This window comes from Erigeron canadensis, chromosome 5 (genome assembly GCF_010389155.1).
Source record: "Erigeron canadensis isolate Cc75 chromosome 5, C_canadensis_v1, whole genome shotgun sequence".
In the NCBI taxonomy this organism is placed as follows: domain Eukaryota; kingdom Viridiplantae; phylum Streptophyta; class Magnoliopsida; order Asterales; family Asteraceae; genus Erigeron; species Erigeron canadensis.
Genome location: NC_057765.1, coordinates 29,415,286 through 29,487,374, shown reverse-complemented (window position 1 = coordinate 29,487,374; position 72,089 = coordinate 29,415,286). Strand labels below are relative to the sequence as shown.

At 32.3% G+C, this 72,089-nt stretch overlaps 5 protein-coding genes across 6 annotated transcripts; all 5 read left to right on the top strand.

Moving 5' to 3' along the window:
* The first annotated feature begins 26,890 nt into the window (after nt 1-26,890).
* On the top strand, nt 26,891-27,649 carry LOC122601526. The gene has a single exon (XM_043774279.1). It carries the CDS (start codon nt 26,891-26,893, stop codon nt 27,647-27,649), a length of 759 nt encoding a protein of 252 aa, XP_043630214.1.
* A 10,562-nt stretch (nt 27,650-38,211) lies between these two features.
* LOC122602060 lies at nt 38,212-43,159 on the top strand. The gene is made up of 4 exons (XM_043774792.1): nt 38,212-38,379; nt 38,481-38,563; nt 40,336-40,528; nt 42,667-43,159. The coding sequence occupies exons 2-4, from the start codon at nt 38,510-38,512 to the stop codon at nt 42,795-42,797; spliced, it is 378 nt and encodes a 125-aa protein (XP_043630727.1). The 5' UTR covers nt 38,212-38,379; nt 38,481-38,509; the 3' UTR covers nt 42,798-43,159.
* A 1,333-nt stretch (nt 43,160-44,492) lies between these two features.
* Nucleotides 44,493-53,236, top strand: LOC122599523 (phosphoinositide phosphatase SAC7-like). Its single transcript, XM_043772050.1, has 20 exons — nt 44,493-44,799; nt 44,907-44,993; nt 45,529-45,656; nt 45,743-45,834; nt 46,007-46,064; nt 46,235-46,291; nt 46,383-46,416; nt 46,852-46,932; nt 47,057-47,163; nt 47,410-47,496; nt 47,592-47,669; nt 47,745-47,815; nt 47,902-48,000; nt 48,946-49,045; nt 49,165-49,273; nt 49,375-49,447; nt 50,232-50,325; nt 51,853-51,945; nt 52,151-52,217; nt 52,841-53,236. The coding sequence occupies exons 1-20, from the start codon at nt 44,664-44,666 to the stop codon at nt 52,969-52,971; spliced, it is 1,782 nt and encodes a 593-aa protein (XP_043627985.1). The 5' UTR covers nt 44,493-44,663; the 3' UTR covers nt 52,972-53,236.
* Nucleotides 53,237-59,308: 6,072 nt separating this feature from the next.
* Nucleotides 59,309-62,605, top strand: LOC122599905 (probable serine/threonine-protein kinase WNK11). 2 transcript variants are annotated; one of them, XM_043772513.1, is made up of 3 exons: nt 59,309-59,378; nt 60,257-60,805; nt 61,847-62,605. In XM_043772513.1, the coding sequence occupies exons 2-3, from the start codon at nt 60,302-60,304 to the stop codon at nt 62,300-62,302; spliced, it is 960 nt and encodes a 319-aa protein (XP_043628448.1). In that variant the 5' UTR covers nt 59,309-59,378; nt 60,257-60,301; the 3' UTR covers nt 62,303-62,605. The 2 variants fall into 2 exon arrangements, with proteins under 2 accessions (XP_043628448.1, XP_043628449.1); XM_043772514.1 differs by lacking the exon at nt 59,309-59,378 and adding an exon at nt 59,490-59,569 and having other exon boundaries at nt 61,916-62,605.
* A 3,114-nt stretch (nt 62,606-65,719) lies between these two features.
* LOC122600403 (heterogeneous nuclear ribonucleoprotein 1-like) lies at nt 65,720-68,943 on the top strand. Its single transcript, XM_043773113.1, has 5 exons — nt 65,720-66,009; nt 66,131-66,234; nt 66,415-66,639; nt 66,747-67,944; nt 68,425-68,943. The coding sequence occupies exons 3-5, from the start codon at nt 66,418-66,420 to the stop codon at nt 68,436-68,438; spliced, it is 1,434 nt and encodes a 477-aa protein (XP_043629048.1). The 5' UTR covers nt 65,720-66,009; nt 66,131-66,234; nt 66,415-66,417; the 3' UTR covers nt 68,439-68,943.
* The last annotated feature ends 3,146 nt before the right edge of the window (nt 68,944-72,089 follow it).

The following is a 72,089-nucleotide window of genomic DNA, read 5'->3' as shown; positions in this document are numbered from 1 at the left end:
ATTATCAAATATGTATATGAATTCATGTTGGATTATATTCTCATATGATTTCATATACATATCTGATCCAAAGGATATACAACTAAAACCAACTACACATTATCATTTATTCTAAAATGTTTATAAACAAACAAATAAAAGGACTTTCTTAACGACGATACATAATTATCAAATCTTCTCCTATTGGGGTGGTGTGGGCGTTTAGTCTCCTTCGCCATCATATTGTGGAACCTCTGGTCAAGCAAGCATACTCAGTGAACGAGCAATCGCCGCTGCAGTTTTCTGAAAAGGTGGTCGGGTGACCCAATGTGCCTAGAAGATCTAGGCAAGGAATGTGAAGTGAGGGGGAGTGGAGTGTTGACAAGGAGGCAAGTGATGTTGCTGGTTTCCCCGTATAATCGAACCGCGTTCTACGGCACGGAGCCAGAATGGGTGGCAGGAGCCTTCTTTTGACCATTACCCGCAACCGCGACGGTCAAAATTACTGCAATCCTCATAGTCAGGTTCTATCAGCTCTGAAACATAGTCGTCATCATCATCCTCACACACTAGATCCTTTTTCTTGTACCTCTTCACACCCTCACTCGCATATGTTTTTATCTTCATAAACAATAGTGATCTACCCTTTGGGTTGGATATTTTTTTTTCTCATGCTCCAACTCAACCCACATCCTGCAACGCTGCTTCTTCAAGTACGGACATATTTTGGCAGCTCGGATCTCATCAGTTGGGGGTGTGTGGTGGTTGGTAGTAATGTGGAGCTCATTTTGGTGAGGTTTGTGAGTAGATTGTTAGGCAGGATCTAGATCTGAAAATCGATATAATTGAGGTCGAGGGATGATAGAAGTGTAGGAGGGTTTGGTGAGGGTAAAAAGGGATTTGGTTGACAATTTGATATACATATAGTTGAAAGAGGTTTGAGGCTTTGAGGTGGGGAGGATGACAAAAATTGGAGCCTTGAATAAAGAAATAGGATTTTAGAAAGGTAAGGATGGAATTGAAACATGGGAAGTGAAGTTTTGGAGGTGGCAAATGAAACCAGATCTGGTTTTTTTTAGTATCTCCCAATAATAATAAAACAACATCCTAAATTCAATTTTAAAAAATAATAACCCTTAGATGAGAAGCAAGTTTGAATTCTAACCCTTGGATTACTTTGCTTACATCATTTACTTTTTTTTTTAAATCTATTCCCTAAATTACTAAATATTAAATTGCTAAATGTTAAACACTTAAGTAATTCATGTTATACAAAAACACAGCTAATAAACTACTAGTATCAAATTAATATCTTCCAACAATTATGAATTAATATTGACATCAAAGTTTTACGTTTAGATATACTTTTAACATTATCATTATAAGTATTTTATATGTTATAAATTTAGGAATGTAGCTAAAGTTTTTGGTAGATATAGAATATAGTTACCAATTAACTTTTGTAATTAAATTAAACAATAAATTAAATTAATTAGATAACTCATTATTAAGTTTTGTTAACTGAAGATAAACATATTGACAAGAATAATTTTAAAATATAATAAAAATAATATATTAGTAATTTTTTGTTTTAAAAAAACTGCAATGTATTATCTTGTCGTTAATAATAATAATATTAATAATATGTAATCTAAAATTTATAGTTTGATATAAACTTTATAAAATTTAGAGTCATGTTAATTAACTTAATATAAATCAAAAAAAGACAAGTTTGATGCCAAATCTCATCCTAAAAGATATATAATCTTTTTTCAGTTTATTGATCGATAAATGTTTCAAAATTTTACTAAACATTTTAAATAACTTTTAATATTTATTTATAAATACTTTTAAGTTTGTTGATTTTTATATGATTTTAGATTATGCTTTTTTATTTATTTATCTAACCTTAAATGTTATAAATTATTTTATTAAAGATATTCTTGATAAAACTCTATGTATTATCGATCTATATATCTTTGATTTTCATAACACATGATATTTTTATAGTCTTTTCCCTCATAGTTATTATTGTTGGTTTTAACCATATATTATGTATTATTATATTCCATTAATATTACTATCCTATAATGATAATTTGCATAACTATATTTATAGTTATAAGAAAGTAACTTAGAACAGATTTGTAAATATCTTTTATAATTCTTATTCGAAATTTAAATTTAAAATTTATATTAGATATAAGAAATTAATAGAAAGAAAATGCCTCATATTAAACACCTGTCTATGCTAATTTCTCAAAATTAATAATAATTTTTTAAAAAATATTATAAATTAATGTGGCGGTTGTGCGGTAATAATGGCGGAGGTGGTAGTGATGGTGACGATGGTGGTGAAGACGAAAATGGGGGCGGTGGTGATGGTGAATGTAAATGTAATTGATGTTAGATGTGGTATTGTAATTATTTTAAGTGTTAGGGTATCTATATTGTAAATTATGTCATTAAGAATATTATAAATATATTAGATGAAGATGTTTAGCTATTTTTGATTTTTTTTTTAAGGTAGAAAGTTCAAGGAAAGGAATGGATGGTTTATTTTATTGGATAGTATAGATATTAAAATTCTTGCATATATTATTATTATTTTTTCGATGGTGTTTAATGAATTTATTTGTCATATATGCTTTTATTTCGCTTAGTTTATATATTTCTCTTTTTATTTCTTAATGTAATATACATTTAACCATTATAGTATCTTTTGTAAAGAGTTATTAATTCATAAATAGTTATATAAATACTTATATGTGGATTCCATTAAGTTTTTTCCTTAATTCAATTCTATCCTTTAATTTTCCAAATGTTATTATTCCATGGTTAGGTTGATATTTAGATTGATTTTTAGGTTGAATTATTATTATCATTATTTATGAAAAATGATAAATCAACTTAACTCATTAACCTAAAAATCAATCTAAAACATAAAAATTTTAACACGTGAATTTCACAAAGGGTATGCAAAAAAATGAAAATGAACTTTTTTTTTTTTTGGTAAAGAAAGGACATTGAAGACATGAAGATATAGAATTCTTAGGAAATACTTCATGTTTTGATCTTGATCCTATTCAGGAACAAATGAGTTTCATTCAAACAATTTCTCCGTGTTTACATATTGAAAAATAATATAACTTTATGCAAAAAAGACATGCATATGAAAGTCGCATGGTCTGCAAATTACCATTCAAAGATGAAAGAATCATCTCTTTTTCTATCCTTTTTGCATATGTGGTTTTTGAGAAATTTCTTTCAAATTATACTTCTCCATTTAATCACAAAAATATGTATATATATGAAGGCTACATACTCACATTCCACTCTTTGATTAAATTCCTACAACCTTATTTTTGGACTATTTTTTATTGTATCATTTTTGTTTTGATTTGTAAAATCCGAGAAAGAACTACTCATAGTGGTTGGGTTCATATCCAATTATAAATTTTATAGATGTGAGTTTTAATTAACTCAACTCAATGTTGTGTAGTTTTCAAAATGTCATCATCTTATTGTTGAGTTGATTTTAATTTTTTTAGGTTAATTTATCATTATCCTTTATTTATAGTTATGCATGTATAGTATTATAAAACATCAAAATGTCATTAGTAATATATGTTCACCCGCGTAGTATACGGGTTAATAATCTAATTATATAGAGTTAATTACAAATTTCATCCTTTTGGTTTCAATTGGAGGTTTTATCCTTATCTTTAATAAGTTACAATTTTGATCCATGGCTTTGGAGCCCTATCAAAATTTTTGGTCCAAGCCACTAACAGCCATTATATACATGGTCATGTGACTTGCACACTATAATAGACACTTTCCTTAAAAGGATCAAAAATGGTAACTACATCCAGTAATAGCATTATTGATAAGGAGATTGAAACTTATTAATTATTTGTTTTACTTATTAGCACATTGATAAAAAAGAAAATAAATAAATATTAATTATTTGTTTTACTTATCCGCACTGTTGATATTTCTACAGTCTTATGTCCTTATTGGTGTCAACTAATTATAGAATTGTTATTTTTACATAATCAATATCCTTATTGGTGTAAGGCCATCTCTAATGATAACATTAATATCGCCTAGCGTATTGGCCACGTTAGGAACATATCAACATGCTAAATCAACATTCGAACATATATTGTCTCCAAACCTACTGCAGGATGCTGAAACCCAATATGTCAATGCCAAATCATCATTTAAAGTCGAATTTAAATACAAATTATATTAGTTAAAAAATATTATACGAGTATAAACTTTATATTAAATATAAAAAGACTAATATCTATTCTTCGATAAAAAAAACATTAATATATATTAATTGGGTTCATCGTCGGATGAACTTCAGTGGTTCATGGTGGCAATGGATTGAACAAATGAAAACCCCGTCTTGTTTTACACTTCATTTATAATGAACGTCCAATACCTACGTACTTTTCGTTAATCACAACAAGGTCATCACAGCAAAACCGATAACTAAGTTGATAATTCAGACAAATCGGCGGCCTTTCCTTCTGATACAGTTTAACGCGACATCCATCCAATAAACGGAACCATATATAGGAGATGAAAAGGAAGATATTTTCTTAACCCACACGGAGGAAGGAATCAAAATTACAAAATCGCTCTTCTTCACCTCTCCACTTGAGGCAACCACAAATATTTGAGGTAAATACACAACCTCCTAAATTCACCTATTTATAAGAGAATTCCAACATGTATCGATCAGCTCCCGCGAGAGATCACCCCTGGCAGAAAAGTTTGCGCAGTTTTGTATTTTTATGGGACTTGAAATCTTCTGCAAGGAAGGAAATATGAAAAAAGTAAATACTAAACAGTAATTTGAATAGATATTAGACCAACCTCTACAGGAAATTAAATAGCTTGGCTTCTTTGGTTTACCGACATTAACTTCAATGTTACGATGTTTGGTGAAATAATCGAATACTGTAATGTTTATCGTCTGGTCATCATATATATACGACCATCGTCTTTTAATTTGTCACTCTCATAGAAAACCTTAAGAATATATAGTCAATGCAAATTAATGAATCTCACACAAGAAGTTTGCAGCAAGAAGTTGGATGTACATTTCACTTTTAAACGATAATGCAACATACTTACCGATTCTTACCAAAGTCTAAAATAATTTGCATTAATTGAATGGTAATAAATTGCATACTTAGGTAAAAGATGATATGTAGTATATGTTAGAATATGAGCACATAAACATACATAATCACGAGTAAGCGCAACGGAAAAAATCGAAACAAATATGCAATCAAATTAATTAACAAAGAATAAAATTGAGTTGTGTACCTTATGCAAAGCTCCAATAAAGATAATAATAATAAGATTATAATTAATGCTTAGAGTTTAAAGCAAAACCCCTCTACGATCGCACACTAGACACCCCGAATAATGTATGCTAGTACCCCGATCACTAACCGAACAACCCTTTGTTCAAACCCTTAACTTGAAGTCGAAATCCCCTTAAGGAAAAGAGATTTCGGCCACTTCATAGAAAAAGGGAGAAAAAGGAGAGAAAACTTATGTGAAAAAGTATGTGTAACAACAACCAAAACCTAGAATTAAGCCCTCTATTTATAGGGGATAATTAGGTTAAACAATCTTGGAAAACAAGTTAGAATCAAGGCTTACAAAGCCCTATTCCAACCGGCCCCCCTTTGATTTTTAGGGTCCAATTTCATTTTCCATTTTTCACATTTTTAATCCTCCTCTTTAATTGATTAAATACAATTAACCCTTTAATTATGCTTAATTAATCATTTCGTGATCAAACTAATTAATATATTACTTTAATATATCAATTAATATTATCGAGTTACCGTGTCATTTCGTGTGACCCCGTAGGCTTAAACTATTCCCGGACATTCGATTTATAATAAAATGATCACACTCCAACAGCTCCCACTTGAGCATGTTATTATAAAGGCAATAACATTGGTTGGCGTCTAGCAACACTCCAATGCTCCCGGAAATATTTAAGAATAGATTTTTAAATTACCAAGTTGAAATGATTTAGTCTTTAATATCCCTTTGTTCAGATACCCTTGTTAAATATGAATATGGATCAATGTCATTTCATAATTTAATGATTATGTTTCTCATTTCTACAATTAATTAAGATTATCAAATTAGTCAAGACAACTTCTTGAGTTCATTTGGGTGTGGCCACACAAATATCTTCAATTAATTAATGAGGGCGCCAAATGGCATCAGACTTCAGTTGCAAATTGAAAGAACAAATCCTGTATTGACTACAAGTGTCTGGCCACGTCGTTTCTCAACATTTCTGAAAATAGCTCTTTATTACTGCCTTGTTCAGGACAGATAGGAACTATATCAAGAAATGCAATCCACACATGCATAACTCACTTGTATCTCAAGTCAAAGGATAAATAAAGTAACCATTTCACGAATTTCATTTAATGACGCCGATCCATAAAATGATAATTCGTTCTGTGGGTAAGTCCAATATTCACCTTTTGAATATCATGTGAGTTTGGTACGATCCACCATCTTCAAAATATTCTCTTAAATATTTTCACCAATCTCTCACAATTGTCTTACTTTAATTATATTCCCATATAATTAATCGACAATAGACATTTAGAATATTCAATTAACATTCATGGATTTAAACATGCAAATATATGACACATTTAGAATATTCAACTAATATTCATGGATTTAAACATCCCTTAATTATATTTGCTAAGTTATAATCTGTATGAACTAGTTCGTAGTTGCAGATTTCCAGAAGGTTTTGGAGCTTCTAACACCTTTCGATCTTCATCCGCGGTCTAGATCTACTCTTTTATTTTACTTTCTTTTGGTAAACAATGTCTTTCATCTTTTTAGACTTTGTTATTCCTTTAATAATGTCAGGCTAGTGGGTTAAATACTTGTTTGGATCAATGTGATCATGTAGACGTTTAATGTTTTACTTTGTTTGTTAGAATCTGTTGAAGTGTGTTTTATTGTTTATCGTAGATCCATGTTTTACTAGTTCTTCGTATTATTATCGGTTCTATATCTGCATGTATTGATTTAATTCTGATGATCGGTCTATAATCATACACTAGGATTAATACATAAGGATGGAAAACACTAGTCGATCTTTAAATAGATGTAAAAGGTGATTCACTTGTAACCGAGGGATCAAAAACCATAGTAATTAGGATGAATAGAACATGAAGCTTATGAATGTCAGACGCGATCCTTTGACTTGGAAACGAGCATTGTGGTCACCGGAGATTATTATTTGGTCATGGCTTAAGAGCCGTGTAACTAAAAGATGAATTAGTAACACAAACTTTAGGTCATTAATGCTTAAACAATGAATCTAACGAGGATTTGTTTATGGGTTAGTGTGAGTCTAGCAACAGCACTAGTTATTAGGCAAAGTGAATCTAACAAAAATCTGAACCGTGATTAAGTTTCCAACACTCTAGCAAACGGGTAGAATAGTATTCGGTCGTACCATAAGATCGGAGATGCCAAAAAAGTATTTTAATTTAATTATTGTTATTAGGTTTTCCAATTATTTACGTTTTTTTCTTCCGAAACAACCTGTCGCGGTAACATCAGATATTTACTTTTCAACATTAGTTTATTAGGAAATCGTGACAACCCCCAACAATAATTAGACTTACTCATACTACTAGATTAGGTAAAGCAACGCGTTCCTGCGAACGACCCTGTTCTTATCACTAAACCATACTACATCTGATCGGGTCCCCTGTCTGTTAAGGTGTGTGTGTTTTTGAGATATTAACTTGTACAACAATTTATATATTTAAGCACTAAAACAAAAACCGGCCATCAATCTCCCATGTTGATTCCTTTGAATTTATTGTTTTACATCTTCCATAGCCACATAAAACCCTTCCAAAGCAATAATAAAGAGAAATAGGGCGAGTGGATCACCTTGACGCAATCCACAACTTGTGGAGATTTCCACGATCAGGCTACCATTAACAAGGACTGATGATCTAACGGCATTAAGACAAGCCGAAATCCATCCCACACTTTTTTCACAAAAACCCATGAATACGAGAACCGGATACAAATACTCCCAGCTTAAAGAATATTAAGACTTTGCAATGTCCACTTTAAAAAAAAATGGCTTTTCTATTTTTAGATTTGAAAAGTGATTAACTTAATCACTTCATTCTAGATCATAGGACCATCTAGAATCTCATGACTTTTACTAAAATCTGATTGTACCTGATCAACCAAGATATCAATCACCAAAGAAATACGTGAAGCCAAGATTTTAGCAATAATCTTGTAAATAACTCCGATGAGACTAATAGGGCGGAACTCACTAACAAAAAGGGGAGAGGTAACTTTTGGGATTACTATAATGAAGGAAGAATTGCATGCAATTGGAAACTTACCTTTTTCGAAGAATTTAGAGATAGCAGCAACAAAGTCAGCTTGGTGAGTAGGCCAAAATCTCTTTAAGAAGCTAAAAGTAAAACCATCCGGTCCTAGAGCTTTATCACTCCCACAATCCCATATGGCATCCTTTATTTCTCCACTTGAGAGATTACTTTCAAACATTTCCAACTGATCTTGGGTTAATGATGTGTCATAATATATACATATTTTTCACATAATTTTAGGTCGTTTAATGCTTAATCATAAGGAATTTGCATGTATTTTCAATGCTTTATGGTATGTATGAGTGGTTTCAGGTCCTTAGCATGTTGAACGGATGAAAACAACCAAAAAAGACTTTAGTAAGGATGATGTGAAGTTCGTGGATGAACCGGGTGAAAGATATATTGAAAAAAGGAGTTAAAATCATGAAATTGTAATGAAAAAAGCTTAATACCCGTTACAAAACTTAACTGTCGTTAGGGGTTGTCATTGTTGTGATTTTATTAACTATACAACTCTTTGTATCGAAAGCAACATGGTTGGATCAGTGGTAAACAACTTTGCCTCTGGAGACAGAGGTCATAGGTTCGATCCTCATCCAATGCAAAGGTTGGAGGGCCTTTTCTACCATTTAGGTAGAAATTGGAAGCAGCCTCTCTACTTAGGTAGAGGTAAGGTCTGCCTACATCTTAACCTCCCCCATACACTGTCGAGGTATTGGGGCTCAAAACCCGCAAAAGACGGTACTGAGCAGTTACTTACTTTACAACTCTTTGTATCGATTATGGATGTTCACAATTTGAAGGAACTTTCAAATTAGCTTATTTAAAACTTAGGGTTTAAAGTGTAAATAATTAAAATCCAATTTAATTAATCCTAGTCAAACTCAACTTCCCTTGAAAAGGGTTATTGAATTCGAAACCCTAATTATTAACAATAGTCAAATCCTAATTTGACTCAAAATCATTAAATTAAAAATCTTTTAATAAAACATGAACATTCTAATTAGTTACGATTAATTAATTAAGCAAATATAAAGTAAACTAGTTAATTTACTTATGCAATAATTAATTAATCTAACTAATTATATATGCGGAATAAGTTAATAAAACATTAACTAAGTAATTCCCTAAAACGATCTATCATGCATGTAATATCACCAACTAATAAATAAATAACGAAGGAAGACTAACCTCTTTGTAGAAGCCCGGAGACGAGAACTCCGCCACGTACTAGAGCTAAGTGTAGGAACTCCACTATAGACTCGTACACACGAACGGTTCTTCGGCACTTAGCTAAGTGCTAGCTGTAACTTCGACATTATAACGAAACACACCATAAAAATAACTAGTTAGCTTTAGTCGAAATCCCTAACCACTTTAATGAAGGAGTTTCGACCCAAGCTCTCAAAATAGAAGAGAATTGATTGAATAAAACCCTTAGGCAAGTCCTCTATTTATAAGGGAAAAACCCTTGAAAGGTTTCCTAGTTCTAATCGATGTGCGACAAAGGTTTTTCTTTCCTTTTCCCTTCGTACGTGACCGACCTTGGTCTCCTCCATGGGCCAATCCTGTTTGGCCCATGGTGCTTATGTGCCCGATCCGATTTCGACCCGGTTCGACACGAATTTCTTTTCCAAATCTATTTTTGGAAACTTTCTAAAAACTACTTTTAGAAACTTCTAGTTATTATCTTTTACAATGGATATTTGTTAGTAATATGAAGTTCAACTAAGTCCTCCCCATTCTTCACGTGCGACCCTAAAAACTCATAGATATGAAGTCGCATATATATATATATATATATACTAGATTATTGTCCCGCGTAATACGCGAGTAAGTATATTTTTATATGTATATATATCAAATATACAATTTTCTTAAATAATTATTAGCATATTTAAATGTTCAATTTTAATTTATTAACATTTGTTCTTTTGACTTTGACAATTTCACAAACACTTATTATGTTGTTCACTAAGTTTTATTGATTCAACAAATTATCAATGCCAAAAGTTATTTTTCATCAATGCCATCACAAATATATTGATGTCATTCGGATTTTCATGTCATATCATCAAAAATATCACACACAAAACATTCTTTAAGCCGGGTCAAAACATACAACCTTTTAAACCAAGTTGCGAGATTGCCACTATCAAACCAATGATCATTCCTAAATCTTGTCTTATTTTCATTCCAACAGTTCTTTAATAACATCTTAAGAGGAATATAGGATTAACAATAGAGTGTGGCTCAGATAATGAGGAACATATATTTGCCCAAATACTATTATCAGTTTTTTTACATGGGAACTTAGACTCAGAACAATGAATCACATTGATGATTTTAACTCTAATCGCATCCAGATTTTGAACCACATGTCATATCCATTTGAACATCGATGCTAAATTAAGAACAACCAGACTAAATTGAACTATATATTTTAGAATAAATTGCACAAATCATCCTTGTAGTTTGCACATTTTCATGGTTTTCATCCCTCTAAGTTTGTTTTAGTGAATTTCGTCCATATAGTAACCATTTTTTTAACCCTTTACATCCTTTTGAGGGATGAACAGCACAAAAAGTGTTCAAACTTCGTGCAAACTTTTATAGCACCTTACATCCCTCATAAGGATGTAAATTGCTAAATGTGTATACTTTAAAGATGAAAGTCACTAAAAAAAACTTAGAGGGTCGAAAACCACAAAAATGTGCAAACCACAAGGATGATTTGTACAATTAACTCCCTATATTTTACATGAAATATATCCTAAAATTTCAAATAATATATGACACTGTCATATGTGTTTTCTATAAAAATAACATTTTTACATGCTTTGTTTTTTTTATAAGTGTAATGCCTATTAGTAACAAAATTCTAAAAAAGGATAACATTGCGAATACTTTTAAAATCCAAGTAATAAATGAAATAAACAAATTATCAGCCCTTATTTGTACAAGATCAAATATCAAATAATTAGCTTTAAACCATAATAGTGTATTTATTTATTATCTATAAATTAACATGATTAATAATAAAATTCACAACAGGGTACAACTTACCCTCAAATACAGAAACAATGGTCTGAATTATTAAAATTTAAATACATTCAAAATTAAACCAAATACTTTAAATAATTAGAAAGTATAATAACACACGTTTAATGCGGGGGTCAATAATTTAAATTATTATCTAAATTCTTATATTTTAATGTATTACATCATCAATTTATTCCAAAGACTATATAAATTATATTTAAATTCATCCAAAATAGATAGATAAATATTGTATATACTCCAAGCTAAATTTGAATTCAAACTCAACAATCATCATTAAAAGCATTAAATCTTTTGTCCATTATATAATTTTTAACAAAACTAAATTATATCATAAGTTTTCTTTTAGGAACACATACGTTTTTGTTAAAAGGTTAAATGTCCGAGAATTAAATTTGTCATTGACCAAATATCTACCAATTTAAGGGACTATTTGGTAATAGGACTTTAGGAGCCTAGAAGAATCGAAGTCAATAGCTATTTAGTAATAATTAGTATAAAATCATTTTAAAATAATATGCATGTTTGGATTTTAATTTTTTTGACATTGTTTTTATGAACTTTAAATTAGTAGATGATTTGTATTAAGATTCAATTTAGTTTATGCATAAATATTATGAGGTTATAAAAATCAACAGTATAATGACTCAATTTGGATAATATATAAGTAAATGATTAAAAAACAAAATAATTCTAAAAAAATTATATACACTCATTGATTTTAATTCTTTATAACATATATTATTAAAAATTAATTTTTATTGGTAAATGTCTACAAATAAATATATTAGTTTAGACTCTAAACTTTAAAGTATCAGATACGAAGGTAAACATAGTTGCATTCTATAAAAAAAATAAATATACTTTAGTTATAAAATTAAAAATAAAAATAAAGTATTACATCAAAAAAAAAAAACTCTAATAATAGTTTTGCAAACAGAATAAAAGTTCATGGTTTAAAATGAAAAATTTGTAAAACATAATAGATAGATTCAAAATAAATAAATCATTTAGGAAAATCAACATAATATGAATATTGTAGATCCTAAATAAATACATAAAGAAATAAAATCCACATAGAAGAGATACCTTATAAATAAATTAAAATTATTAGGAAAACAAATGTATACTCGTAATACAAATATAGTAGATCCAAAATAAATAACAAATATAATCTACATTAATGAGATTGCTGTATTAGTTGAGGTGGCCGCCGAAATCGTTGCTTATCAATAAGAAAATAAAACTTTCTTTTCTTGCTTGTATTATTATTATTATTGTATTATTTTAAGTTAAATTAAAAGTATATATATAAGAAGGAAAGTGTAAAAGATGATTATTAAAATAAATAAAAAAGTCACGTATCAAAAATACTAATTCAATTTAAAATAAAAAATACCTTTATTTAGTTGTACATAGGGGGAATTTTTATCTAATTATATAAAGTATAAGTATTAATATCGTCATTTTAAAAAGTTGAAATAATTAAATTTGATCTAAGGGTTATTAATCAAAGTTGGAATTTATCCAAAGGTTCCTATTCGTTTAGGAATGAATTTAAGACCTTGTTATATATATATATATATTGGTAGATATATATATTGGAATATTCTCATAATTTCAACAGTCATGGCCGTGATCAAATAGCCACTGTAACGGCCGTTATAGGATGTGATATCGCCTATTTTATAGATATTTATTTTACGCGATATCGTTTCTTTTGTTTATTTTATGTTTGTACTATTGTCACTTTTATAGACTTTTATACTTATTATGTGATTTTATATAATTATAGGTCTACAAGATAAAAGTTAACGAAAATGTGTCGAATAAAAATTGTTCATGAAGAAAATGAAGATCGAAGCTAAAGCCTATAAAAATCTATTAATTAGACCATGAACTTGAAGAATGATAGTTCATCACTTTTTGATGAACTTGGCTGGACGGAAATACAATGTAGATCATCAAACTACAAATCATAGTCACATATGGATTATGGACTATTAATGATAATTGAAGATGTGGTCACGTGGGCTAATTGAAAAATAAAGAGTGTGTTAGTTGGTCTGGTCCATAAAGGAAAGCAAAAAGGCTGAAGCCCTTTTGTTCGTGTGAGTTGGCTAGAAGAGATACGTGAATATCAAGAAAAGAAACCGACAACACATCCATATATATATCATTGCAATAAATATTGAGGAGCTAAAATTTTTAGTGGGTTTTTTTTTACGTAAGTTTGGTTTTTGGGAGTTACGAATTAAGATTGAGGTGCTAGAGGTCGCTTGGTGTGGTGCGTACGTGAGGCAGAAAGTGGAGCCGCAAGGATTTTTGGTTTCGGAAGCAGCAGTCGCAAGCAATTTCTCGTTCGAACTTCTTTTACTTTCTTTATTTTACTTGTTAACTATATTATTGCAAGACTTTATTATCACACATTATTAATATGGATTCTTTTATATTATTGCAAGACTTTATTATCACACATTATTAATATGGATTCTTTTATATTGATAATTGTTAGTTTTATTAGTCTTGTCATGAGTAGTTAAATCTTCAATCATCTACTAAAATGAAGTGACGCAATTGAATGATGGTTAAACTATTTTTATAATTCGAGTTGATTTGATTTAACGTTGTGTTGTAATCTTAGCTTATTAATTATTTGTTATTTAACTATTAATTGCGGATAGTTTTTGCATGATCTTAGTAGTAACTAGGTTGTGTAAAAGTTATTTTGATTGCTTGGTTAGAAGCGATTGTTTCTATGACGGGTACGGTAGAAAGTAATTAATAGTTAATAAGAGTTAACGAGTTAATGGTTGGGTACAATCAATAGATACAATTGTTATCTAAATAACCAAAACAATTAGTTGACTAGGGAAGTTATGAAAGGCGTCTTGGGGTACGGTCTTAGTAATGGAACTAGTTAATTAAGGGAATTGAATAAAGTAACGAACTTGACGGGTACGGGGTGAGTCTTTGTTTAGTTCTCGGTTATTAATCAACATATTTGAATTGGTTCTTCAATTAAGTGCAACCTAAATTTATAGTGTCATGGATTCGAGGTAGATGACCTTTTAATTAAATTTGATTACAACAATCTTCTTTTCAATTGAATTCTTAGGAATTGCTAACTTTAATCTTTGCTAACTTTTTTTTCAAAATCCAATATGACGGGAGTCTTTAAAATCCAAAACTCTTTTTAAAGCTATATTAAACTCGTTTGCTCTTTATCAGTCCCTGTGTTCGAACCTGGACTTACCTTTAAACTATATTGCATACGAACGGGTCCACTGCCCGAGAGTGTGTAGTAGTCAGTTTTAGGGTATTTCTTGTTCATAAATTTAAGACTAGATTTCACACATCAGGATGTAATGGGTGTTAGTACCTACATGACTAATGTTGCAAGAAAAAAAGCTCATGGGCGTTAGAAATCTGACAAGTCGCGTAACGGTGTTGCATCTCACTAACGGTTGTTTGTTTCTGAATACCTATAAATAGTTCTTTTAATCTCTTTGGACGGGTATCTTGGCCTCTCCAACTGATTTTAGGGTTTTTCAAGGCACTTTTCACCAAATCAAACATCTTTGAAGGCCACGAATTGGATTGGAGTTTTATTTCACGATCGTTTATGATTTTTAGCATTCTACGGATTGAAATCTTTGATTGGTACAATATGATTTCTTTCCCTATTGATTGTGTGTTTTTACTTATCATGAGTAGCTAATTACTTTATCATCTACGAGATGAAATAAGACATTATGTGACGGTTGCACTATTTTATTATTTAAAAGTTGATTTAATTACTGTTCTGTCAATATCTTGATGAATTGATTCTTTACTAATTATTATTTTGATATTAGTGATATATATGTTCTTCGTTAGAGGTACTAGTTGAATATATATATATATGATTTCAAGTTTTTTTTATCTTTAATTGATTGTCGATAGTTCATGGTATGGCAGTAAATGTCATTTTAATAAAAGGAATCATTTTGTCAACGTGTTGATTAACGGTTGGTGGTACCACATTGTATTCACATAGATACAATTGTTAATTCGATAATTAAATAAACTACAATTGGTGCTACCGGCTTTTGCAAAGAACTGATTAATTAGGTGATTCAAATGATTTTATAACCATTGGTGGTACCACTTTATGTCTTTATTTGGTCACGATTATCATTGTCAACTGAACTGAATTTGAGCTTAATCATGTTGTAACACCCTGCTTTATAAAAATGTGGATTTCAAAAAAACTTTCAACTTTAAACATAACACTGTTTATAAAATGCGGAAGCGACTTTTAAAAGTCCCAATTGATTCCTAACGGAACCAATAAAACATAATTGTAAGTGCAACCTAGAAGGGGGTGAATAGGTTGTACCCGATTTTTAACTTGGTTTACAAAAATTTTTGTTTGACAATCAATCTTAACTTACTAGTTACAAAACTTGCATGATTTGAAGAACAAAGAACTTAACCCTTGTAGCTATAACAACCAATTGAATCCTTGTGAAGCAAATATGATAACAAGATAATGAACAATAATAAGAAGATAAGGGTAAGAAAGTATATCACCACATGAACACCACGATATATAGTGGTTGGGGTCGGATGTTAACTAATCCGCCTTAATCCACTCCTCGATACACAATTGAGATTTTGTAGCACTATCTTTCTCCAAAACCGGTGGAGAGTCCGCAATACAATCTTGACACTTCAAGATGAGCCAACAATTCCTAACCACTAGGAACTTAATAAGTTTTGACACTTCAAGACACACCAATGATTCCTAACCACTAGGAAATCTTCAATTCTTGACACTTCAAAAATTTGCCCAACTCTAACCACTAGAGTTTAATTTACACCCAAATAATCTTGATACTTCATGATATAAAGTTTCCTAACCACTAGGAAACACAAGCTCTTGACACTTCAAGAGAATACACAACAATCACACTCACTAGTGTAATTCAATACACAATTTGTAGGCTCTCAATTATTTCACTAAATAATCTCCTCACTACAAATTTGACACTCTTGCTAATAATCAATGATATAAGATTTGTATGATAAGAATATATGTTTCCAGGAGTTGTAGATGCAAGAGGTGAGGTCCAAATATGCCCAAGTCTTCAATTTATAGCTAAAACATGCTTTATGACCGTTTGACCCGGACGGCTCTTAACTGAGGCCGTCCTCCATAGTACAAGAGCCGTGATTCAAACAACAGCCGTGCACTTCCTGGAACTTCACAAAAAACCTTACATATCTCCAATGCATCCTCCACTGCAACAATAACTTTCCTATTGCAAGATTTACACAAAAGAGAATGGAAGAAAGAAGAGAAGATGCTTACCAAGTTAAGATGTTTGGGGAATGAGAAACTCACAAGATGAGCTATGGAAATGGGACATCCACCCACTAATTTTCAAATATATAACCAATATATCCAAATGTTGACCAAGTTTGACCATTCCATCTATCTTGACTTTTGTTGACCTTCAACACTTACAAATATTTTGGCCCTCCAAATTTTGGTGAAAAATCAAAGTGTTTCAATTTGAGTTTTAACAATTTCAAACATCTTAGAATGGTAATATATGACTTAGGAACAAGTTTCGGGTTAATAACATATGTAACGACTGCTCGGTAAATGTCATTGATTTGGGCAGAGGGAGCACGGCCTTTGTTTCAGCAAGAGCCGTGCTCAAGAGCCATGCTCTGAACAAGAGCCGTGCTCTATAATACTTAGACAAATTTTCGTCCCCAAATTTGACGAAAAATGAAAGTTGTTATTTTTGAGATATGTCAATTTCAAACATCTTAGAATATCAAAATAAGGTTATGGAACAAGTTTGGAGTCACGGAAATGTGTAACGAAGGCCCGGCAAAAACCGAGTATATGGACAGAGGTCGTACGGCCGTTACAGGGCACAGAGGCCGTCCCTAAGAGCCGTGCTGCCAAAGTGAGGTCGTGCTCCAGGTTTTGCGACGAAGTGCTACACAAAAATCAAACTATGTTTTCATCATTTTTGGTTCCGAATTAGCGTATGTATGCCCAAATCATTATTAATACCATCTTACACATTCTATAAATTGTTATGGCACACCACACATTGATCGACGCTATAGATAGTGCTACTTTGCGTCTTTATAAAACGTTTTTTAGAAGGATGTTGAAGCATGTATGAATATACGTATGATCAATTATATTTAACACTTACCTTCGTGTGGTATATTCTTAATCATCATCAAAACTAAGGAGTGCCTTATAAATGTTATAACTTTATTAAACCATGTATGCACCAACAATAATGAATGTCTTAAAAAAGTGTTACCAACCAGTATCATCACAATAATGTAAATGAAATCCACAATAAACCTCAATAAAGACAGTCAACGTAATAAAAGCCAAAAGGGCTAAATAAATAAGTCTACTTAAATAGTGCAACTATGGGTAACTAAAGCCAACGTCCAAAGCTCCAATAATAGCTACCCATCTCACAAGCAAGCTACCAGCCACTGATCAATGCTTAACCTAAGGGCACAACACATTTTCACAAAACAAGTGTCAGCTATTAAAGCTGAGTAAGATAACAGGTTAGTATAAATAAAAGGATTGTCAATTAAAACATTTTAATAAATCAACTCATGTATATATAAAGGCACAAATAACAAAACATAAACTGCACAATAAGGATTATCAAATCCTATAATGTGCCTAGCAATCCTCCATAGCCACCAATATCCACATAACTACATAAGCTGCATAAATCAACAAAAGATTATGCCATAATAAACTACATATAAAGGTTGTGTGAGGCGGCTAAATAGCCAAATACGGATCCCCACGCCCGACTTGATGGGTAGACCTTACGGTGGTCCATCTATGTCGTTACGGATAGGCATAACCAAATCCATGAGTATTGCGTTAACACCAGGTGGTCAACCACGACACCCGAAATACTCTAAACACCAGGTTGTATTCACAAGAGAACATGATCAGGGTCCCAAGTGACGCCATAGCACACTCCGCCTAAATAGACGTCATGTGGGTTAAGCTTAACTCTTACACCAATGCTCGAGACTTTCACCAAACGATATATTAAAATATATCACACCAATATCTACATAATATTTTAGGGCCCTTAAACGTGCACGTGACATGGCAACCTAAATCATGTCTAGTGTACTATGTGTACAAGTCCACCTAAATCGTTTATCACACAATCAACAAGCTACATATACCAACAATGCAACATTAAGCTATTTTCTACCCAAGCATGCTTTAACAACACCCAATAAACCTCCCACATATATCTCACACCCAACATATGTAACACCCCACTAAAGCGGAATATACGGGATGCACAGATAAGCACATTTGCACACAGTACAAGTTCCAACACATCCATTAACATTAACAAAGAACAGAAGTACAATAGTTATTACAAAACGTAAGATGCACTCAAAATAGTCGATGAATATAAGACAGAACAATTGTCTTTTTAGAACAGAACTTAAACTAAAGTAGCAAGAAAAGTCTTCACAGCTCCTGATCTTGTATGCTTGAACAATCGCCAAAAAGGATGAGCTTAGAAAGGAAGACTCCTATGCTAACAAGATCTACTTAGCCTAGCCTGAAAAGCATGTAAGTTCAAAATGTCAACTACAAAAGTAGTTGGTGAGATTCACATAATGTACGTTTAGTTTACATATACGTGTATATGTATAATAAGAACAAGATCATGAGTTTTGTACGTTGAACCAAAGTACTTCGTAATAATATGAACTACGTCAAGTTCTGCACGTTGAACAAGAACATATAATGAACTTTAGGTATAAGTTGTCACTGCTAAACCGATTGGCCAGAACTGAACTGTAATGTAATAATATGCTCATATAGCTCAAGTATGTCAAATAAGATCTATGTCAGAACAATGACAAGAACAAGAACAAGAACAAGAACAAGAACAAGTAATATGCATTCTCCAGAACTGCGGAGAATGAGGGTGGGCCTACCCTAAACAGCGTTGTCCTTAATATTACCTACGGTTCATTCCCTGAACTGTGGGATATGAATTGATAGCAGTGAACAAGAACTGAACAAGTACATGTACGAACTAGAACATAATAAAGATCAAGTACAGTAGTATAAATGTATTTAAGATCCTGCCCATTCAAGACTTAAATACTCTTCCAAATAGTTTAAGAATCATTTCATAAGTAGTTCAAGATCAAGCTCATAATATGGTTCGTAAAATAGTTCAAGAACATATGTACAAGTACGAAAATAGTTTTCATGCTTTTCAGTCCCTGATAAAGAACTTTGAACAAAATGTACGAAAGGGGGAATAAGTGAACTCACTGTGATCTGGTACAAGCACAGAGAACTAGCACAGAGAACTAGCACAGAGAACAAGTACAGAGATAGATAAGTTATATCTATCACAATCCAAGCACGTCTTGATGGATGCCTAAGTACATATCATTGATCATAAATAAGTACATATAATAGTTCATGTGATTAATTAATCACTGAAATGTCCTTGATGAACTGATGATTTGGTCCTTTGAAGATCTTTGAACGTTTTGACTCAAAAGAGTTTAATTGAACTTTAAGTACATGAACTGGACTCGAACTGAACGTCTTTGAACTCACACATAAGTACTTATCGTGTTAATGAGTTGCACATGTCTTTAATAGTGAACTTTAGCCTTAAGAACTCGATTTAGTTGTTCATAGAATTCGTACTTTGTACTTTGTACTTTGTACTCAATTAGGGTTTGTACTTTGAACTTTAGTCTTATGTGTACTCAATTAGGGTTTGTACTTTGTACGTTGTTTTAGATCGACTCATGAACTAGCTTGATGTTATTAAGTAGCCTTTAATGTGTTTAATCGAATGATAATGATGTTATGAACTGCTTTGATGATTAAGGATCAAGTGTGGTATGTTATAGAACAAGTACATGTTGTGTTATGAGTGCACAAAGTCGTCCTAGGGTTTCTAGCACAAGATCGTTCCTCTGGACCATTTCAGGATCGTCCTAGGGCTTTTATAGTTCAAGATCGTCCCACTGATGAAGTACAAGGTCGTCCTAGTTAACCCTAGTTCAAGATCGTTTCAGGTAAAATGCTAAGATCGTTTCACAAGTCTATATTCAAGATCGTCTTAGTGTCTTAGTTTAGTCAAGATCGTTTTAGGTGTACAATACTTCAAGATCATCCTAATGGACATGAACAAGATCGTCCCAATGATTTCAATGAACAAGAACAAGGCACATGATCGATTGATTGAACAATTGTTTAAGCTAAATCAATCCAAAGGATCAGTTACCCATTAAACGTACCAACAACACCACACAAGATCGAACGAGCAAGAACTAGGAACCAAATGAGCTGCCCAGGACGATCTTGGGACAAGATCGTCCCATTTCAAGACTGTCCTAGGTTCCCCACGAGCTGAACAAGAACAAAATTATAACATGAAGATCTAGATCGATTCCGGGACTTGCTAGAACATAGAACTAATACATATGTGCATAATAACATTAACCATTAACACTTTTAACGATTTCAAGACCATCTATAACATGAACAAGCCATGGAACATCAAGAACAAGTTTTCCTTTACTTTCAAAAATGGGTTTTGTAGATTAAAGCATGTTATGACCCAAATTTGTTCACATAAATGTTATTAAACACATTTAGACACAAACCCATTAATCATTAACACGATTTCATATCAAAATTGGACCAAATCATCAAGAACATGAACTTGAAAAAGTACACTTTTAATTTGATCAAAAACTCATATTTGTTGTTGTTACCTGAGATTTGATTCCGGAAATATGTTTTGACTATCACAAGGATGCTAAAAGTACAAATGATTTTGGTTTAACAATCCAAAATCAAAAGATGAATTTTGTGTGTAAAAATGTGGCTGCACTATGTGTTTCTAGAGTGAGAAAGAAGAAAGAAGAAGGAGATGAAATATGGTTGTTCCTCTCTCTAGGTTTCTCATCCTTTTCTTTATATACCTTTCCCATATTAAATGAACTCAATAAATGCAAGGACCATTTGCGAACATTTTGGTCTAGAACTTTTATGAACATGAACGTTTATGAACCGAACTTTAATATTTCATTGTACTTAGTCATGAACTCGTCATATAAATCAAGATTTAAGATCAAATTGACCTTCATATAAGCACATAATTTAGGTCTAAAGTACGTCAAGAACTTAGATAATTTGAACTATCTAGCCGTTCTAGTGGCGAAAGTACGTTTCAAAGAACTTATTAAGAACATTTCTAAAACGGTTGTTACATTCTCCCTCACTTGGAGGATTTCGTCCTCGAAATTAAGAGTCTTGCCGATCAAAAAGATGAGGGTACTTCTTCTTAGTGTTTTGCAGGGAGATGGGTGAAGGATGCACATTTTGACCGTTGCAAGGGGTAAAGTGAAACATATTCAAACGATCAAGTGACCGTTTTAGTGTTTTTCATATTTTTCGAAGTTAAGGGGTGCTTTTAGTATGAAAAAAAACAAACCTCCATTTATATATACATAGATACGGTTCATATACACATATAACTGAAACATATATAAACATACAATTAACCTAAAAAACATGGATCCTAGAATGAATAACACATACGCAAAGATGAAAAGTCGTGGACGGGCAATTCAAAGTGAAACCGGTCGAACACACCATCAACAACAACCCATTGGTCGTCAATCACAATCATCACGTCAACAACAACCCGGACGACCACACAATCAACAACAACCCATTGTTCGGCAACCAATATGAGTCGGTTAGCAATGATGACCAAATTTTACCGAATCTTAATGAAGACCCATCGCCTCCCATTGAAAACCGAGCAAGAAAAGGAAAAAAAATGGCGGTGAAACGTCGTCCAAGTCTAGTGTCAATGATATTGTTCAAGATTACACGGCGAAGAAAGCGCAATTGTTAGACGATAACTCAATGTTGCAACAGCAAGCATTTGAAAAATATCTTAAGGAAAAGGAGAAAATAGCCCAACTAATCGCAACGAAGCAAATGAATGAAGATTTCAAGTTTTTCAACAGATCGCACCATCGAGTCACGAACCCGGCAATGTTGGAATAGGTCCTCAAGCGAAAGCGTGATATTACCGCCAAGTATGGTTGGAATTGTGACTTTTAGAAGTATTATTGTATTTTAATATTTGTGTAACGAACTTTTTAATTAATATTAATATTAGTTTTTAATATAATTTGGTTAACTATATTCTTGAAGGGTTTATAATGCAAAATTATTAATGTTAAGGATAAATAATGAAAATTTTAAATAAAAGATTGAGAGTAATGGTTGCCATTAAAAAAGGTTATAAAAAAAAATTGGAAGGTTGAAATGAGGTGACGTAATTTAATTGGATAATTGAAGGGAGATGAGAGAGTAATGACTTCTTCCACCCTGAAGAGGAAGGATTGTTGGGCCTTTTGGACTGTTAAAATAAACAGTGCCTTTTTTAGAGCGTTAGTTTTCAAAAAAATTACTATTATTCTGTTGTCAGTATTCGTAGTTGGGGACTTATGTAAATAGGGATTAAGAAAATTGTTCTTCTAGGCTGAAAGCGATTTATTAAGGGTGGTGTTATTTGTACCCTAAAGTCAATTCATTTTTCAATTTAAATATAATTTCTGACAACTTTTACTTTGGCAGGTTATTGTCATGGCCTTTCAGCTTTTACTTTTTCAATTTTATTAAACATAAAATATTATATTATCTTTTTAATTTATTTTTTCTATATACTTGTTAAAAAAATATAATTACAATCTTGAAACAATAAAATACAGTTTGAGACTTGAAAGATGACTTCAAAATTTTTAACAACCTAGTTTTATACCAGTCCCTTTAGTCAAATTATACAATACAGTTAGTATTGAAAACATAATTTTGTTAAAAAGAGATTTAATTTAATTGAAATCTTGAAACAATACAATACAATTAGTAAAAGGAATTAAATACAAAGATTAACCAACAAATAAAATACACTATAAATAATGAATTACAACTATCATTTCTACAGAACAAATTAACAGTAATAACAATTCTGGCAAGCATAAATTTCCCGGCGAAATTTCGGCAAACGTACTTTTTCCGGCGAAAACGTAAAGAAACATAAATTTTCCGGCGAAAATTCCGGCATGCATCCATTCCCAGCGACATAAAACTTGATCCTTATATATATTTTATAAATACATATATTCATATATGTAATAAACTTACTAAAAATCGGTCGCCCCCTGTGACAACCTCCGCCCGCCCCCTGTGACCACCTCCAACTGCCACTTTCAATTCTGAAAAACCAGCGACCACCACCAACCACAACCACTTTCATTAACCACCACCGAGCACCGCCACTTTCATCAACCACCACCGAGCACCGCCACTTTCATCAACTACCACCAACCACTGCCTGTTTGAGATCTAAACCGCCGCCATCTTCAGCAACCACCACCAACCGCCGCCGCTTTCAGATCTAAACCACAGCCAAGACCAACCGCCACTTTACGAATCTAAAATTAATCATCACCTACCGCCGGATGGAGGATTAAAAAGAGGGGCGGCAGTGGTTAGAGAAGAGAGAGGGTGGCGGCCATTGAAAGAGAAATAGCATGATGTTTTTTGGGGGGGAGGGAGGAGAGAACACGTTCTGTTTTTTTGGGGGATGGAGGATTAAATAGTAGGATGCTTTTGGAAGAGAAAGAAGTTTATTAAAACTGATTTTCTTTGTTTTTTTTTTAAATCGTCAAACTCATTTTTTAGTAAACTGATTTTTATATGTCATTTTACTCTAAATATGGACATATTTTTTATACGTCATTTTTTACTCATTTTTTAGTAAACTGATTTTTATATGTCAAACTCATTTTTTAGCATCCATTTTTTACTCTAAATATGGACACATTTTTGATATGTCATTTTTGGAGTTTTTTTTTTAAGGGTTAAACTTTTATTAATTATTTTTAAGGGTTAAACTTTTTTTATAAAATTATACTATTGTTATAATTTTACAATAACTTATATTATATTGTTTTTTTTTCCAGATGTCTGATTCTACCGAATATGACTAGAGCAGTGAAGATGATTTTTTTATGAGAACACCCGAATTTGTCACTAATGAGGTATAACTTTTATAAAAAACTTTTATTGTTATTTTTATTATTTTATGTTTTAGTTTTGTTTGTAAATTTATTATTATTATATCCATTTAATATCATTATTTTCATATGTTTATATTGAATTTTTATTATTAAATGCATTTGTTACAATAATAACTGTTTTTAAGTTTATTATATTTTATTTAATATGTAATTTTTGTTATTTTTAAACTTCTCAAAATTTAAAAGTAACACGTATAACTCGTTTGTAGGTGTTCGGATCTCGTGAAGAATTAGTCGACTGGGTACAAAAGTTGGCATACTCAATTGGTGTTGTCATCGTAACAAAAAGGTCGAATCCAAGACCTTGTGGTTTCGTGTATAGGGTTGTACTCAAATGTCAACGTGGCGGCAAATATCAATATAAGGATTCAAGTAAAGATACTGGCACCAGGAAAACTAATTGTCCATTCGAATTAGAAGAAAGATATTCAGATGAATATGATTGTTGGATCTTAAGAATGATATGTGATGAACACAATCATCGACCTATATTGTTTATGGAGGGCCATCCAAATGCAAAGCGACTTTCCGCGGATGAATTTAATTATGTTGCAGATTTAACAAGGATGCATGTGCCACCACGTAATATTCTATCGCTACTTAAGAAGCGAAATTTAAGTAATGCGTCCACTCCCAGGACTATTTACAACGCACGCAATAAAATTCGCATGGTTGAGTATGGTGGAAAATCTCAAATGCAGGTTCTCATGTCCCTATTGCATTCTAACAATTATGTATACGAATTTACTACAACTGAGTCAAATGAGTTGGATAATTTATTTTTCGTTCATCCAACATCATTTGATATCTGGCGTGCATTTCCACATGTGTTGATTATCGATGCCACGTACAAAACGAACCCTTATAATATGTCTTTTGTTGAGATTGTTGGCATAACTTCAACCAGCAATACATTTTCAATAGCTTTTGCTTTTATCCATAGCGAAAAGACAGCTAACTATAAATGGGTCTTAGATTGTCTAAAGCTGACACTAGAATAGTGCATGCTCCCACAGGTTATAGTTACAGATAAGGAGATGGCACTAGTGAATGCATGCAATGAAGTTTTTCCCGATGCCGCTCAGTTACTTTGCAGGTACCAAATTATTTTCTTTACTTTTATTAGTTTTATTATTTTATTTTATTTTACTTACTAAAATAAAATTTAAATTTACTTTATAGGTGGCATATTGAGCAGAATATAATTGAAAGGTGTAGGCAATCTTTTAAGTCATTACATGATTGGGAAGAATTTTTTTCGTTATGGAAGCTACTAATAAAATCTACAACGTTGGAATCCTACACACACAATTATGACAAACTTGAGTCATTGTTGATCAACTATCCACGTATGTCTACACACACAAATTTACTTTGAATTTCAGGTGTTTTAAATTATATAAATAAAAGTTGGTTAAACAAATACAAGGAAATGTTTGTGTCTGTTTGGATTGATCAACATCTCAACTTTGGAAATAACACAACTAATAGGGTAGAGAGCCAACATGCAAAGCTAAAGATATATATGGACAAGAATGCAAAATGTAGTTTGGATAGACTTCTAGGTTGTATTGACGAAATTGTGAAGTTGCAACTAACATTAATCAAAGAAAGCTTGGAAAATAGTAGAGTCGTTCACATTCATAAGCATAATCTACGATGTTTCAAACTATTGCGTGGTTTTGTTTCAAATGAAGCTTTCAAAATAGTTCTTGAGGATCGTAAGCGATGGAAGGATCATAAGGGAGACTGTGGTTGTCGACTTCGCACTGCTTATGGGTTACCATGTGCGTGCGAACTTTCAATGCATATAAGTTCACGTAAGTACTCTCATTTACATGCAATTTATTGTTTTAAACTATTTATTACAAAATTTTAAATGAAGTAATACTTAATTATATATAAATATAGGTCAATATATTACTTTGGATTCGATTGACATTTTTTGGAGGAAGCTAGATCTTTCACCATCATCTACACAAAAAGACGATGTTAGCTATGATGATCAACTGCAACAAGCAGTCCAAAGTTGGGAAAAAAAGTTGGTTAAGAAAGTTGATGAATATTTTCAGTACAGATACAACTGACATTCGGGAACCTCGAGTTCAAAATAAAACTCGTGGACGACCAAAGAAATCGCAACAAAAAAAGCGTACCGAGTTTTGTTCAACGAGATTTAGTTGTTCAACCATGCCCGATTTTGTTAAGCCGATTAGGGAGCCTGCCAGACAAAGTACATTTGAATTTGACTTGAACAAGGAGCCAAATATAGATTTGAACGAGGTCCCATATGAGTTTCAGGGTCTACACATGTTGGACTTAAATAAAGCGTCACTGAAGTGTGGTTCAAATTTAATGGACGATATTCCACAAGTATTTCATCCATATATTACGAATATACAAAATGTTTTCGGTGATGGAAACTGTGGATATCGAGCATTAGCTGTTGGTCTTGGACTTAATGAAGACAATTTTTATGAGTACATTCGGCAACAAATGAGAGAAGAGTTGCAAAATCGATATGATTTATACTCGAGGATTTTCGTTATCGATATAAATTCAATGTATCAAGACCTGTGTTTCTTTGGTTCCCCTTGTCCACCGGAACATTGGATGAAAATGCCCGAGGCAGGTGTTTTAATTGCTAATAAGCTTGGTGTGATCGTCCATTCTTTAGACAAGAGAGGCAGTACGACGATTTTTCCGTTTTGGTGTGGTCCGGAAGATGTTCAACATCACAGAGCTCTTACAATTGCCCTTGTAAATGGAGAATCACATTTTGTCACGGTGGAGTTACAAGGCAAGTACCCAATGCCTGTTATCACGCCATATTGGATATTTCACCATGGCATGTGTGCAGCCGGATGGGAAATCATGTATAGGTCGCGTCTAGATCTATATATCAGTCTTTGTCGTCGTGAGAGTGGTGTTATTAATATATTTGATTAATTAAGTTAGTGTTTTTGTACTTTTATTATTTTATTACTAAAAATTTAAAATAAACATTTGCATTTTGTTAATTATTTTAGTGTTTGTACTTTTATCTTGTTATTATTAGAGATTAAAATAAACCTTACATTTTTATATTTTCATGTTATCATGTTGATACATAAATTATGGGGGAAAAAATGAAACATTAAAATATTAATTTTGGTTAAAGATAAATAAAAACATAATCATTACTTTAAAAAAAACATAATCATTACTTTTTATTATATCTAACTAAAAAATTAGTAAAAGTTAATAATTATTATGAAAAGTTAGTCAAAGGTTGAATTTTGGGTACAAATGGTTTTTTTTTATAGGTCTAATTATCAAGTCCCTTTATTAATGTGAGTTAGAATGAAGTTTGCATTGTTAAGAGCCGGCTAACCACCGAAAGTTGGTCAAACTTTTTTTTTTTTTTCAAAAGTAAGGATTATATTATTTATAACACTTTACTCTGTATATAGAATGATAATTAAATTTCTTAGTAATTTTAGTGAATAATTAAATTATTCAAGCAAAATGTTAAAGCACAAGTACAATGACAATGCAGACATATCCGGATGAATGAATAAAATCCAAAGAAACAAAAATCTTACTTAACGATACCTCTAATAGATAATGTATCCATTTTCAACTCTCTGGTCACTGTTAACTGGAATACAAACGATCACTAATGTAACTTTATGGTTTTAGTAATTTAATTCTTACCAGATTAAATATTTATCAACTTATAATGATATTATAAAAATTTAACATATCATTAATTATATATATTTCCCGCGTATTATGTACGTAATAATTTAGGTATTTGACCAAAACAAAGACTAATAATTGGAGTAGGCCCAAATCCACGCCTACGCTTGTACCAGTTTGAGACAAGGTGTACTAGTGCAGTGGTTGGGCGTGTTTTCCCAATAATAATAAAACAACTCCGTAAATTTATTTTTAAAAAAAACATATCCCTTAGATGAGAAGCAAAATAAAATTTTAACCCTTTAATTATCATTTACCATTTTTAAAATAAATCCTTAAATTACTAAATACTAAATTACTAAATAATAAACACTAATCTACATTCCATTTTCAGTGAGGTTTACATATTTATTTATTTATATATATATTTTTTTGTTTGGTTAATATGATTCTTCTAGCTATACTTAAAATAAAAATCAATAGCTTTTTTTTTTTTTAATCTAAATACAGATGCATAATTTTTATATCCATAAATATACCATACCTTATTTTTACACACGCATATATATATATATATGTATATCATAATGAAATGTTGTTAGGTTTCCGTTGTTACCAAAAGTTTGAGTTTGTAGAGTATGTTTCGAAATTTTACTAAGCCATTTGAATACCTTTATAGATTTTTTTATACTTTTAAGTTTATATGATTTCCTAATACGAGTATAACTTTAGCTTATGCCTTTTGATTTATTTTTCAATCATATAATTTTTGATATACATATAGAAGAACATCACACGGTGTTAGTGTAAGAACATATCAAATTCTTAATGTGTTCATAAATTATCATTAAATACGAGAATGGGTAGTATTTCTCATCTACCTTTTACGAAATGTTTTTCATTTACACAATTTTAGTATCTTATGTAACGAATTATTGATTCATAAGTAATCATATAAACACTTCATATGTGGATGCATTAAGTTTCTTTCTTAATCTTGTCCTTTAATTTTTTTCAAATGTCATCATTTTATAATTACGTTGATTTTAAACTGACTTTTATGTTGATTTATCATTATCGTTTATCAATGAAAAATGATAAATTAACCTAAATAGTTAACTTAAAAAACAATTTAAAATGTTAAAATTTTGGCATGTGAATTTCACTAAGAGTGTGTTTCTTAGTGGAAATGAACGCAAGAAAATGAAAATGAAATAATTTTCTTGTTTGGTAGAGAAAAGACGTTGAAGAAGCGGAGATATAGATTTCTTGGAAAATAGAATACTTCATTTTTTAATTTTCAAGTTTTCATCCTATTTAGGAAGAAATCATATTCATTCAAAAAATTTCTTCATGTTTACATATTGAAAAATAAAATGACTTTAAACAAATAAGGTATAAATATGTGATTTTTGCACATATTCATCAAAATCTAAAATTTATCATCTCATCTTCTACCTCTCTTTCACGTATGATTTTTGAGACATTTTTGTTTTTTCAAATGCTACTTCTTCATTTTGTTATAAAATGAGTATAATTATGAAGGTCACATGCTCACTACATTCCATTCTATAATTCCACTGTTAGAACCTTATTTTGAGATCATTTTTATTGTATTATTTTTGTTTTCATTTGCTAAAACTGAGCGACTCATGATGGCTGGGTTCATTTCTAATTATAAATCAAATAAATGTAGGTATAAATTAACTCAATCTTGTATGTTATGTACTCTTTAAAATGTCATCATCTTGATTTTTAATATTTTTTTAGGTTGATTTATCATTTTCTTTTATTTATAGTTATGCATCTATAGTATTGTAAAACATTAAAATGTCATTAGTTATATATGTTTATCCACGTATTACGCGAAATTATAATCTAGTATTTAATAAAGTTCAAAACAAATATTTTCACACGTATTTACATGTTTTTTAGATGTAGATAGCATATATCCCCATAATGTAACTATCCAGTAGTATCAGCGACGGAAGTTGATTATAATGATTATTGGTGGTAATGTCGGTGTTGAGTGATGTATGTTGATGAAAAAGTGATAGTGAAAATATTTTAAAAAATAAGAGCTAGAGTGTAAATTATTAAAATAAGGGTTTAAGGTGTAAATTAAAATATTAGAGACAAATTGAGTAATTTCTAATAACTATTTTAATAAGGGTGTTCAGTAAGGCAATTTCGTAATTTAGCACCAACTATTGTGTAACAATTTTCAAAATGAGATAATATTTATGAACGATTAGAGATAAACACATTTCAAATATCGCTATAAATATCTTTCATATTTAAATTATATATTGTAACCTAATTATTAAAGATATTTAGGTGAATGTGAATATATCATATGTCTAATGAATAGTTATTCATAGCAGCATTTGATTCTCATTATTTAACGATATGTCGGTATCTAAAAACGTAATTATAGTGCCTTGCCACTGAAATTAATATGTTTAAAATAGTTGTAATATTACTGTAAAATCTAAAGATGAATTTTATGTGATACAAAGTATATTACGTGATTCTCATATCGATATTTGTTGAAATATCAAATTAATTGCTCACTTAAAATGTTGTTTTGTAGGAAATGGACCTGAACTGTTGTTTAAAGAAAAGAGAGGGGCTGAAGCTGGACAAGTTGATCAAGAATACTAGGAGGTGCAAATTGAAAGAAAATAAAGATGAAGGACCAGAAGTGAAATATTTATATGGGTTGTTGTATAAATACCCCTTTAGGGCAATGTAGACAACACCTCTTTGAGCAGCCCCTTTTTTACCGTTGATGAAACCCTAAAACTATTTTCGATGTAATCGTTTATATTCTTTGTTTCTCTTTGTAATTAAACCCAGATTTAATCATATTCAGTTGATTCTCTACTTGTTGCGTTGAAGAGTGTCTATCTTATATATAAATCTATACTTTTCTTCATGGTATCAGAGCTTAGGCTCACATATATATATATATATATATTTCAATCGTTTATTGATTCAGCTTCTTCGTTTTATACAAATACATACATATGTCTATATATATTTTATATCGAAATCTTTTTTCATAAATATTTATCTCATACTATTTAAATCTTTCTCTTATCTGCTTGTGTTAGGTTTCAAATCTTTATAGATCTTGGATCTTGACACTTGTTGCAATCTTTTGTCAAAACAGATCTAATCTCTGTAGATTGGGGTTTGTTTGTTTGACATATCTCTCCTATCTTCCTTATCAATCCTTATTTGGGTTGGTACTTGGTATTATTGGAGTATATTGTTGCCTTGATTATGTCCCTTTTTTGGTTATTGGAATTACTGTTGGCGACCCCTCTGTAAGTCTTCTCTCCTACCCTTCTAGTAGCAAACCGTTTCTCACTTAGAGTGCTCTGAGTGGGAAAGGCTTGGCCTATCGGCTAGGATCTCTCTTATTTTGTGTGTTTCTTGCTATTCTATGATTTTTGTTATACAATGAGTGTTTATATCTATGGTGAGATTGTTATTAAATCTTCTCAAGTTGTGTTTAAATTTTATGTGAGTTTTAATTAATTTTTGATCTGTCTCTAACCTTTTTTGGTAGAAGAAAGGATTCTTGGACATACCTGTCAAGACACTTGAGTGTTCTTGAATCTGGCCTCTGTCCTTGCATCCTTTAGGTTTATTTTGTGTTCTTGAATATGCTTCTTTGTTCCTTCATTATTATCTACTTAAAATTGTGTTTTTTCTGCTGGTTTGTTATAATGGAAGATTATGTTGATGATAATCTTAGACTTATTGATAATGAGTTTGAAAATGGTGTCAATGTGCTTGGTACTCTTATTAGCAGTCTTGATTTTGGTGATCCTCTATATCTGCATGCTAGTGACACATCTGGTGTCCCTTTGATTAGTTTGAAATTAAAAGGCACTGAAAATTATAAAATATGGGCTTGTGCAATGCAACTTGCTTTGGAAACTAAAAAACAAACTTGGTTTTATTAATGGAAGTTGTGAAAAACCTGTTGATAATGAAGTTCTTGCTAAACAATGGGATAGGTGTAATTCTGTTGTTCTTTCATGGATTCTTGGTTCTATGTTTGATGATGTCTACTTGGGTCAAATCTTTTCTAAAGAGGCTTTTTTGGTTTGGGAAGAACTTAAAGAAACATATGATAAAGTTAATGGTTCTATAACTTATAATCTTCATCATAAAATCAACTCTCTTACTCAAAATGGCAGCACACTTGTTGATTATTAGGTTGAATGCTTTGTGGAGACAGTTTGATTCTTTGATTCAATTGCCTGTTTGTACCTGTAATGCTGCTAAAGCAATTCAGGAACATCATCAGTTAAATAAGCTTATGCAATTTCTAATGGGCTTGGATGAAATTTACTTGCCTATTAAAAGCAATAGTTTGACAAGAGATCCCCTTCCTAATGTCAAAACAGCTTTTGCAATTATTTCAAGGGAGGAATCTCATAGGTCCACAACTGTTGAGACTCATCCTAAACCAGAAAATTCTGCTTTTATTGCTAAATCTTTTGAAAATAAAAGAAGACCTTTTGATAACAGAAATTTTGACACTAGAAGGGGACCAAATCCTAACATGAAAAGCTCTAAGTGTCATAGAATTGGACATATTGTTGAGAAGTGTTATGAAGTTGTTGGTTATCCTCCTGGTTATGGCAGCTCTTTCAGACCCAATGGTGGATTTGCTAAAAGAAACTCTCTCTCCTTTTATGAAAAATGTTTCTAGTATGGTGAAATTGTAGAAGATGTCTATATGACACCTCCACCTGGCTATTTCTCTCATAATGATCCTAGGGTTTGCAAGCTTGTTAAATCTTTGTATGGTCTTAAGCAGGCTCCTAGAAAATGGTATGAAAAACTAACTTTTGCCCTTGTTGATTTTGGTTTTAGTCAAAGCAAAGGTGATTATTCTCTTTATATTAAGAATCAGAATGGTATTTTCTTTGCTCTTCTTGTTTATGTTGATGATATGGTGATAACTGGTAATTTTATTAATGAGATAAATAATTGCAAAGAATTGTTAAGGTCAAAGTTTTCTATCAAAGACCTTGGTAAGTTGAGGTATTTTTTAGGTATTGAAATCCATGATACTAGTAAAGGAGTTTGCATGACTCAAAGAAAATATTGTCTTGATATTATCACTGAATATGGCTTACTTGGCTGCAAGCCATCTCAAACACCAATTGACTCAAATTTGAATCCTAGCTGTATTGATCCTAATGACAGTGTCTTGGAAAACATTACTGAATACCAGAAATTAGTTGGTAAGCTAATATACTTAACCCTCGCCAGACCTGACATTGCTTTTGTTGTTCATGTGTTGAGTCAATTCATGCACAAACCATATTTATCTCATTTTAAGCTTGCATTAAGAGTTTTAAGGTACCTGAAAGGCTCTCCAAGTAAAGGTATACACATCAAAGGTAACTCTAATCTCTCTTTGACTGCTTATGTTGACTCTGATTGGAACAAGAAGGTGACTGCCAGGTAGAGTATCGCTGGATACACTCTATTCCTTGGTGGCTTACCTATCTCTTGGAAAAGTAAAAAACAGCCTACCATCTCTAGATCATCTGTAGAAGCAGAATTTAGAGCTCTGGCAGCTATCACTTGTGAGATTATCTGGGTACTAAAAATTCTAAATAAGTTTGGTATTAGACAAGAAGGAGTTATTCCTATCTTCTGTGATAGCAAAGCTGCTATCCAAATTAGTGCCAATCCTTTTTTCATGAATACCAAGCATTTTGAGATTGATTTGTATTTTGTGAGAGCAAAAATTGACTTGGGATGATAAAAACTGTAAAAATTGAATCTGAGAAAAATTTGGCAAATGTTTTCACTAAAGGCCTAACTTATGCTTTTCATGATAAACACATAAAGAGAATTGGTCTTACTGATCTCTTTCACAATTAATTTGTGGGAGGGTGTTGAAATATAAAATTAATTGCTCACTTAAAATGTTGTTTTGTAGGAAATGGACCTGAACTGTTGTTTAAAGAAAAGAGAGGGGCTGAAGCTGGACAAGTTGATCAAGAATGCTAGGAGGTGCAGATTGAAAGAAAATAAAGATGAAGGACCAGAATTGAAATATTTATATGGGCTGTTTTATAAATACCCCTTTAGGGCACTGTAGACAGCACCTCTTTGAGCAGCCCTTTTTTTACCGTTAATGAAACCCTAAAACTATTTTTGATGTAACCGTTTATGTTATTTGTTTCTCTTTGTAATTAAACCCAGATTTAATCATATTCGGTTGATTCTCTACTTGCTGCGTTGAAGAGTGTTTATCTTATATATAAATCTATACTTTTCTTTAATATTTATAAGTTTTCACCATAAAACTTAAATTTACAACTTTTTGGTTAACTAGCTATCACACTTATCATTAAACCAAAGTATATATTAGACCTTTAACCGAAAGAAATTTAACACGTACATGCAACTAAGTTAATTAACAATAGGGGGAAAAATGAATAACTTTTAAGGACTAGACCTTTTTCTAAACAATATGTTTAGGTGAAGAGTTTGGTCAATCATATGGTTGTATACAGTTAGGCAAAACTTGTTTCTCATTCTATTGTAATTAACTAGAATATAATATAATGTAATGTAATTTAGTGTACTCCATTATTTAGTAATTATTTGTTAAAAGATATTTCGTTCATTCATGAATGTAGGATAGTATATAAGCCATTGTCTATTGTCTATACGAAGATTATTGCAGTACCGTATTGACTTTAGACTTTAGAGTATATCTTTGGACAATGACGACCACTAAAATGAACTCTATGTTTTATAATTGTCGATACAAGTATACAACACCGCAGGGTTAACATATAATATAAAAGTTTGTTGGGTGGTTGTTGGTCAACAATATTAAGTTTCTGTCATATCAACGGCATGAATACTATCGCCTTAAAGCTAAACGGAGTGGGGCGTATCTCCACCTTTTTTCGTCCTTTTCTTGCCCTCCACACCACCCCTCTCGCCGTTTACGCCCCCAAACACCAACGGGCGGAATTTTTCTCTCGCCCTTCAATTTGCATCTTCCAAGAATTTGACAGTTGAGTTCGGCCATTTAGTTAAATTTTTTTTTTTTTTTACCTTTTAATTTTATTTTTACCATCTATATGTATATATATACACACACTACCTTTTTCAATTCATAATTGTTTCTTTCTTCTTATCTTTTCTTTACATTTTCTCTTTCTTAAGTTTAACAATGTTTTCTAATAATAACTTTAACCCTTTTAATAATAATAATAATCGTTTTATCCGTCCTAACAATCAAAATCAACAAGACGTCAACGATCCTAATATGCTACCAAACGCGTTGTTGTTCCAAATGATCCAACAAATGGGTGCTACGCCACACAAATGCCAGGTTTTACACCATATTATGTGCCACAACAAGATGGTTTATACGGTATTGGTGGGATTACGCCACCACAAAACACGCCGAGTTCATTTTTTGGTAACTTTATATATTGTATTTTACTTTTGTATAATATTATGTCTTTCTTTATTTTTTGGTAACTTTATATATTGTATTTTTTGTAACAATATAGTTTATACATATGTTTTTTTTATATAATATTATGTTTTTCTTTTTTTTTATATATATAATATTATGCCTTTCTTTTTTTATATATAGATTGACAACAAGTTGTCGACACTCCATCGCCAAGTCAATCATCGTCAAGACCACTATCACCAAGACCCGTTTCCCCCGATGTTGAAATTGTACAAGAAACTCAACCCGAAAACCAAGCTGGCGGTTCAAAGCCCAAGAAGCGTTCACACAAAAAGAAAGCCCCCGGCGAAGTAAGAATGAGAGCACCCTCTATTCCATGGAAAAAGGAGGAAGAAATGGCCTTATGCACGGCTTAGCTACAGTTATCTTGATGAACCCGATAGATCAATCATGGAGAAGGCAAAAGAAGAAGTTAGGAAGAAATATGGTGACCCGTAGTTTATTTGTGTGTTGGACTTGATTATGCTTAATTTGGTTTGTTTAAGTTGTTTAAGTATTGTTATAAATTACGTAATGGACTTTATTTATAAATTATGTGGGATGTAATATATATATATATATATATATATATATATATTTTAGTTTTGGAGTAAAAAAGGTAAAAAAAAAAAAGAAGTATAAAGTAAAAAAAAATAAATTGGTGGGAGAAACATGGATGCCACATATCGCTTGTCCCCCCACCCAAAATATGTCTCACTCTCCCTTTTTCCTAACAAAACTTTGTTGCTTACATGACGTCACATGGCGGATATTCCCCACCCAAAATATGTCTCACTCCTTTTAGCCTAATTCATTGATTATTGTTAAAACCAAATTTGAAATACGCGCGTGTACTACTTTGGTATATTTAAACCGAATTTATTAAGTTTATACAATCTTTTGAGATCACTACAACAAATATGTCATTTCCTCACACTTGTTTTTCTATATCTTTAAAAAATGTGAAAATTTTTATTAATTTAATCACATTTAAAAGTGTGTAGAAATAATTTACATTTTAAAGTGTGAAGAAATTAAATAAATCACAATATTTACACACTTATACATGTGGAAAAGAAAAGTTCACACTTTCAAGTGTGTAAAAACATATCAATTGTTCACACTTAAGAGTGTGAAAGTTAATTTGTAACACTTATTTGCTTCACACATGGAAGGTGTGAAGAAATCATGTGTTACAAATTGATTTTCACACTTTTATGTGTGAAAATATTTGACAATTGTTCACATTTTTAAGTGTTAACATTTTGTTTATACATTTATAAGTGTGAAAAAATTATAATTTTTGAAATTTATTCACACTTTTAAATGTAACTTTTTTCTACACATGTTTATGTCTGATTAAATTCATAAATTTTTTCACATCTTTTATAGCCAATTGTGAAAAAATAACTTTTTTTTTATAGTGATAGTCGTGAAAAAAACCCACAACAAATATTAAAAGTAATGTAAAACGTGTATATAAAATAAAATAAACGTATAAAATATTCATGCATTTCATTACACGTCTTATATATATATATATATTTAGATTTTATTTTTCTGGTTTGGTTGAAAGTTTTTATGGAAACAGTCTCTATAAATACAACTATTTTCATTTCATCCCTTCAATTCCATAGCTCACAAGTATTATTCCATTTTATATTAATTATTTATGTTTAATACTTAATTTTGTATGAGAGACAGTATTTTGTTTCAAATATAGATTTTTTGCGAAAGAAAAAAATGTAACTTTTTGGTTTTTGAAGCTCAAAACTTTCAAGTTCCACATTATGAAACCTCTTGTTGAAATATCCTAGCACGACATGCATACCTCCACAGTCCACATTATAAAACATCTTGTTGTTCTTTGCTTTTCAAATACATAGACATGTCACTCATAATATTCCTTTCAATGTTTCGCTTGTTTCTCGAGCCTCACATGTTTGTGTAACTCTACCGATATTGATCAGCGACTCATTTCTAAACCGTATATTTATCAATGCTGAACTACGAAAACCGTCATGCTTGCTCGAAGAATGTGATCAACCAATTTCCATCTTTGCACCTTCCACTATCGTTAAAAGCTGCTTGTAGATGACCTCCAACCATTTTATTAGAAACAAAAATCAAATCGTAATCTACGTTACTAAAGCTAAAATTGATCCAACATGCTTCATGCTTGTTACGAGTAGTTGTTATTAAGAGGGACACAAATGAAAAATGCTAAAAAGCAAAGTAGGAAGATGGGGTCCACATGTTAATATTGACAAGCAAAAGAGGCTTTGGGTGTCACACACATTTTACACAAACTTCATTACAAGCTTACAAACCAACCATCCTTTCAATCAAAACTTTGCCTTCTTCTTTCTCTTTCACACACACACACACACACAAAAAAAACACACTCAGAAAGAAGGCCCATTTCTACGCTCTCTATCGCTATCATATGAATTGAATCTAATTCCCTTTTGATTTCTTGGTAAATCTTTTTGATTCTTCTTCTTCCAAATTCCAATAAAGTTTGGATCTTTTTTATTATTATTGAATTTGGGTATTTTTATTTGTTTATTTTTCTTATAGGGTTTCGGAAAAAGTGGAGATTTTGTGAGATGAGCAAAGAACGGCCACCTGAGCCGCTTGATTTCTTTATTTGGACTGTTGAGGTATTTTTTTTCTAAATTTAAATTCTTTTTTTTTTTCCAATTATATATTATACAACATAGATATAGATGGTTAGAAATTTATGGTTGGTATTTGGGCATTTTGTTTATATATTAGCTTAATAAACACTATTACTTCTTTATTGATATAATTGAATAATCTTTTGGGAGATATATGTTAATGTTAATATAAAGTATTGATCTTTATTAAAATAGCATCAACTCACCAAATTTGCTGTGAATTTAATAAATGACAAGATTTTATCTTTATGAAATATTGTTTAATCCTTGTCGTGGTTTTGCTGTTGAGGTGATTAAGAGATGGGTATGAGTGTATGACAAGTTTACTAGATGTGTAGAAAGTACATGACAGCACAATACAAGTAAGTAAGCTTAGCTGGTTGTGAATTGTAAATGGCTGAACACTTGTCTTCACAACTGACATATGTTCGTGTATTGAACTCATACAAAGCAGCATTTGTTGTATCTTGATACACTTGTAGCAATGATTAGCTGTAATGATCATAACGTACAATAAGGGTCTTGGTATAAGCTTAGTTTTAAAAAGCGCGCCTTAAGCACTAGGTGCAAGCCTTAGAGCTTTTTGGTACCTAAGGCGCAGGGTGTACTAAAAGCGCTCGCCTTTTGGGCTTTTTGTGAGCTCACACGCTAAAAAACTAGTTTTAAAAAGCACACCTTAAGCACTAGGCGCAAGCCTTAGAGCTTTTTGGTACCCAAGGTGCAGGGTGTACAAAATCCCTCGCTTTTTGGGCTTTTTGTGAGCCCACATGCTAAAAAGTATGAGCTTTTTGTACACAACAGGATTTCTTTCATAAATAAGTAATTTTTTTTAATTACCTTTTCTTTCTCAACAAGATTGATCTCTTCTTTCTTCTTTCTCAATGAGACCAACAATCTTTTGGGGGTTTCTTTTCAAACACCAAATTTGTTCAAAGCTTGACTTAAACGAGGCTCTTTTTGATGGTGTTTTCGTATTTAATGTGTTATAAATACTGTATAAATAATTTATAATTTTTTCTTATAAGTGTGCACTCGCGTACGAAAAGCTCACTTTGTGCTTCGGAAATGGACCCTATCGCTTTTGCGCGCCTATCGTTTTTTGAAACCAAGGTCCAAGGGTATTAGCATCACATTTTTTTTGAGCTCTCTCTCTCTCTCTTTATATATATATATATATAATGTTAGTTTGGGTCATGATCCCATTTATCAGTGTTTAAATTTCCTCTTCATACGCAAGAAGGTTCTTTTTATGTCTATTTGACAAGTGAGTGCTGAATATACCTTGTATGCCTAGTTGGATAATGATTTTCCAAAACATGCGCAAACTGATATATTGATTTCGAATGAAGAACAATTAGAATTTATAGAGAAACAAGGAAAGATGAGTTTGTTATTTTAAATCTTAAATCTTATATTATAGGTGGAAAATGTTTTCTAAATTGATTGGCTTTTAGCTGACTGAGAGTTTCAAAATTAACATAAAATTTCTTTGTGCTTCCAGCATGATATATCCTATATTTAAACATTTGGTGAAGAACATAAAAATATTGTATTTTGGCATGCTTGTAACATTGATTAGGTACAATGATCACAACATACCATGCTATGTTCATGGACTTCCCAACTTTATAGAACAAGTTTAAGCTACATCACCATAAATAGTTTCCCCTCAAATTACACTGAACTATATATGTGGAAAAATATTGCGTGATATTGCGTAGCGGTTGACGTTTTGTGGTCAATTTGTCTCTCAGGATGTGGGACTTTGGTTGGAAGAGATAAATCTGGGCGGGTATCGCCAAACTTTCAAAGAAAATGGTGTTAATGGGGAATACCTGGAAGGTATGTCCATGTTCACAACCGAGCAAATTCTTCGCTTTATACGCCGTTGCCACATGAAGTGGGGTGACTTTATTACCCTATGCAAGGAACTGAGAAGAATTAAAGGTTACATCTCTTAAACTTTGTCACATGAAAGAGTATTTCTTGAATGTCATGTATCAGTACTTAGTTACCCTGGATGCAGTTAATTTAACACAACTATAAATGCTAACCAGATGCCGTTCAAAATAAAAGCTTACTCGATATTGAAGCAATAGTTTTGTACGTACTCACAAGAAATTATCGAAGGCTTTAAGTTGTGTGAAGAAACATGGGAACAAATGGAAACTGCAGTAATTTGATATTTCACATCAGAAGTATCATTATTAAATGATAAAGCTGTATATACTTGGAATTATTAGTTGATTACCTTATATAAGAATTGATAAATTATGTATGCTGATAGTGGGAGATGTTTTTTTTTCTTTTGTTTAAAGTTGGGAACTTAGTATAGTTATTGTTTTAAGATCTACAAAACCACATTGATGAGGATTAAACTTTAATAGGGCGATAACTAGCTAGCAATGATTATTGTGACTTGACATAGGATAGCACTCTCATTTATTTGATTAATATATACTATTCCGTATCTAAAGCCATGGACTTTCAAGCTTTAGGACCGTATAATGTTTTGCCATTGCTTATTTCATCTTCATACTACCTAATTTCCACCCAAACAGTTCTTATGTTTACTGATTCATTAGTTAATGTCTAAACATCATGGTAATTCATCCCTAAACACCATTGCTTCATCTCTATGGACAAGGAGTTAATCCTCGAGGGTCGAGAGTAATAAGTTGATTTACAGTAACTGTGGACAATGATAGGGTTGGTAAGAAATATATGAATCACAAAGAGCTGTTAAATAAGCATATGCTAGCTAAAATATTTGGCGTTCCACAAGCTAAAGTACCATTGTGGCATTGTTTAGTGTGTGTTTTTGAGGCAGTTGTTTGTTTCATTAGCAAATAAGAAAGTACATTTGCCTATTGTTCTGTCATAGTATGATGCTTACTACAGATGATAGCTTTTCAAGCTTTGAGCGATGCATTAGTTTTTTCTTGTTATTTGCCGTATCAAACCTGGAAATGAATTGTTCCCGAAACAGTGGAAAAATCATTGGAAGATGGCCATTTTTGATATTTCTTTGCAATTATGTCTGCCGAGAAGCTGTTTTTGGGATATCCCTACTTATACATTTTTAAAGTTTCACGTTTCAGTTACCTAATTTTTCACTGTAAGCTTTAATATAAATTCATGAGATGGGTACCCGCGCAATGCGGCGGCAGTGGCAACAACGAGTGGTGCTAGTGGAGGTGGTGGTAACGATGTGGTTATTATTAATCTAAAAGTAATTGATGTAAATGGTAGTGTAGTTATTTTATGGTTAAGAGATGTATCTTTTGTAAATAACTTTATTAAGAATATTATAGAGATATTAGGTATAAATATTTAAAATTAATTGATAAAGGAGATAGATAGTTTGGATAAATATGGGTGTAAAATATTTTAGGGATATATTTGGTAGATTTGTTGTGTGAGTTAGGAATATGTTGAAAATTAAGGTTATTTTTGGTGTTTTAAAGGTCGAGAGTTGAAAATAGGGGAAGGTAGTTTGTTTATTAATATAGTATAGATATAGATATAGATAGTTATATGCCAGGCCACAAAGATGCTCTTATTTTGTTAGTCAATGAAGACTTAATGCTAAGTAGTTACTTGCTTCTTATAAACCATTGTAGACTTGTAGTTTTAGTGGACAGACGGGCATTATTTTAACATAAAATTTCATATATAGTTTCAATATGTGTGTGTGTTTGTGTATATATACATACATATACATTGTTAGTTGTTAGTTTTAGCTTCAATTTGTTTGGCCTTATTGTTTGGAATGATTGTCAGGGAAGTATCTTGAGTAGCGAGGTAAATGAATATTTGAAGTTGGAGTCTGATATCCAATGATTTGTGCATCTGTAGACACCCAAAATCTTGACATTTACCGTTGTATTTTTGGCTTTGTAATCTAATAATCTAATCCCTGAGATATAAAAGAAATCAATTTCCCATATGATAAAGTTTTCAACTCAACTATTGTCTTCTAATTTCTTTAGATCACCATATAGTGTATTTTAATTATAATGATATGTTCTCTTGATAAGAACTCCAATGTATGCTTTATATGGTTTATGATTGTGCTTCTACAGTGGCTTGCTTGAAGGGGGAGCAAAAAGTGCGTCGGCCATGGTGGGCTCCATCTTGCTTATCAATAGTCTTTGTGAGGGTGGCAAAGCGTAATAGGCAATCACGGGTCGTTTCTATGAAACTAGAACCTTGACTGAACGACAGGAAGGATTAATCTTACATCTTTAATCCTGATTAATCCGTGTCTCGTCAGGATGTCAGATGTTTGATACTTCCCACAATATCTGCACATGTCCTTTTGTTTCATTTTCCTTTAGGAATCAAATTAGCAAAGAGTACCTTTTCTGATGTGTCTTGGAAATGGGGTGGCAGGTTCTTCGCGGAGAGGATATGCAAAAGCCATGTTATATTGTATCTTATGTGTCAATTTTATGTAGTTTTTGTGTAAAGTTTGTGCAAGATTTATAGTATAATACCGAAAGATGAAAATTGTACTGTATTTCCATTTGTGTAGATATGTTTAGCTCTATACTCGAGAGCATGTTTTTGTGTTGATTTTTATCATTAGCTTATAGCTATGCTTGATGACGTTTTTCAATTGATTCTTCTACTAAAATGCTCTTCTATACCATTGACCACCTGTAATGCCAAGAACGTCACAACCAGTTTTATTTTCTTTAATGTCCTTTAGATTCTTGTCAAGGAAAATGGCTACGTCTATTTTGCCTTTCGCCTTTCGAAAGTATATTTTTAGCTGGAAATTGGTTTATGAAAATGTATATGCCCTAGCTGTAATCAAGATGATCTTACAAGTAGTTGGAAATGATTGGTTTTAGTTAAAATTTTCTTTTATTTTTGAAACTGTGTTTTATTTTTTATTTTTTTAAATGATGAGGTTGATGAAATATCTCAAAAATGAGTTGGCTAAATTGCAAACAAAAAACCTGCTTGTTGACTTTTAACAACTCCTTTTTATCCTGATCTAACATACCACTAATAATAAAAGTAAAACATGATACAAAATAACATACTTTTATTTATCACTAGTTTGCCAAACATTGATTTCGTACAATCGGCATATCTAGTTCTCATTAGTCATTAGTCATTACTATCCGATTACTATATTGGGCCTCCATTGAACATTGAACTCCACCATTACTTGAGTTGTTACATGTTATGATGTTAATAGACATGGATTTAACAGACCTAGGTTCAACATATCAGAAACTTTGGTTAATTTGGGTTTATTTCTTTAAAAAAATTGCAATTTCTTCTAGCTAAGGTAAAAGTTTATATATGACACTCATCTATACTATATTATAAAAGAAATAACCCATTTTATTTATGAAAGTGTTGAAAATATGTAATATTTTCACTTAGCACCCCTTAAAATATTTCAACATACACTACCCCATAACATTAATGATTAATTTACACTACCAATCCTTTATTCTTTAATATATTTTCATCAACCATTTACATCAATTATCTACACCACTCGACGCCGTCTCCACCACCAACACTCGGCCCTACACAACAACAGCATTGTCACGACCACCGCCGCATTGCGCGGGTAACATGCTAGTTAATCATAAAAGTTTTCAATGCAACATTATTTATTTAATCTACATTCTAATACGTTGATATAATTTCCAATATTTATTTATGAACTCCTAAAATAAGTATATTGACTCTTTTTACATCTATTAACTTCATATCAATAATTTTGACGCCGCTGTGTTATCACGTCACGGAAAGTAAATTAAAATGCCAATAATCTAGATGTCACCACCTCTTTTTTTTTTTTTTTTTTCACCACCTTTTACTTTAATGTTTTTGTAAAACATATATTCTGTTGTCGTGGAAGTTTTTAATAGAGCACAGACTGTGTGTTAAAAATATAGGAATAGTTGATACCATCCAGCAGAGCAGGAAGGGAGATTTAATAATAAAAAAAAAAATAAACAATTAAAATAACCCAAATCGAATCGAATAAGGGGAAGAGCGTAATAATAATAATAAAATCAAATCACAGACAGAGATCACAGGAATTGAGACGATGAATACGTTGTACAGGCGGATGAGATTATGGGAATTTAATGATCAATATGTCGTGGAACCGACCGACGGTTCTTCTGGTTCCGGTTCTTGTCTGTCTGTCAGCCGTCTTGATGGTGCTTCCATCAATCTTTTAGGTTAAATCCTATCCTAATAATTCCTTCTTATTATTCCTAATTTTCAGGCTAATCATTTTTATTATTATTATTTTTATATATATATTTTTATTGATTTGTTTGTATAGATGAAGTTCCTAAATCTTCTGATGGTACCAGGCCTCCCAAAGTCGAAACGATTTTCGGTGTTGTTGGCATCCTTAAGCTTTTTGCAGGTACCCCAGTAATAATATTTATAATAATTCAGATGTTTATGTAAGCTGCATTCATACTTAGCTTTTATTTTTAGTTGCTAATTCTACGTTCCGTATATATATATATATATATACATGTATTGATAATAATTATCACCCCACTATAGTGCACTATGCGCTTGAGCAACTGTTGCATCTGTTTTGAGATGATTTAGCTTGGAACACGTTTTCGCCCCGGTCATCACTTGATTTTCTACGTTCATTCTGAGCACTCAAAATATGATGATCGCAACTTCGCTCAAAAATCAGTTTAAATGCATACCAAAACAGCCTCGTAATCCTTAGAATTGTTTACAATGTACTAAGCGAGTTATGATAATTAGGCATATCCAGCTGTATGTGTATTTTCCTCTTTTTTGTATTCAACGTAATGATATTCATTGCTTTACAACTAAGGAAAGAGAATCATAAACACAATGATGATGATGATGATATGCTCTTTAAGTTGTAAGGTTTCCTTTACTAATTCTTGAACCGTTTTATTTTCTGTCTCTAGGATCATATCTATTTGTTATTACTGAACGTGAATGTGCTGGAACTTACATGGGTCATCCCATTTTCAAAGTTTCAAAACTCAAAGTGTATCCCTGTGATTCTTCCGTGGAAAACTCTCCTGAACAACAGGTGAACACTCTAGGTTTGGTAGATTTCTTTGTTGTTATCTGCCACGGTGGTGTCTGTAATATATGATACAATCCCATTTCTGGCAGAAAAAGATGGAGTCTGAGTTATTTGACCTGTTAAAAGTCGCAGAGACGACTCCCGGACTTTACTTCTCTTATGATGTTAACATCACGTTAAGGTCCATCTTTTCTCTAACTTATAGTTTTTTCCAGACAACTCACCGTCTTAGTTGTGACTTTAGCTTATTCTTCGTCTATATATGTTTCTTATTTGGAACTACTTTTCATTTGGGACTAAACATTTGGCATAGAAGATACCATGTGAAATTTGGTGTTCAATTTATATTGCAGTGCACAACGGTTAAGAGATTTGGGTGATGAAGCACGGCTTCTTCCTCTTTGGAGGCAGGCAAGTGTGCATTCACAAGAAGTCTTTGATATATTATTTATTGTATCTGCATCGGGGTCCATTTCTTAAGTCTGCAAGTATATAAAAATGGAATCTTTTTTTTTTTGGCGTTAATTGCCAATGTAATTTTTTTTTATGGTTTTAAAACACGTGGGATTTTTTTGCCACAGGCCGAGCCTCGGTTTCTTTGGAACAACTATATGTTGGAAGCTCTTATTGATTGCAAGGTTTGTATTGGAAATGGCTTAATCAGTTACTTCGTTTACACACACACACACACAAATATGACTGACTGAACTTGTTATCCTCTCCTTGTAGCTTGACCAGTACATGCTTCCTGTTATTCAAGGATGTATCCTTTTCCATTTCAATTAATGTGATTTTAGTTCTCAACTTCTCACTGTGTCAATAATGAAGTCTGGTAGTCAATCGAAACTTACCTATCCTAAACCGTCAATTGAAATAAAAAAAAGGATATGGACAAAAAGTGTTGGCGGTCAACCTATCCCATATTAGCAGTTGACCCCCCCCCCCCCCCCCCCCCCCCCCCCCCTTTTTTTTTTCCCTCTCTTTCTTCTATCCATTTTCTTACCAACCCATTTTACCATCTTGCTGATAACTTGTATGTTCGCCTGTAATTTTGTGACAACTGACTACTGCAGATTTTTCATTTCCCAACATTGTTTTTGTTACCTTCTGTTGTTAAAGGCACATTGACTGCATGTCACAAGATAACAGTATTAACATATCGTTGCAAAAGTTTGTTTGTTCTGTAACTTTTAACTAGCTTTCCAGAACTTTCAATCTGCCATCGGGAAAGATATGATAGATGTCACTCTTATTGCACGTCGGTGCACAAGGAGAAATGGTATGCTGATGAGTATGCATGCATGATATTTGAATTTCTTCCTGTAAGATATATGTAAGTAGGGTAAAAGATGCTTAGGTTCCCCCTCTTACTTGCTTAAGCATGATCTTGTTAATCTGAGCAGGGACTCGGATGTGGAGAAGAGGAGCTGATTCTGATGGCTACGTTGCAAATTTTGTTGAAACTGAACAAATCATGCACTTAAACGGGTTTACTGCATCATTTGTGCAGGTATATTTTCGCTTGTGTAGGCTTGTATAAATGTATGTGATTTAAACAAAATACGTAACATCATCTTGCATTCATAAATGTCATTCCTAAACCTCTTCCTGTTAGGCCCTCTTACATACACATGATATAACATTTATCAGTTTTCTTATGTTATTATCTTATGAATCAAAGAGATTCACTTATAGCCTCATATGCATGATGATTTTGTCAGTATGCATGTTAGTTTTATATTGTTTGGTTTTGTAGGTCAGAGGATCAATGCCATTTCTCTGGGAACAAATTGTTGATCTGACTTATAAGCCTAAGTTTGAGATAGTGAAACCCGAGGAAGCAGTGAGTATACTCTGCACAAGTGTTACGTCATCACCCAAATTATACTTAATTTGTCTCTATTTCTAAAGTTTCTACATCACATATGATCTCTGCAGCCTCGAGTTGTTGAGAGGCATTTTCTGGATCTAAGAAAGAAATATGGAAATGTTTTAGCTGTTGATCTTGTCAATAAGGTATATAAGTAAATGTACTTATTTGTAGTTTGAAATTTATAATTCCTCTATAACCTAATTTTATAATTTTTTTAGCATGGTGGTGAAGGGCGCCTAAGTGAAATGTATGCATCCTCGGTACAGAATATCCTTAGTGATGATCTGAGGTAGCATCTTGTCTCATATTTTGCAACCTTGGTGATATGTGGATCTGTATTTATTCTATATTGATGCTAAATCTGTTGATTAATAGATATGTGCACTTCGACTTCCATCGTATCTGTGGACATATACATTTCGAACGCCTATCTATCCTTTATGATCAAATCGAGGATTTTCTCATTAAAAATAGGTATGTTTCATATGAATGAACTATGATTCTGCTCTTAAGTCCCTGTTCTTCAAATTATAATGTTCTTAGGTTATATTTGAAATTAATGTACCGAGTTTACATTATGTTGATGGAAGATTTCCAGTTTGTGTATTATTTATTATTTTTTGAATAAACAAAATGTACCATTCCAATCATAAGAACATTATAATTTATGCTCCAAATTTATGTACTGAGTTCACATTTAGTTGATGGAAGTTATCCAATTTATCCTAAGAACATTATAAATTTTAGAATAGTATTAATATTTAAGCATATTTATTATTGTTTGGAGTATACATATTGTCCTCGAGGTAGAATGGTTGCTACTATCAATGGTTTTACGTATAAAAGTTATTATTAAAATAATTATTTTTAATAATGAATTAATGATTGAAATATAAAATGAGGCAAAAAGGACAATCACCCTCAACGGGTTTAGAACATAACTTTCTTTTCTTTCAGGCAGAAGGTTTTTCATCGTAATAGGCTTATATTTCTGTAAAGTTTTTTAGCTTTATTTACATTAGCTTTATTTTAAAGCAAAAGCAAAAGGTCTGCACTGGATGAAAGAATATGCGGCGTATGGAAAGAAACCCCATCTGTCAACAGTAAATTATTCTATATAAAAAAGTTAAATATACAGCTATTTATTATGGTTTAATGGAAGTTGTACACGGATTTTACATTTATGGATTCTACAATGAGGGAAAATAAGTTTGTTAAAAGGAAAGAGTATGATTTCTAGTGATGTTATAACTTTAAAGATTGTAGACTTCAAAAGTTCAAGTGATGTTATTACTTTAAAAGTTGTAGACTTTAAGTCTTAAGTTTTAAAGGGTACTGGAAAACAAAGACAGAGGGGCATTTCTTGTTGTGACATACATTGATTCGTTTATCTGAAAACTGCTCTTTTCCAACTTGTAGGTACTATATGCTAAATGATAAGGGTGAAAAGGTTGAAACACAAATTGGAGTCGTACGAAATAATTGTATTGATTGCTTAGACCGGACAAATGTCACGCAGGTATAGTAACTCCATAGTTTAAATCTTGTCATTTATTGTATATATTCAAGTTTAAATCTTGTCCTCTTGCTTTAGCTCTGTTGGTTGTTTATTTTATTAACTTGAAAGCATTTCTTTAGAGTATGATTGGGCGTAAAATGTTGGAACTCCAACTTCGAAGGCTTGGAGTTTTTGATGCTGACCAAACTATCAGCTCTTATCCTAGTTTTGATGACTGCTTCAAAATATGTAATGATTTCATACTGGAATTTTTCTACACTGCCGCTTATCTTTTTTGATTTTTAGTTGGCATGTCATATTTCATTAACGTTTATATCTTCTGTTATCAGTATGGGCAAACCACGGAGATGATATAAGCATTCAGTATTCTGGCACACCGGCTTTGAAAGGAGACTTTGTTAGGTGCCTTCATCTAATTATTCTTGTCTCTTGCTTGAATATATGCTCCTTTACTGTTTCTCAGTTTTCTAATATTGTAGATAAGTATTATATTTCTGTTTGTTTTCGGAACGGCTAGATGAACAGATAAATAGTATTGGTTATAACTTTGATGTAGTTACTTTGTAACTTTCTATAACTAATAAATGGGTAAAATAGGTGCTGGTCGTCTGGTCATTCAATATTGTTCTTTTTAAGTAGCTCTAACAGTTTTGTTGTGGCCGATTTCAAAACGTACCATATTTGACTCGGGTCTTTTTGGTCTTGGGACCAAACCCAGCCGACTTGCCCATGTTGCTACTTGTTGGATGGACAACAGTGGACATGTTCATGGGGATGTCTCTTCATCCACCGTGAAGCATTATCTCCGATACTGACTTCCAAATATTGTACATACCTACATCCATACCTATTTGAGATGTAGTTGAAAAATAACTGACAGAACAGTTATTCTATAATATTTAGTAGAATCACATTTCAAACAACAGTTTCGGAAAATTAGAAGTTGTCTATAATATCTTGTGGATTGATAGCTGATGCATATCTAAGATATACGATTAGATTCTAATCAATTACCTTCCATTTGTCATTATCTTTTTCTACTAAGCTAATGGGTAATCATTTCAATCAGCTGTGGCTATCAACTTGAAATTTTACTTTTTGTTAGTGTCTTAGTGACAAATAATCCTGACTTTGATTGCAAGATTGAAAAATTAAACTTATTTGTTGTGTATCTGGATATTTATAGATACGGGAAAAGGACCAGCCGAGGGATTATTAATGATGGTATATATGCACTGATGCGCTATTACCTCAATAATTTTGTTGACGGTACAAAACAGGTCAGCATTCTTATCTCCTCTTTAGCAACTTTTGTATATTCTAGAAATTAGACTGGGAAAAAAAGTATATGACGTGTACTTGATGCAAGACCAAAATCAAGCTAAATTCATCATAGCAAACAATATAGACACGTGTTGAGGGGGAGGGGGGGATATAAAATCAAATTTTTTTTTTATAAATCTTCCAGGGGTGCGGTAACTTTCTTAATTGACTGCCAACATTAAACTTTTAAGTCATGCCTGATATAATGAACTCCCTTATTAACAACACATGATTCGAGGAGATTCCCATTTGAGACTCGTCCTATATCAATTTCCATTTAAGTCTTATGAAACAGCAAATGACAGACAATGCTGGGAAATCCTGTAGTATCTTATTTCTGTCAGCCACATCCCCACTAACTTTTGTAGCTTTAAATGATGAATAACCGAAGTAGAAAAAGTTCTAGATAATTTCTAGCAAATGCAAATGAAAAATAATAAATGTCTGAATTCTTCTGTTGGAATATAATGGTCCTTTATATCTATCGTGATTGTTGGTCGTAGTGACCAATCAGAATTTGGAATTGTTAATTATATTAGCTAATTAATAAAACATGATTAGGTGTATTAAACTAGAATTCTATGTACTTGAATTCAGAACAAAGAAACCTGTTAGGTGGTTATAGGAGTTTATATTCTAGGAAGATATGATGTTGTTATTAGACAAGGATTAGGCTAGCTAGGATTTCCCCCTCTATGTATAGAGGGGGACGAGGGCTGGTTTAGGCATTCCATCATACCATTGTAAAACCAAAATCACTTGGTCAACAAACAAGGATCTTTTCGGGTCACTTTCTCTCTTCTATTTTTCTGTTCTTTCCTTGGGTTTTTGAAAAGAAAGTTAGAGTATTCGAGCCTAACTTTGGGTCGACTTTGTCTAGGGAATAGAGGGAGTTTTCGATCAGCTTCAAGGGTGTTTTGGGTTAGTTATATTCGGATGATCGGCTGTTGATCAAATTCTTATAAGTTTAGTCTCTTTAGTTCGACCCGTAAGCTAGTAAAGGTTGGGTTTGAATAATTAAGGGTTCCTCTTGTGGGGGTTTCGTTTAATTTCACAAGGGTATTGAAAATTCCAACAGGAATTTGTTCTTATACGAAAAGCATGTCCGGGTACTGCTAAAGCATACTTGACTGAGCAAAAAGCCAAAAACCTTAAACCATCAAAATTTCAATTTTAGTCATAGTACCTGGGATATCCGAAACATATAGATCAATGTTTTCTTTAACAAATGTTTAATATGGTTAGATGGGAAACTTTTGCTGCGTGATCTGGTTAGGTTGGCTTTCTGCGATTAAAAAGGATATATTAAATTATTAATTATTAATTGGGAGAATAGCGAATAACTTCAAATTATCCGATCCACGCCCTTTCTTTGGTCAAGGCGTAGATGAACTCAAATCTCTCTTTATTCGTGTCATCCTCACATTTGCTGTTAATTTTATCCTTATTTGTGAATTAATTTTTTAAATATTGAACTTTTGTAGGATGCAATCGATATACTGCAAGGACATTACATTGTTTCTGTATCTCGAGATATATCTCCCAAAAAGCCCCAAGGAAGACTTGAGTCCATTGCGGTGAGCATAATTGAGACATTGTCATAGAGTTTAACTTTTTAACGTCGTCACAATTGTTTATCGAGGCATTGTCATCAGACATGAGTCTTCTCCTTAATCTCTCTTTGTTCACCGTGACAAGATAAGACTAGGAAGGCTAATAATCTTTTATTGTAGATTCCGATTCTTGCTAATATTGTTCTTTGATTACCCTGTTCCTTCGCAGTCCTTCCGTCTTGCTTTAGCGTTCATGGTGATGGGATTCTTTTTCACAATGATGTCGCTCAGGCGAGGTGAGTTATTTTAGCTTTTTTCTATATGAGGTCCCAACTGAAAGTAGTTGTAGATCCACCGTATATGTGATGATTAAATTAATAGTTGATTAAAATCAAGGATTAGTAATAGTCAACTTTTTCGCAGTAACTTGTTACTTGTTTCTCCAAATCTGGATTCTTTGTACCTTAAATAAATATAATCATATCGCTTTTACAGTTTTACTTAAACACTCAAAGTTGAAATTCCGGTAATCAGTTAAAACATGCATCCAAACATTTTATAACATTTAATCAATTTGACTACAATTTCTTAAGTTCAAGACTGCCAGTCTGAGTAGTATTTGATGATAGTGCTTAATGTTATGATGATTAAATGTTGGCTATGGATTGCAAGTTATGCATCAAACGCGGAACATTCTTCTAGAACCTCCCCCCCCCCCCCCCCGCGGCGGGGCGTGCCTCCTCTCTCTCTCTCTCTCTCTCTCTCTCTTGTAACTTGTAAGCTCGTAAAATGTGGATAGCCCTGGTATATAATCTATATTCTGTACCTGTTTGTTGGATGAACTGTGATATTCGGTTTCGTCTTTCATTTTTGCATAGATCTTCAATCTTGTTCCCTTATCAAGCCTTCTATTTTGCAGTCCGATATGATAATTGGCAATTAGTGTTTTCCCTTTTCTGGGCCGTACTAAGTATAGCAATAGCTGCATTCGTGAAAGCCAATGGCCGGGTCTTCTGTAATCGCCCACGTCTGTACAAACCTCCCTACTGATTTTGGTTTCAGCTGCAACAGCAAATGTGCTTTAATGCTAAGGTATTCATTCTTTGTAGCCTCTTTGTGAGCTTGTTTATTGATCATATGATAAAAAATCATATAATATTTTTTGGGTTACTTGAAACTGTTTGTGTATTACTAATCTGTAAGACTGTAACTTCAAGTATTGCAGTCCTTTTTTATGGTTTATCTTTGTAATATGATTTGTTTTGGCTGAAAGAAGTCAACAAACTAATTTTTGCAATGAAGTAATATTTTGAAATGATACATTTTAATTTTGTTTGTTACTCATAACGAAAGTAGTTCCATAAATTACATGCATGCTATTCGAAATAAATGCTTAGGATAATGGCATGTTTGAATGAACAAATGTGTTTGAATTTGCAAGATGGCTTGTGTCATGTAACAGTTAAATGTTGTTTTGTTATCGAAAAATTGTTTGATTACTTTAAAATACATTTTTTATCAAAATCTTCTGTATGTTCTTCCGATTAATAGCCAGCAAATCTCAAAAAAGGAGGCTACTACCCTTAAGATGGTCTTCCACAACCAAATATCGATGTTTCACGTCTAAAAGGCAAACTGAAATGTACTATGTCGAAGTTACATTTTCTTCATTCAAGTGCCGCCCGATCTTTGTTTCAACTAAAGATGACGGAGGTTCCATAGGCGACCTCCAATATCGCTCGAAAGTCGAAACCAAGAAAGGTGTTATAGGCAACCTCCAATATTGCTCGAAATGAAGAAATTTACAATGAATATAGAATACTTATGCGAGAATTAAAGTATCTAGAAACAAGAAAAAACATACTATGCCTAGTTTTATTTATTCAAGTAGTTGATGGTATTATTTTTTAAAGATATTTTACCCTATCGTGATCAAAGATATGGGTTATGGTTATTATATGGAACTTCGATAACATACAACAAATATTCATTGCCTCCTTCACTGTAGTTTTGAACTCATAAAATTTGTAAACTTGAAAGATTTCTCTTTCGGCTTGTTAATCTGCCGAGTTTTTATAATGAGAGATGCTGTGTACGCCATCTTTTTTTAGTGGTGTACTATGAACAAAAGATTATACTGCCCGCTGATCTCAAATCCCCATTCGCACCATCATACTGTCTAACATCCAAGTATATCAGAAACTGTTTGGATGTTGATTCCAATCCAGTATAATGTGACCCTGATTAACTTGCATCTTTAACTTCAAATTGACCCAATACAATTTTCGAACTCAGTTCCTGCCAACACATAAAAGAAGAACGTGTTGTATTTCTTCAGACTTCAATATCTTATACAACCCAGCTGTGAAGACGAAGATATTACCATAACTAAAGTCCTATCGTATACTCGGTAGCTAGTAGAATTAATCGAACATGAAGTCTGTGTTTTTGTCACAATCATCCTTGCCTAACAACGTTGAACTTGTTCCAGTTGCAGTAAAATCGTCAGATCCAATTTAGTTGGAACCCACTTCAGGATTCGTATATGTATGTGACCAAGGTGACCAGGATCACGTAGTTAATTGTGATCACTTTCATAATGAAGCATTCCAATTCTTCAAATTAAATTGCGTATCAAGAAATAAGACCTAACGGTAAATTTAGGTTCAGCGGCATGTATTTTCATATACCCAATTTCAATTCCAGAAAAAAAAACCCAAGATGGAAAACCCATGTCTCCATTCTTATGAGTATTTTGCTCATATCAGGATTTGAACCTAAGACCTCACATTCTCAGGTTTCGTTATATACCAATTCGTCTATTGATGACTGATAAAACAGTTAAAATATCTTGTACTTTTTTAGACTAGAATGTATTTATATTTGAATGGTAGCACTTCCATACGAATAAGTTTATATAAATTGTTGAATACATTTATGGGGATTTGTGTCTTTTGGTATAAAAAGAAACACCAAAGTAACACGATGTTTCGATTTATTAAATCCAGATTTACCTCGTTACCCATATTAATCTAAATATATATCTTATTTTAATCTTATGTTATTTATCTTGTCTTACTTTATATTAAAATAAAATTATTTTAGTCACTCATTAACCAGTCACAATTTTTTATTTAATCAAATTGATATTTCTTTTTGTCATACTTTTTGGTGGAGTTATTGAGATGATCGTTTTTGGTGGTGATTGGTAATGGTGGTGTTCTACGATACAGGCTCCACCCTTGGTGGTGATTGGGGATTGTGGTTATGATCGGGGATTGTGGTTATGATCAGAGATGGTGTAGTTGCAATCGACGTGGAAGTGAGAGACGTCCAGAGAGAGAGAGAGAGAGAGATCAGATGAATCTTAGCCATTGATTATAATGACCCAATAACTAAGATGTATTTTTCGGTTTTTAACTCAAAAAAGGTTTCCAAATATATATTCAAAGAGTGTTATTTTAACCAAGGTTGCAGAAGTCGATAATCGTTCCCAGGTCGGTTGACAAGCGAGTTGGGAGTACTCGGATGTATGCGGTAAGTACTCGGGGTCAAAGTGGCCAAGTCGGGGAGTACTCGGGGTAATCGGCCTACTCAACACCCTACCTTGTAGCTAGTACTCGGAGAGTACTCGGCTCCACTCGGTGAGTTTTTCAACAGTGATTTTAACTAATTGATGACATACCCTCCCAGCGGTACGCAGAGCCTGTCATGTAGAGAAACAGTAACATGTTGCGATACGAAGGTCTGTTAGTAATGAAGGTTTCCGCAGAAGATAAAAATGGATAAGAATTGTTCCCCTGCAAATTCGGGATTTGTTCTAATCACAAAAGGCCGGTAATTATGGAAATAATATTTCTGGCCTTAAACCAAAGAAACCCTAAAAAAAACTTAGCTTATTTTCCAAGATAAAATCCTCATATAAGGGAGGATCGAAAGACCTAAAAGGCAATCATTGACAGACACATCCGACTTATAATATACTCATCAAATTGTGTTCTCAACACAATCAATACAATTCCAAACACGATCAATTAGATCCAAAACCTATTCAATAGTACGATCATAATCGGCTAACACTCATGCACATTTGATTAGCGTAAAGAGGAACGAACCCTACCTTCGGGGAATCGCTAACAAATAACCAAAAACACCCATCATCCCCTTTCTAAACTTAACCTCTCGGTTTGGTGTACAATCATTTGGCGCCATACAGAATACAAATAGCCTTTGGAAATGGAGCATACAAGTTAGAAACACCTGAAGGGGCTCCGGTTAATAGGACCTGGAACAGCTCGAACTTACTAAAATTCTACTGTCAAGACTTCTTTCTTTTAAATAATGTATACATGCCAAGATGCCTTTAAAATTGTCAATAAAGCAAAAAGTCCCCTCGGGGGACATTGCATTATAAAAGACCAATAGTCTTAAATCTTCAACAAGAGGGTCGCTACCTCAGTATATGCAAAAAACACGGCCAAGTGGGAACAAACTGACAGAGACGCCTGAACAGACACCCCAATGTACGCGACCACATATACATAAACATGGAACAAAATAGCATAAAGACGAGAGAGTCTGATACATAAATTTCATAACATAAGTTCATAGCAAAGCTAATCAAAATGGGGTTTTACAACCAAAAAGTCATACACCTTGGGATTGCGAAGATGAGTAATGTCATAAATATAGTTACTGTGATAACTTGCCAATTTTAAGATGGCATGGTTGAAAATTTCTTTCGCCTCCACGTATTCGGAAGCATGTTCAGAATGAGTAGCGGACACCGCCCCTATCTTCTTGGTAGCATTCACCACAGAATCAATCAAACTAACTTCCTGTTGGCCTGTAGCAAGCATCTCACACACATGAGGGATGACTTGTTCACTAGACCACTCACCTTCTCTCGAAGTTCAACGTGTTCAAGATCCTTCTACAAAAGCTCGTCATGACGCTTCCTCAACCCTGTGCGAAAAGCCTTCACTTCAACATCTTGTTCTGTCAACCCCTTTTCCAGATCTGCAATCCTGTCAATTAAATTCCCAACAACAAGTTGCGATTCTTTCAACATGTCTTGAGAATACTTGTACTCCCGACACAAGCCACGGATCAAGAGATTCTTCCTGTCACCCATATTTTCTGAAAGCAAATCCTCTTCCATAAATCTACGAGCAGTAGTACCAGAAAAGGAAACAGGGGGTATATCTACAGGACCTTCCCCCTTCTTTGCAGCAATATCATCCATGGGAGCAGTAGAAGACCCGATATCAGCAACCTTCTTCTTGGACAACATCCTTTCAACAGTAAGAAGTTCTGAATAAATAAAGTCACCGTATGTAAAAGAAAAGGACAAGTGTTAAGGGAACAGTAAATGACGGCAATATTCAACAAAGAAAAAGGAAGAGAGATAACTCACAGAAGGTAGATGGCGACAGTTGCAGAAAAATAAATAAGAAAATAAAAAGACAGCGACGTGCTTTTTATGGACATCCAATAAAACCCTAACCGTCGATAGCACGCCCCGAGATACGCGCGCTGACACATAAGACTTTTTGGATCCCAGAAATTGCAGCACACCCCCTCAAGGAGTTAGTAAGTTGGTAGTAATAGTCCAAGACAATGCTTATTTGGCAAAACCATCCCCTTGGACTGGGGGCTTGATGACATATCCTCCCAGCGGTACGCAGAGCCTGTCATGTAGAGAACACAGTAACACATTGCGATAAGAAGGTCTGTTCGTAACGAAGGTTTCCGCAGAAGATAAAAAAGGATAAGAATTGTTCCCTGCAAATTCGGGATTTGTTCTTATCACAAAAAGCCGGTATATATGGAAATAATATTCCTGGCCTTAAACCAAGGAAACCCTAAAAAAAGCTTCCAAGATAAAATCCTCTTATAATAGAAGGATCGAAAGACCTAAAAGGCATTCTTTGACAGACACATCCGACTGATAAAATACTCATCAAATTGTGCTCTCAACACGATTAATATAATCCCAAACATGATCAATCAGATCCAAAACCTATTCAATAGCACGATCATAACCGGCTAACACTCATGCACATTTGATTGACTTAAAGAGGTACGAATCTTACCTTCAGGGAATCACCAACAAATAACCAAAAACACCCATCATCCCCTTTATAAACCTAACATCTCGGTTTGGTGTACAATCACTAATCATAGCTCTTTATTTGCTCATATTAGTCTTAGTAAATGTCATTTTCTATCGATTGATATAAAATGTATATGATATGTAATATTTACAATTTTAAAATATATTTAATAATATAATGGATTGTTAAATATCTATACACAACCCGTGTAATTTTTCATAAAATATAAATTTTTATCACATGTCACTTTTTTCTATCGAAATGTTCTAATGTTTTATATATTGGTTTGTTATATATATATTTTTTAAAGTAATAAATATTTCATATACGGAGTAATATAAGAACAATGGAAATATCGTCCTTGTAGTTTTCCAAAATATCACTTTTTTGACAGCGACAAGCCGACAAACGTCCCATCACAGGGATGAAGAAAGGTCAAAAGCCAACCACAATTATGTAATGTATATTGTTTTTTTAAAGGTTACATGGAGTCATGGACGAAATTTATATTTAATCATAGATGTTTTATACGAGTGGTATGTTAATTTGTCGAGGATTCAAAACTAAAACGTGTTATAAGTTAAAAAAGTCTACTTTTATCAAAAACCCGTTCTAAATCTCCACAAACATAAATAAAATAAAAGTAGATGTTTTATATGAGTACCATGTTATAGATTTGTCTAGGATTCAAAACCAAAACGTATTATACGTAAAGACGGACTATTTATATCTAAAACCAGTTCTAAATTTCACCAAAAATAAATAATAAAAGTGGATGTTTAATACGAGTGGTATGTTATCGATTGCCAATGAAGGTAAGTCCGTTTGTTTAGAGGCACTCCTGGTTTTACTCAAGATATTGAATTCGATCATTAGGTATGCCAAAACTTTGAGGTTTTTCCCCTGAATAATTGTAACGGCTCATGATTAACATCTACTTGTCTAGGGTACGTGCAAGGCTTCACCATTATGCAGTGGGGTTTCCCCGATGTCGTATATCGACTGAATGTTCGAGAAAAAAAAGTATGTTTAGATTTATCGAGGATTCAAAACCAAAACGTGTTGTAAGTAAAGACGGACTACTTGTATTGAAAACCATTTCTAAATCTTCACCAAAATAAATAAAAATTAATAATAATAAATAAAAATTAATGTTGGTTTTATAAGCAAAACGTGTTACTCGTATTGAAACCCAATTCTAACTCCTAAATCTCCACCAAAAATAAATATATACGTAAAAATAAAATAAAATTTAAAAAGTCTCGTAGTTTGTTGTAGACGTGCGTCCGAAACAACACATTCTCGGTCGCCACTTTTTTGTTTACTCTTTCTTTCATTCAGGTACAATTCATCAAATCCTCCATCAAATCTTATTTAATTTCCCAATTTCTTTATTTTATTATTTCTAATGCCATTTATTATCAATATATTAATCTAATATCAATATTCAATAGAATTAACTAATCGTTTTTCTATTTTTTAATTTGCTGATATTGAAACCCCCAACTTCAAATTGCGCTACTCTTTTTCAGGTGTCTTATTTTCTATTTGTTTTTAAGTACTTTTTTTTTTCACATTATTATTTGATTATTAGGTTTTAATTATATTTATTGTGTATGTATTTGTATATATATGTATAATAATATAAGTGTGTTATTGTAATGTAATTATTTGTTTGTTTGTTTGTTATATTAATAATGCATAATAATAACTGATTGAATTCATAGGATTTGTTTTTATTTGATTTTTTTTTTATGTATATTAATTATAATATTATAATTATAGTTTTGTGTTTTTTAGTGCACTTAGGGTTTACTAATTCTTTGAGCAGCTAAACTTTAAAAAATTCATATTCTTTTTTAAAAAAATTTTTGTTTTAATTTATTAGAATTTTTGTTAACGGTACACCTTACGTTTTTTAGTTTCTTAGTGACGGTATCTGCATATTTGCTTGTATGGTGCTATTAGTTTTAGCAGTTATCTGATCGTTGCGTTTTAGTTGTGTTAAACAGATTGTTAGTCGTTGAATATCAAAATATGTACGTAGATAAAGATATTTAGAAAATCTTGAATAAAACGTAGATACATTGTTTTTTTTGAGTGGATAGCAAGTGTTGTCGGTTATAATTGCTTATGATGATGTTATTAGTAGATGGAAATATGGAAATCATGTAACACGTTGTGATGTCTATAACTGATGTTTGATTGTTTGTGTTTAGGCGAATCAGTTTGGTACTCTCGAGGTTACTGCAGAAATAAATAGGATGCAAGTGGGAAGTACCGATTCGTCTGAGCAAGATAGAGAACCATTTGTTGAGGTCGATCCAGCTGGAAGATTTGGTCGGTATACTGAGCTTCTTGGCTGTGGTGCAGTCAAGAAGGTTTATAGGGGATTTGATATAGTAGAAGGCAGAGACGTGGCATGGAACCAAGTTAACCTAAAGAAATTCAATGGCAACGCGGCTTCCTTAAAGAGGCTGTTTGCAGAAGTAAATCTGCTGAGCAGCTTGAAGAATGAATACCTCATTGTTCTTTTTGGTTACTGGAAGGACAATCAACGTAAAACCTTGAACTTCATTACCGAGGAATGTACTTCAGGAAGTTTAAGGGATTATAGGAAGAAACATAAGCGTGTCTCAATTGTAGCCTTGAAGAAGTGGTCAAAACAGATTTTGAAAGGCTTGGAGTATCTTCACACCCACGAGCCATGTGTCATTCATAGAGATCTCAACTGTAGCAACATCTTCATCAATGGGAATACCGGAAAGGTAAATTTGCTCTTTAATTTCATATTCCATAATTTACCATGCCTTAAATATATTAAGGGTGCTTGATTCAAGTATAGTTAATGGGAATGAAAGTGTGTGTAGTACAGTAGTAGTGGTATTCTCTTAAATTTCTAGGATACTTGCAGCACTTTAGTTATTGAAGACACACATTGTGCTTGCCTCTTGCTACCTCAACACCAATGATCGTAAAAGTGATTGAATTTTGAAAAGCGAATGTGTAACATGTGTTAAATATTTTAAGGGTGCTTGATTAAAATATAGTGATTGGGAATGAAAGTGTGTGTAGTACAGTAGTAGTGTTACTCTTAAATTTGTAGGATACTTGCAGCACTTTAGTTATGTAAGACACACGTTGTGCTTGCCTCTTGCTACCTCAACACCAATGATCGTAAAAGTGATTGAATTTTGAAAAGTGAATGTGTAACATGTGTTAAATTTTTTAAGGGTGCTTGATTAAAATATAGTGATTGGGAATGAAAGTGTGTGTAGTACAGTAGTAGTGTTACTCTTAAATTTCTAGGATACTTGCAGCACTTTAGTTATGTAAGACACACATTGTGCTTGCCTCTTGCTACCTCAACACCAATGATCGTAAAAGTGATTGAATTTTGAAAAGCGAATGTGTAACATGTGAAGTAAAAAGCCTATACTATAGAGCTGAGTTTCACGACGGCACATGGAAAATGCTACATGTTTGCTGTCTTTTGGTGTCTATGCATAGATTAGAGTGGCACAAGATTCTGTGCTGCGTATTGTAGATAAAATCTTATGTCACCGACTGTGGGGGAGCATTGTGTATCAAGTATTGTTATGGAGGCTCTTTTGAAGTTATTAGCATTGTTGTGATAAGTTTATTAGATTTTACGTTAGTTTGTTTCATTTAGCGTTATTCTAGATGATAAAGTTCTATCAAATTCAAAACGCTTATCAAATAGGTCATATCTTAGCACTATGGTTAAACTTGTTTTCTTTCTCTCGTTAAATTTGTTCAACGCATATCAAAGAGTCATTTTCATACAGTACCATATCCTTCATTTATCTTGTTTAAATCAAGGATACTCGGTGCTATCTTTTGATGTACATGGACAGGTTAAGATTGGCGACTTGGGTTTAGCAGCAGTCGTAGGGAAGAGTCATGTTGCACATTCGTTGATAGGAACACCAGAGTTCATGGCACCAGAGTTATACGAAGAGGATTACAATGAGTTGGTTGATATATACTCGTTTGGAATGTGTGTGCTTGAATTGGTCACATTGGAGATACCATACTCAGAATGTGACTGCATTGCTCAAATATTCAGAAAAGTTACTAGCGGTGTAATGCCTGAAGCCCTCAACAAAGTAAATGAACCAGAAGTCAAAGCTTTTATTGAAAGGTGTATAGGCAAGCCACGAGCACGGCCTTCTGCCTCTGATCTTCTCAACGATCCATTTCTTTTGGAGGCTGATGATGACGAAATTAAGAGCGGTGCCTAAGAGCTGGAGGGGCATGCTCATGTTTGTTCTTAATGCAATGTTTTCTTTATCTCAAGTGTACATAGTCTTTTTTTCTCGTTAGTTGGCATAGGTTGGTGACTTTAGTACTTTCTTGAACTGAGAAGCTTCACTTGGTTATCAATTGTTGATATTGAAGTGGTTACAAATAAGCTTTATGCTGTAATGTACCTCTTTGACAGTCATGGCTTTTGAGTATAAGGGTTTCTTCGATTTTAACATGTGAAAACCCTTTACAACATGAATATTATTGTGTTCAATATATGAAAATTACCTTTAGTTCAAGTCTTCTTATAAGTTTGTTGTGTGTTTAAAGCATATGTCCAAAGTGATTGTTGTATTTAAGTTGAGTTTCATACAAAGTGGGAAACACAACCAGGACTATAAGATCTAAGAATCCTCCCCAGATAAACTCAACTTACTATAATCGGTTATTCTATCTATTGTATGATAAAATCGATACATAGACTATTAAGGTTGGACGGTGTACCCCGGGGATCCGGCCGGTCACCGGATTGAATACTATCCCGCCTTATAGGTACCTAATGGGTGCGGGTAGGGAATTGGGGAGGTTGGTGCCCGGGTTCCTCCCCGGCTCTCTTTCCTTTTTTTATTAGGGTGGGAAGGAGTGGGGAGGGGTGGTGGGTTATTCTGTGAAGTATGAGAGAAGTTGGGGAGGAACAGAAAAGGTAGGGTAAAGTGGGGATGAGTGGTAAGATACTCCCCCACCTTAAATCTATACTACTCTATAAAACAAATTACCCTTCCCCTTTTAAGTAATTTAGATTTTTAAATGACCATATTACTCATCTTCTTTATTCACTAATTTAAACATTTTTACTTATTTACATATAATACCGTAAATGAAAATAAATTACAACATAGATCTTTCTACTATTATAAACCATATTAATCTCTCTTGCATCAATTAATTTACATTCACTGCCAAGCCACCACCACCGTCACCATTGCCACCAGTGCCACTGTCGCCACACCTTCATCGTTACCGCCATCACCGTCACATCGCGCGAACATCCGTCTAGTGTATTACAAATGTACATATACATATATAAAAACATGTTCAAACTGATTGATGTCACTAACTTAAGCCTCATATACCTCGAAAACATGATGTGATACACTGATACATGCAATATAAAAATAGAGGTTAGAGATTCAAATTCCACTTTATATCCTTTTAATTATGATATTTCGCAATTTACCGCCTTCATGTTGGTAGTAAGACCGGTTGGTTAGAGGCAATAATAGATTTTGGTTATCTATGACTTTGAAATTGTTGGTTTTAATTTTAAGATTTAAAAACACATTCTTCTTAGTTTTTATACACGTTGAAACTTTAGACAATCTTACCTTTTAACTAATAGGAGTTATACAGTATTAATCAAACAAAACAAGACCAAAATCATCGAAGCATTGTGGCCAATGACATATAATGCCACTAAAAATGGACAAAAAAGAGAAAAAAATGATAATTATAAAACAAGTATAAGGCTGCCTAACAAGTTATGGGCCAACAAAGCCTTTGTTGTTCAGATCCTTTTGTTACCTAACATAGATATGTTTTTATTTTTATCTTTTGTGAATATTCTTTTCCAACGGAAATATCTTACATAAACATACCAAAACCTACTAACTCTATATACTCCCTCTATAGTCCCAAAAACAATATCTACTTTTAATTAGCTTCATATTTTTGGTTCTATAATATAATATTAGATGAAAAAAATATTTTTCATCAATATTATATAGGACGAATAAAATATTTAAATTCAAAGTTTAAAATAACATTTAAATAAAAAAAGAAGAATGAATAGTCTTTTTGGACAAAAGGAATAGTAAAACTACAATAAATCATGTATAAATTACAAACATAAAAACTGAAAATAAACCAATAAATTATTAAATATAGGTTTATAGTTTCATGACTCATGAGTTTCCAAAAAGTTGAAAAGTTATCCAACTCAAAACATGAATATTGCATGAATGTAGTCTTTTAATTCCTCTTTTATAGGGAAAACCCATTTTTTGAATCAATACTTTATACTTGTGTAGCATATCCCAAATTCCCAATATACAACTTATAACATATATAATTCAAGAAAGCATATAAATTCCTTACAAATACACAAAAACAGCCCTCTTTAAACGTGATCTGTACCGCATCATTTATTTGTTTTTATCTTTGCTCATCATAACTTGTTTTTAACCTATTTTGTAATGATAAAAAGTGCAATTCACAATCTAATGTTAAATAAACCATATACAAAATACCCATGATATCTAGAAATATTATGTTTGTCCAACAAAGAAGTTGATTGATGAACTAAAACATTATCTAAATCTTTGATTGAGATATGTATCATAATGAAAGAAAAATATGTTATAAACAATTGTCATGAGGAAGAAATTTGATCAGTTTTCCTTCTACTATAAATTTGATGTAATGATTTCTACTATAAATTTGATGTTATGATTTGAATATATTAGGTGAGTAACTTGGTACATTGTTTTCTTTTTTATTTTTATGAGCAAATACGAGTTAGTAATTAGTAGTTAGAAGTTAGCATTCGAGATAACAGTGCACCACATTGATATCTAATTGGACAGTATGTAAAACTTGAACCACACATGTCTGGGATGAAACCTAAGACTCTGACCCCCCCCCCCCCCCCCCCAAAAAAAATAATCCATTCTCACAAATGTAGGAAGTGAGATTCAAACCTTGATGAATTTTTTCATGTCTAAGAACTTACCAATTAGCCACTAACTCATTGGCTGATACATTGTTTTAAGCTTATATATGTTATAATCTTTGCCTCGCAGGAATGAACAATGTTTTTAAGATCACGATCATTATGTGTTGTCCCCCATCCTAGTTTCAAAACGTACTATTGAATTTTAATTGGTATTATGGTTGCTCCCACCTTTGGTGTTTTTAGGTGTCAGGGACAAGAAATACTGGTGCCAGTTTATATTAGACCGAAGTTGATATTATGTTTTGGTGTTTTTCAAGAATGATACCAAACAGATACGAAACGATAACAGTCTTAGGTCCATTCCTATTTGAATGTCTTCCAATATTAATTCACTTATGTCTATATAATAGTTGTATAATTCTAATTCATATTTCATATGCAAAAAAATACATAACAAATCATATAAGAAATTATCAAAACCATACATGAACCATCTACAAAAACTACATGACCCATACATTAAAATGCATTTACATTCATATGACTCGTACATAGAGAGGAGAGGTACCACCATTACCAAAGTATTTTTCCCAATAAGTATATAAGGATCAAATTGGAACACAAAACATTGCTTCCAATTTATCAAATCAAATTATTTCTTTCCCTTTTCTCTCTCACATTCACACACTACCGCATATATTCATTCATTATATATATAAAAAAAAATTTAATCTTTTTTCAACCATCTCCGTTCTATACTTACATTCAACAAAAACAAAAAGCCCACATCAAGATTATTATAATTACATCTTTATCAATCAATATTCTTACATATAATTCAAGAAAAATCGTAATTTGAGGGCACTTTTTTTAGGAGGATGAACATGCCCTCAGTTCTTATTGTTCCTCCTTTCAGATCTTAATATAAAAATAAAATAAAAATAAAAATTTAAATCGAGATTTATCATCTGGGTAATCTTTGTTTCTAATCTTTTCTATGATTTATATATTGGGTATTTTTTATAATTTAATAAAGTTTGTTTCTTGATTGATTTTTTGATTGATTTTTGATATTTTTGTAACCCCTTTTCAGGAGGACTATCAATTGTTTGAGATCAGATGTTTTCTTGATTGAATCAGATTATACAGTTTCTTATATATATAGGCTTATTGATATTTGTGTAACATAAAACTAAGGTATATTGCTTTTTATCTATGTTAATTTGATCTGCATTATAACTTTATTAACTCGATCATCGTTGTACTTGTTTTGATCAATTTACGATGAATTGTTAGATATCGTTGAGACTTAAAACTCTGTTTTGGTTTGTTATAATTTGGTTAAATGATTGATTGGTTTTGTTATGGTTTGTATAGAAAATGCAATCTGATCTTGGCAAGTTATTCATTGGTGGGATATCGTGGGATACGAATGAAGAACGTTTACATGAGTATTTTAGTATTTTTGGTGAGGTTTTGGAAGCTGTGATCATGAAAGATCACACCACGGGCCGTGCTCGTGGTTTTGGTTTTATTGTCTTTGCTGATCCTGCTGTTGCTGAGAGAGTCATTAAGGAGAAGCATAATATCGATGGCAGAATGGTAACGAATTATAAAGTTTTGTTTAATTTAGATACATGATTATTAAACTAGTTATTGAAAATAGTTTGTTAGGTTCTAAATGTGTGATTTATATTATATTATATTAGGTTGAGGCTAAGAAAGCTGTTCCCAGGGATGATCAGAGTACAATTAGTAGAAACAGCAGTAGCATTCAGGGGTCTCCTGGTCCAATTAGAACAAGAAAGATTTTTGTAGGAGGTTTAGCATCAACTGTCACAGAGGGTGATTTTAAAACGTACTTTGAACAATTCGGTACGATTACAGATGTTGTTGTTATGTATGATCATAACACACAAAGGCCTAGAGGTTTTGGATTCATTACTTATGATTCAGAGGATGCAGTAGACAAAGTACTTTTGAAAACGTTTCACGAACTAAATGGTAAGATGGTTGAAGTGAAACGTGCGGTCCCAAAAGAGCTTTCACCTAGTCCTAATCGAACAATGCTTGGTGCTTATCCTTATGGTCTGGGTCGAACTGCTAGTTTTCTTAATGGCTACACTCAGGGGGCTTACTCTCCAGGTGCGGTTGGTGGTTATGGTGTTAGCCCTGTTAGGATGGCTGGTAGAAGTGGGTACGGTCCATTTGGTTCTGGATATGGAATGGGGTTAAACTTTGAGCCCAGTATGACAAGCCCGAACTATAATAGGAGTCTGAGCTACGGTAGGGGAATGAGTCCAAATCCTTATTATGTTGGTGACTCAAATCGGTTTGCAGGTCCTGTTGGTTTTGATATTGGGAATGTAGGGAATTTAGGGAATGGTGGAAATGGCGGGAGTGCTTCTTTTTTCAGTACGACTCCCCGGAATTTGTGGGGTAATGGTGGGTTAAACTATGGATCAAATTCAAGTGGGTCAAATGCTATCGGAAGTGGGATATTTGGGAATACTGGGCTCAATTGGGGATCTAACCCTATTACAAATCAAGCTGTTGGTACTTCTACTCAAAGTGGGAATCTTGGTTATGGAGGCGGTGATAACACCTATGGGTTAGGAGGTGGTGCATATGGTAGAAATGTTACCTCTAGTGGAGTCCCAACATCATCATATGCCGGTACTAATGGTGGATATGAAGGTCCTTTTTCAGAGTTTTATGGTGGTGGCAGTGGTGGCTCGGTGTATGGTGGAGATCCAACTTGGCGGGCAGCGAATAGTGAGCAAGAGGGATCTGGTTCCTTTGCTGGTTATGGGATAGGCAGTGGCAGTGATGGTTCCGATGCCCAGAATAAAAGTTCTCCTGGTTATGTTGGTAGTTACAGTGTTGCAAAACGACACCCCAACAGAGGTATTGTTATTCATTTCATTGCAAATATTAGATTTTCTAATACCAACTGTATTATGCATATACAAGATACCGTTAGTGTTCTCTTAGTTATATAACATATCATGAAGCCACATATTTATAACATATGTTGCGTCAGCTTTCATCAACTCACCAGATATCCACCATTCGATTAGGCTTTAGCATACTCCGTCATGCTTGAACCGCAGGACTATTGATTTTGAATTCCATAAGGAATACTTCATAGTTAATAGACAACAAAAAGATTATGAGTTTATGACTAGCACAATAAGTCAGTAATACAATGGTGTTTTTGACTCGACCTATGCATCAGTCTTTTTGAACTTTATAGATAGAAAATCATATCTTTTTTCCGTGTTTATGAAAAGGGATGGGTCAAATTTCTTTCAAGCTGAGTACCTTGGAAATTAATTTTATTTCCTCATAAATGTGTAACCAATTCTCCCCTTTTGTTTGCTACAGGAATTGCTGGCTAGTTTGGAGTTGAAATTGCTATAGTAGATGAAGTGTGGTGTTTCAGCTGAAACATTAATTAGTTGAGAAAACTTTTAGAAAAAAAAAAATGTTGGGATCTTTTCCAGAGCGAAGTAGAGATAGAAGGCAATATAAGTGAGTTTTTTTTTGCTGTTTTTTTATGGATTGAATTTGAGTTACATTTTTGTTCTTTTTGAGTGAGATGTAAAATCAGTTTGCGGCTTATAGTCAACATATGTAGCGGCTTGCATCTCTGGTGAGACGGGCAAATGCATAAAAAGGATAGAGGATGATGATTTTCATTGTAAGGTTTAGTTTTTCATGAGTTGTTTCCTTTTAGAAAGAAAAAAAAAAAACTAGTAGCAAATCGTTTCCGTCTTCATATTCAGTTTTCGTTTTAGCATTCTATTGGGGATTTGTTACTTTTGTTAGCTTTAAATAGTGTGGAACATTTTAGGGATACCCCTCTTAGGGTTATTATAATAAGTTACTTGAAGTCTTGAACTATCTTGTTTCTTTGATTGTTGGTGTTTCATAAAAGGTTTGTTTTCAGTTGAAGTTGTATGATGTTTGGATGGTGGCTTGACCAATGACTATGATCATGTCAAATAAAAGGTATTCTGAACGTAGAACATTTAAAAAGAAAAGGCATTGATGCATAACATTTACGACATTAGTGTACCACCCGTTTTCCTTTTATATATAAAGAAGCTAAAGACGAGTGTGCATCGATGTTAAAATTGTTGTGCATCAATGCCCTTTTTATGCTTATATTGCTAAAAGCACTTTTTACATGATCTCTCTGGTTTGACTATGCACATTTGTATGATTGGTCTTGGTTTGATTTTATTCGAGCCATCAAGCTGTATATGTCGTTCTAAATGTTCAAATGACACTTGTTGAAAAGTTATACTCCTTTCGTTCCAAAAAAGTCGTCTTGACATCCTGTCAAGCGCCTATTTTAATTGTGATTTATAAAATCGAACCAGGGGTGACGGTCTTTTACCGAAAAAAAAGAAGCGTTTATTATGACATTTTATTATATTTGTTGTTTTTTTTAATTTCATAAATTTTTGTTTGTGTTATATAATAATGAAAATGCATTTGAAATAGTATAAATATTATATGAGACAAAAAGTAAGCTAATGTCAAGGTTAATAGTAAAAAAAAAAAAAAAGAGTGAAGATTTTTGGTACAAAGAGAGTAATTTATTCATATTATGTGCTTTTTTACCAAGTATTTATTTTCATAATTTTGTACAAGAAATATCAAGAAAATATCAAATAGTTTAAACTTCAATGTGTAGAAGAAAGTTTTATCTAAATTGTTTTTGTTTATTTATTTGTTTCATATGAGAAAAAAAGGTATCATTATGAAATAACTTTAAAAATTTAAGCAAATGTAGATGAAATATATAATAAATTAGAAGACCAATGAAAGACAACCTTTAAGAAACAAAAGTAAAAGCGAAATAAAAAGTATACATTAAACTAAGACAAATGTAAACATTCTTTCTATAGTTTAATAATGTCATATCTACTAAGTATATAAAAAAAATCTAAGTTACACATAAAGTTGAAAATTTGAAATCGAATAAAAGTTAGAAGACATTATGATTGCTATATTTTGGCTTTACTATGTAACAATAATATGATATTATATTATATAATAGTTAAAAATAACATTTGAACAATTTGACTACTTATAAGATTTTATGATTTTTATATCTTTCATTATATCTACTATTTAGGAAGATGATCTTCATTTTTACTTTTCATCTTTCAATATTTATCTTTCCTGCATCGATTATTTTTTTTCAATATCTTATTACAAGGAATATTTACCCATTATCTCACTCTTTTTAATTTAGAGAAAATAAAACTAAAGAATGTAAAAGAGATAGTGCAAGATGATCTGAAAAATTATGATCTAGTTTTTCATCTTGCAAGTTGCAAAGCTCCATCTTGTTAAGAGAGAACGATTTTGAGTTAATCTAAATAGCCTCTATAATTTAGAATTATGAAATGTTACTATAAAGTTGTATTTCAATTTAGGTAAATATAAGAAATTATTTCAGATATATTATAAAAATTTATTTTTGAGTCATGTGGCTACCATGATTGATTATACAATCTTATGGAATAGAATTAAAAGACAACTTTTATTTTTCTTTAAAAAGGTGAAAAGGAAATAAAAAAGGCATATTTGAAAACGTAAGACTTGCTTTGCGACAATATTATGTCTGTTAAAACATATGAATGAGTGTTTGACTTTTTGACTATAATAAGGCATGTTTCATGCCTTTTGGAACAAGCAAATTCTTTGATTTTTCCGTCTCAAATATTCTTTTGCTGAAAACATGGCAAGATTGTCATGCCGAATATCTATACTATATTATAAAAAAAAATAGTTCCATGTTGAAAGTTACATGGGAGAAAATGTCTAAAATACCCTTAATTATATATATTACACTATTAGTCCTTAATCTTTTAAAATATCTCATTTAAATCTTTACATTAATAACTTTTACATCAATTAATTATATCACTCGACGCCGCCTCTACTACGAACAGTCGTCACCCACTAACACCGTCGTCGCCACGAATACCGCCGCATAGCGCGGGTACCGTGCTAGTATCTATAACTCTTATAAAAAAGTAGTTAACCAAGCTTTTTAAAGCCCTCTTGCAATCTAAACTATATTGACAAAATGCCACATAGGATTTTATCCTATGTGTCAACTCCATATTTTTTTCAAAAATAAACTATATATTTAGAAAAAAAATAAACTTATATATATATTAATTAATTAATAAATAAATAAATATATTGTAGAAATCTAAGATCTTCTCATTAGATAAAATGATATCTTCTCTTTAACTAAAAAATCACGTCTATACCTAATGATATTTCATTATCTTTTTTATTCAACATTACATAAAATTCTTTTTCTTTTTTTCTTATGATGATTATATGGAAGTTTTCAAAACTATATGAATATACAAAAATAAAACAAATAAATAAAACAAATTAAGTGTAAAAAATATATTTAATTAGTTAAAAGATAACATCGAAACTCATAAATCTTAACATTATATTAACTACACCTTGAATATATGTTCCAAATTCAAACTTTTTTGTTTTAATAAACAATATCCTCTTTTAAGTATAAAAACTACCTTGGTGTATACCTTCTTCTTTGCCAATAGCCGGTAAGTACAAATAAGATGAGTTTTATGGTAAACGTACAACTAATTAATACGCTTTAACAAAAACCCTTAGGGTTTCGTTTAGCAAAACCCAAAAAAATTGAGTCATATAAATTCAAGTAATTGTAAATCACCCGGAGTACGAGACTTACCCCACCCTTAAACCAAATTCTACATCCTAATTTTCTTTTTCTTTCTCTTTTGGAACGACACATTCTACCTTTTCTGGATTAGTCAATTAGCTAGATTAAACAAAAATTAAAACCACCATGGTGTTGATAATCCATTTCTAAAAATCGCATCAACACCTTCAAATGAATATAACTATTTTACTTTTTGGATGTTAAGAAGAACATTCAACACATAGGGCATAGTCAAATTATCCTCTTTGAATTATATATCCAGACAATTGTAATTTTTCATGTGACTTTTAACTTTTTTGGA

What these genes read in the sequence shown, in the direction of transcription:
- LOC122600403 (XM_043773113.1), top strand. Translation starts at nt 66,418, where the DNA reads ATGCAATCTGATCTTGGCAAGTTATTCATTGGTGGGATATCGTGGGAT. An exon ending in ATAATATCGATGGCAGAATG is followed by an intron (nt 66,640 to 66,746) that starts GTAACGAATTAT and finishes ATATTATATTAG; the next exon opens with GTTGAGGCTAAGAAAGCTGT.
- LOC122599523 (XM_043772050.1), top strand. Translation starts at nt 44,664, where the DNA reads ATGAATACGTTGTACAGGCGGATGAGATTATGGGAATTTAATGATCAA. An exon ending in TCGGTGCACAAGGAGAAATG is followed by an intron (nt 46,933 to 47,056) that starts GTATGCTGATGA and finishes TAATCTGAGCAG; the next exon opens with GGACTCGGATGTGGAGAAGA. An exon ending in TAGTGAAACCCGAGGAAGCA is followed by an intron (nt 47,497 to 47,591) that starts GTGAGTATACTC and finishes TGATCTCTGCAG; the next exon opens with CCTCGAGTTGTTGAGAGGCA.
- LOC122602060 (XM_043774792.1), top strand. Translation starts at nt 38,510, where the DNA reads ATGAGCAAAGAACGGCCACCTGAGCCGCTTGATTTCTTTATTTGGACT. An exon ending in TCTTTATTTGGACTGTTGAG is followed by an intron (nt 38,564 to 40,335) that starts GTATTTTTTTTC and finishes TTTGTCTCTCAG; the next exon opens with GATGTGGGACTTTGGTTGGA. An exon ending in GGAACTGAGAAGAATTAAAG is followed by an intron (nt 40,529 to 42,666) that starts GTTACATCTCTT and finishes GTGCTTCTACAG; the next exon opens with TGGCTTGCTTGAAGGGGGAG.
- LOC122601526 (XM_043774279.1), top strand. Translation starts at nt 26,891, where the DNA reads ATGCCCGATTTTGTTAAGCCGATTAGGGAGCCTGCCAGACAAAGTACA.
- LOC122599905 (XM_043772513.1), top strand. Translation starts at nt 60,302, where the DNA reads ATGCAAGTGGGAAGTACCGATTCGTCTGAGCAAGATAGAGAACCATTT. An exon ending in TCAATGGGAATACCGGAAAG is followed by an intron (nt 60,806 to 61,846) that starts GTAAATTTGCTC and finishes ATTTTCATACAG; the next exon opens with TACCATATCCTTCATTTATC.